Source organism: Neofelis nebulosa, chromosome 5 (assembly GCF_028018385.1).
Source record: "Neofelis nebulosa isolate mNeoNeb1 chromosome 5, mNeoNeb1.pri, whole genome shotgun sequence".
Taxonomy (NCBI): Eukaryota; Metazoa; Chordata; class Mammalia; order Carnivora; family Felidae; genus Neofelis; species Neofelis nebulosa.
In genome coordinates this window covers 39,518,722-39,590,810 of record NC_080786.1, presented here as the reverse complement: position 1 = coordinate 39,590,810, position 72,089 = coordinate 39,518,722, and the positions used below count along the sequence as shown (strand labels likewise).

The 72,089-nt window shown below is 37.2% G+C and overlaps 2 long non-coding RNA genes across 2 annotated transcripts; one reads left to right on the top strand and one right to left on the bottom strand.

Moving 5' to 3' along the window:
- Positions 1-30,891: 30,891 nt before the first annotated feature.
- Positions 30,892-70,138, bottom strand: LOC131511969 (uncharacterized). The gene is made up of 3 exons (XR_009261846.1): positions 69,860-70,138; positions 58,505-58,642; positions 30,892-32,192 (listed from the first exon to the last, which is right to left on the bottom strand). It is a non-coding gene; the product is annotated as an uncharacterized LOC131511969 (long non-coding RNA).
- Positions 35,734-40,865, top strand: LOC131511967 (uncharacterized). Its single transcript, XR_009261844.1, has 3 exons — positions 35,734-35,824; positions 37,728-37,850; positions 40,627-40,865. It is a non-coding gene; the product is annotated as an uncharacterized LOC131511967 (long non-coding RNA).
- Positions 70,139-72,089: the final 1,951 nt, after the last annotated feature.

Sequence of the window (72,089 nt, the reverse complement as noted above, 5' to 3'; positions counted from 1 at the left end):
TTCTGCCAGCCTCTTCTTTCTGAAGCTAATTTATTAGCACACTGAATATTTTTCCACTAACGGCATACTTACAGAAAGATAACATTCAAACTGTAACCTAAAAAAACCAAGTCATTAGAGGTGTATCAAAAGCACCGTCTACTTTCTACTTTTTTTCTTATTAGAAAGGTCCTACATTACCAAATATAGCATCAAGTGTTATACTGTCCAGTGAAGCCATTCTGACATCTAAAATACTGAAGAAAAAGTCCTTAATGTGTTCAAGAAATATATTCTTTTTAAGGGTAACTGAAATTATGTTGAGTGTCTTTACATCAAGTCACTATATGTCACCATAGCAGGTGAAATGTTAACTAGATAAAAATGAGGAAAAAATTTTGGTGCAGGTATAAGAAACCATGAAGAAAAGCTAAAGTACAATTGTCTGAAAACTCTATACTTCCTACTCCCCACTTTTGCAAGGTGAGAACTGACATATATCACAGAAAACAAAGAAAAAGAGAAAAATAATGAATATTTACAAGAAATGTAATAAACAGTTAATTATAAAGCAGAAAAAGGCCAGGTTTTTTTCTTGGTCAATGTGGGCTCTCCTGCTTCAGACTGGAACAGTAATTGTGGATATAAGGTATTCATGGGATCTGTATGTCAAGTTCCATGTCATTAAATCCAAATGCCTTTTCCTTTTGTAAAGGTTAATATTTGGGGGGGAAAAGCCTCCACATTGGTCTTTCCATTCCCCAGCTCTTAAGAAAGTTAACTATGGCAATGTTAAAATGTTGCTTCAGGATATTACTTGGTAGGCGAGGTTCTTTTTCCCCTACATGTAAAGAAAGTCACAATGTGGGTCTATCAACTCAGGAGTCAATGTAAGAAGTCGTACATCAAGTTTCTAACAAAAAGCAACTCACTCACCAAGGAAAATTTTGAAAGAGTGCAGACATTTTCTCTGCTCATTTCTCAGGCATTTCACATGATGGACTATAAAGTTGCTCCCTAAAGAAATGCTTCCTGTTATTTCATTCATTCCAGATTTCTCAACAACCTCTGAAGACATTTCAGTTTGCCAATACCTTTCTTACAGTGAGCACCCACCATGCGACCCAGGGCTCCAGTGATTTGAAAGACCCAGTATACAGTGACTGGTGTGCTTGTTCTTATTAACACAGTCCAAAACATATTTGGTTTTGACAACCACATCATATTCCCGACTCCTTGTAACCTTCTGGTCAGGTGATCCTTCCAGGTCTTATTAGTGTGAATCATTGCTAAGCCAGTGAAATCTGCTTTGATTTAGTTTAGGGAAATAAGGAAACAAACAAAGTTGTGAACTTCCCATTGTTCATCAGTGTTATTAGTGCTTTAAAAATCAAACCACTCTGAGTCATCAAAGTGGAGAAGGTGCTATTTACCCCAGAACTGTGAATTCCCAGGATATTCATCATGTGCAACAGTACTATGAAACTGCAGTTTCACTAAGTTTATGCCTGAGTGCCAATAATAAAATTAACCATGATGGCTACAGTAAGCTGTCAGAGATGAAAGGACTTCCAAAAGGAAGTTTCTGCTATCATTTATACGGTTGACTACCATTTAGCACATAAACACGCAGAACACACAAAAGCCAGGACCTTTTATTCTCTCTGCTTTTGTTCAAGAAAACGGTTGAAGGCAAAAGAAGACAGACCTGACATGTTTCAGTGAGACAGAAAAACAGAAATATTTGTGTCAACACAATGAAGTTGTAAATGTAATCACTTCAATCTAATTATGTCACTTTCATGTCATAGAAGGGTCTTGACTATCAGTGTGAATGGAAAGGGGCAAAGATAAAAATTCAAAACACTGATCAGTGATTTGCAATTTTTTTTTCAATGTTCACACATTTATTTTAATATCCACACATTTATTTCACTTTTGGTTTGGCCCAGATCCTCTTTTGCTTTATAAAAGGTGGGCAGTTTCAAGCATGGCCATGTGTGAGTATCAGTGATAATATGCTTATGAAAAACTTGAAGGGACAAAATCTAATTGAGGTAAAGCAATACACATATTAATAATTATAATAGAATATACATACTTGATAACTCAATAAAAGAGACCATATCAGATATATATCAGATGTATATTCTTTTATTGAATTATTAAATCCAAAGTAATACTGGTAATTTAATGAGAATTTGATTTTTTTATTAAGCTTTATTTATTTTTTCAAAGAAGACAAAAATCAGTCTTAATTCACCAAGTAAGAAGATTATATTGCTTTGAAATAAAATGAAATATCTAACTTACACGCAAAATTTGAAGATTTCTTTTATAATTTAAAGCTCTATAAATCTGGAGAAAAGAGAACTATATGCCTTGCTATTTCTAAAATTCTAGACTTCCAGGAATAAAAAAAAAAAATGGGCATTTTTTTTTTACCCAGAATTAAAATTAACTGAGAATAACAGTGACAGAGCTAGGAAGGAAATCAGGATCTCTCTACCTATGAGATTTAGCACAGCAAAAATCATTTGGTCTATAATTTTCCATCTAATGTTTCTTCTGCAACATCTGGTACAAACCCCATTCTTATTAAATATACTGGCAGCCCCTTATTTATAAGCAGGATATGATCCAAAGTCCATTTATTCCTTAGAAACAATGCTATAAATGGCTAAGTTTCTTGGCAATCACACAAAATATACTTAAGCAAGTAGATGAATTACTATAGCTCTCCAACTTTAAAACAGATTCATATACAGTTGCAATAATAAAATGAAATGAAACCAAAATACAAATGTTTAATAGAAATTTTTAAAATGTAGCTTCAATTCCACTGCTAGCAGAGGAGTTTAATGGGAAGAAGAGAAGGAGCTAAAACGGGTATCTCTGAAGAGTCTGAAGTACCACCCAGTGACTTTCAAAGATGTTAGAAGACAGTGTCACTGCTGTTCATTACATATTATATTGCTTTATGTTTAGAATATTCCAGGGGCGCCTGGTTGGCGCAGTCGGTTAAGCGTCCGACTTCAGCCAGGTCACGATCTCGCGGTCCGTGAGTTCGAGCCCCGCGTCAGGCTCTGGGCTGATGGCTCGGAGCCTGGAGCCTGTTTCCGATTCTGTGTCTCCCTCTCTCTCTGCCCCTCCCCCGTTCATGCTCTGTCTCTCTCTGTCCCAAAAATAAATAAAAAGCGTTGAAAAAAAAAAAAATCAAAAAAAAAAAAATTTAAAAAAAAAAAAAAAAAAGAATATTCTAGTACATCTTCAAGACTATTACTGCATTCTAAATATCATTAGAGTATTTTATTTTCACTGGCTTTCTTTTTCTTTTTTTTTTCTTTTTTTTTTTGTGATGGTTGGTGGGGGGGGAGGTGTTCAATAGGTCTCAGCTAACAAACTGAGTGATATAAAGGGAAAGAAACCTAAACAAAAAATAAAAACAACACGAAGATGTTTTATTGGAAGCCTCTGAGAAAATGAAGAGGGAAAAAGAAAAGAATAAGGTGAGTAGTTGTAAACAGACTTAACCGGTTCATAAAGAAGAGCTGTGAGTGTAGCAGTCACAAATTGATCACTTTTTCTTTCTCTAGATGCCATGTTATAAACCCAGGTTCAGTGTCTGAAAAGCCACTCTATACCAACCCAAGAAATACCAAAAAAGTAATTACAAAATTAATGGACAAAAATAAAAATAAATATATATTTAGAGGCATGCAGTATAATCACCTAAAATACTATGAAAGCTATTATGATTTTTTTAAATATGGACTAGACTAGCTGAAGCTTCAAATATTACTTAACAGACATTTACTGAGCACCAGATACACGTCGGGCATTGCTCTAGGCACTTGGAATCCATTAGTGAATAAAAATCACATCTCTTCATGGAGACTCTTTTTTCCCGATCCCGTGTTCTTTGCTTTCAATGAAGCATCATTGCTAAGCTCCTGTAAACAAGGTTCTGTATATCTACTCTGTAATCTGCAACCCTCTTTCCTTCCTTGAAAATGTAGTTTTCCCAGGGTACCGGCTTTCCCGAAGTCCTATTTCATCAGCTTTAAGTGTAAGTAAAATACTTGCCTTCTCTTTCAAGGATCTAAACAAAATTTTCTGAAAAAGTCTTAGCTACTTCTACAGCTGTGCTTCAAGTTTTCACTTAAATGCTGATGCTGGGCCAACAATTTATGCTTTGGAAGTAATCACACCATTCCTTTATTGATTCAAGCACCAATGCGAAAATTCACTGCTTGGTTTAGACTTTAAACTTTGGAGGCATATGTATCTTATGACCAGGCACCCACAAAGTCACATACGTTTCCACCTCAGTGCTCAGCTAATGCATTTTCATGCCACCATCAATTGAATTGACTTAGCATTTTCTTCTTCCGTCAAATATTTCCCCATGTTCTAAAAAATTATACTCATACCCAAATGAGACAACTTGAAGTCAGTTCATTTACTTTCATTCCAGCCTTCGGGTTTGAAGGAAGGTTTTTCTTCACGTTTGTGGTGATTTGACATCCAGAGATTCATATTTCCTTTTCTAAGATGAAAAGTGGAAGAATTCTACTCTAAAAATTGAAGAAAATATGAGTGAAGAGCAGTATAAAGAACACATGCTTGCTCATAGTGCAATGACACACACTGCCAGCCAACATCACTACTAACAGACAGATCAAATGTGTCTCCCCTGGATCTTCTGAGATATCACCCACCACGGAATCAGTGGTACAGACTCAGCGTCTTGAGTTCACATGCCGTCCTGGGGATGTCAGAGAAGAGAGGGCATTTTGGAGTGTTCTCATGAGAAGTAAAACATTTACTTCTTCAGTGGTATGAACTATTGTGAGAGTTGAAAGACAAGATAAGCACACAGGTGTGATAAAGAGACAGGCTGCAGTGACATACGGAAGTGAGGTTTTTATACCTCTGGCCTGACTACCTGAACACCTTTCTCATCAGTTATATCTAAATATCAAACATTATTAGCAGCAGTTCTCTAAAATGTAGATGAAACTGAAGTAGCATTAAGAGAACACAGTTGGAAGCGCACCAACTTGGAATAGTTTACACAACCTGGCATATAAATCTAAGAATGGTTATACAGACTATTTTTCACTATTTGTGATATGCATTTGGAACATCTTTAACTGTAGTGCTTTAAGTTTGCAAAAAGGATATGCGAGTCAAAAGTACACTACTATGTTAATTTTTATAAGTATCAGTTATATAGATTGAACTTAGAATTGGCTACTTTACATGTTTTATAAATTACTTGCAGTAGTAGAGTCTGCTTCTTTCTTTTTAGTTCCTGTCTTTCTTCTATTCTTCTTCTTTTTTCATTTCCTATAAATGCCCCAATCTCTCAAAAGAGAGTCATTCTGCAATGCCTACTGAATAATTGGAATCGCTCCAGATATCTCAACTTAATATTTTTTTGCTACTAAGTGTGCTTTAAAATACTAGCATTAGTTTGCAAAACAGGCGTCCAGAACCTTTCAAAATGGTTGAAGTTTGAAACTATCATCGTTATGGTACCCCACAAAAATATATTTATCTTACCTGGGAGGTATCAAAGTATTAGAAATGCATAAGTTCAAAAGGAAAGATACTGGTGTGAGCAAAATATATCCTAGGAATTCTGTTAAAGCTCAGGAAGCTTATACAATTTAATTAGTTTAGTCCAATCATGGCCCAAAATAAAAGAAACCTCTGAATTATAATATAACCTTTCCTAAAACATTAAAGCAAATTCTAGAGTTGTTTTCACTTGAAGTTCATGGGATCAGCTTGAAATATTTCTTAATTTAAAAAAAAATTTAAGTTTATTTATTTATTTTGAGAGAGAGACAGAGAAAAAGAATCCCAAGAAGGCCTACTGTCAGCAGAGAGCCCAACATGGGGCTCAAACTCACAACCCGTGATGATGAACTGAGCCTAAATCACAAGTCTGTCACTCAACTAAATCCCGGCACCCTTGAAACATTTTTTAAATGGTGAAAATGACCTAAGAAATAACTCTCCAAATTCCAAAACAGGGAAACATAATCAAGTATAAATTAGATGTAGCTACATTATTATTTTTTTATTTTTGCCACCTATACTTTAAGCCAACCCCCCAAAGGTGATGCCCAAAGATGAACTTCTGGTTTCCCTGATTCTAATCTGTTAGTTCTAAACCCCATTATTACCTCAGTCCTACTTCCCTTCCCTAACTCCCTTACTCATTTTGATAGTTAGTACTCTGTATGATTTTCTCCCAAGGAATAAATAAGTTTTAAGTAACTATTCAGGATTTTTAACAATTAGTCCAGCATGAGACTTAACCTATGAGAACAGACACTAGTCATAAACATTGGGTACTTCCATACTGGTACCTACCTGCTCAAAAGCACTCTGTCTCCTCCACACTTAGATTTACTTCTCTCTGAGGTCCTAGAATCTGTCTTTGATATGCTGAGTACCTACTGTGGTTCAAAATCATATGGAACTGAGGTCCCATGATCAGATCACTCAGACTTGGATTAACCCTCAAAGTCCCTTTTAAAGGACAGGGGTGATGGCTCGCAGCAGAGATTGGGGAGAAATGGGTCAAAATATATTTCCTTATTATTTATGAGGTTCTTCATTTAAATGTCTCCTTGATGACCATCTTTCAATTTACTATTGTTTTTTCCATCTCTATTGAGCATCTGTGTGGTCTGGAACAAGTGAAATTCCAGAAGCTGTCCTTGGGCATTAAAGGTTCTCAGTGGAACCCAATATTAGAGAATAAGTTCACATATAGTTAAGATACTTGATAAAAACAAGACATTTCTTCCACTTTCTCTATTTTTTCTGTTTTACAGATCTAATTCAAAATAATTTAGCATGATGTGTGTAATTGGTCTAATAAATCATATCTAATCAACACATACCACTTAGAGTAAAGTAAAAAAGAAAACAAATGGTTTATTACATTAGCCATCCTATTAAATTATTGAAAGTGATTATATTTGGACTTTTAGAAAAGAGAAATAAGAGTCTTCCACCAACTAAGAAGAAAGGAAATTAACATTTGTTTAGTGAATAAAGTATGCCAGAAAGCATAATGAGTACTTCAATTATACATTGTCTTTCATTAAATTTTTACACAAATTCTGCAGGTAGATACTATTAACTCCTTGAGTTTTATTCTCTGTTGTAGCCACAGGTACTCTGCATCCAGTTCCAGGAGCCAGGTAAATATCTATTGATTGAATAGATTCCTAATTTAGATGAGAAGACTAAGTCAGGGTCTAAAAATCTTAGTCAAGATAACAATCTTAGTCAAGGTAAATCTTAGTCAATTGGTAACAATTACTAATATTTATGGAATATCCATTCTGTGCCAAGTAATTTACATGAATCCTATCATTACTCCTCACAACAATCTTCACAACCCTTTATTTATAAAAGAACTGAGGCTCATCGAGGGTAAACTACTACCCCCAGTTTACATAGCCAGGAAACAACAGAAATTCCAGACACTGGACCAGGCAGTCATAGGCTAGAAGATGAATGCTTCACCACAGACATATTATCTCTCTAAACAAAGGTGGAGACTTGACAGCAGATGTGAAACCCAGGTTCTTGTATAACTCTAATCCCACACTGAAAGACATAAGCAACCTCAGTCTTTTAGTGACCATACTTCCAAGGCTGACCAGGTTTGATCATCTAAATCAAAACGGCCCTTTTCCTAGGCAGAAGTAACCATTCTTAATTATCCTTGTAATATGCAAAGTAAGCTTGAAATTCTACCTCTCAAAACATAAATTCACTTAAGAATCGCAAAAGCCCTATTAGTACAGGCATTAGTTCTACACAGAGGTTAAGCGACATGCTCAAAGCTGTAGATAGTATGTGGCAGAGCAGAGACCACTCTCCTCGCCACTACATGTGTCTTTATATAATCACAAACTGATGAGAAGTTCAAAAGAAGAGTTTAGGGTTCTGTGAAGAGTTTGATTGGACCTAACTTTTTTGAGGATGAAAGGAATTGCCTCATCATAGTGAAGTGAAGAATGTTCTAGGGAGGGAGAACATGATGTTTGAAGTTCCTAAGGTAGGAAAGCATTTGGCCCAGTGGAGGACCTTGAAGTAGACCCATGTGACCACTATGCAGTGATTAGGGCAAAGGAGGCAGCCAGAGAGAGAGATCAGTCAACATAAAAGACTCTCTTTAGAATTTTGGGATTTTTCCTAAGAGTGGCCAAAAGCCATTAGGATTCTTAGCAGAGTGATGTACCAATTTATGTTTTAACACAAGCACTGGCTGATATGTGAAGATTACACCAGGGGAAGTGAAGGGCAGGAAGAATCCAGTTAGTCTGAGGTCCCGATACAAGGTAAGGCTAAGTACAAGTGGCAGTCACTATGGAGAGAAGCAGACAATCAAGCAAAGGTAGAGCATGGGACTGGCAAGAGACTGGGCATGCATTAAGCAGGTCTATTAAGCTGAAAGGCAAAAAAGTACCATCTAGAACTATAAATAAAGGCCCACCAGAGGTACAGTGCCATTATTCATGTCAGAGCATCCATTGTCTCCATTTCTCAGTCTCCATTTCTCAGTGAAGCTCTCAGGACACCCACTTCCCTTCTCCTAATCTCTTAGAAAACGGATGGGCCCACACCACTGAACTGCCACTAGAAGTTCTCTTTTTCTCCACTTCAAATGGCACGTTGTCTTGTCAAGTCAAATAACATATTTGTATTTCAGACATGGGGCTAGAGGAGGCTTCCATCCCATGTAGATAAAAGAGGGAATGAAGTTGGGGCGCCTGGGTGGCTCAGTCGGTTGAGCGTCCGACTTCAGCTCAGGTCACGATCTCGCGGCCCGTGGGTTCGAGCCCCGCATCGGGCTCTGGGCTAATGGCTCAGAGCCTGGAGCCTGCTTCCGATTCTGTGTCTCCCTCTCTCTCTGTCCCTCCCCCGTTCATGCTCTGTCTCTCTCTGTCTCAAAAATAAAAATAAAACGTTAAAAAAAAATTAAAAAAAAAAGAGGGAATGAAGATAAATTACTCAGTCCTGTGCAGTACCACATGTAACCCTCTCCCAAATAATCTGAATTTACATTGCTGCTTTTTTCTGTTCAAGCAAGATCTTTGTATGCTGTTAGGCTAAGGCTCTATTCTGTCTATCTGTCTCTCTCTCTCTCTTTTTTTCCTTTTCTTTTCCATTTTGAGACACACATCAGAGTCCCATCCTGTTTTATGGGTGAAGGGGTATGTACAAGTCCATCTCTTCATACTAAAAATATGAATTAGTTATTATTTTTGTAACATTATATAGAGTTTTAATGTCTAAAAATAAAAATAAATGTTGCATTTCCCTCAAAAACACACAAGAATAATCTATAATCTATTGTTGAAATATGCATATCAAGAAAAATGTTGTAGTATAGCTTGAACAATGGCCCCTCAAAGATATCTACACCCTAATCCTTAGAACCAGTGAATATGTCACCTTCTATAGAAAAAAGGCTTTGCAGGAATGATGGAGTTAAGGACTTTGAGATGGATTATCCTGGATGATCCAGGCAAATCCAATGTAATCACAAAGGTCCTTCTAAGAGAGAGACAGGATCCTGCAAAGAGAAAGGTACTGAAAGCATTACATCGCTGGCTTTGAATATGAAGGATGGGGCCACTAGCCAAGAAGGGCTGGCCACCTCCAGAACTTACAAGAGATGAGGAAGCTTCCAGAAGGGAAGAAGCCTGCCACCAACTTGACTTTAGTCCATTGAAATTGTCCTGAAGTTCTTACCTCTAGAAATGTAAGAGAATACATCTGTATGATTTTAAGCCACTAAATTTGGGGTAGTTGGTACAGCAGCAATCGGAAATAAATAGATGTTGCTAAATTTGAACTAAGTCATTTAAATTGATGGGACAGCATGAGCATTTGTATCAGATATACTCATGAATAAAATTCGAAGGTTACCGCTTATTCTGTGTAATCTTAGCAAATATTTTCTGAGCCTGGATTTTCTCACTCATGTTATAAGTGAAATGATTAACTACTCTCAAAAGATGTTACAAATACTTTGGTCCAAGGATACCAAACTTTCCTCTAGTGTTCTGCCTAATAGCATATATACAAAATGATCTGTAGCCAAATGAGGAATAATGTACATGTTTAAATTCAAAATATTAATTTTCCCAAATTCTTACAGTACAATGTGGCAGAGGCAGTTAGTTAGCTAAAAGCTCTCAATTCTACACTTGCCACTAATTTCAGTGGTACTGAAATTGTGGTCCATGGATTGTTGCTAGTCAGAAAGCCCACTGATCTCCAATGAGGTCAATACAGAAAATAAACTTAAGGTTCTGTATGTTACTTGGAATATTGCATTTTGCTCCTTGGGCATTATCATCAGGCAATAAAATAGTGAGTTCTGTGTTTTGGTTGTCCCTTCCTTAGCTACCAACAAGAGTTGATGTCCGGCTTGGTTTTGAAAATAAGTTCACTTTGCTTTATCTTAGAGCTTGAATCATCAAAGCTCTGGGAGAAGCTCCAGCCATGACTAGGAAATATTCAATCTACATATAAATTCCAGATTCCATATCTACTTTGACTCAAAGCAGGATTTAAAGCCTACCACATGGGGCGCCTGGGTGGCGCAGTCGGTTAAGCGTCCGACTTCAGCCAGGTCACGATCTCGCGGTCTGTGAGTTCGAGCCCCGCGTCAGGCTCTGGGCTGATGGCTCGGAGCCTGGAGCCTGTTTCCGATTCTGTGTCTCCCTCTCTCTCTGCCCCTCCCCCGTTCATGCTCTGTCTCTCTCTGTCCCAAAAATAAATAAAAAAACGTTGAAAAAAAAATTTTTTTTTAAAATAAATAAATAAAGCCTACCACATAGGTCCAGCATATTTTACTTCCGGGGAAGAATCCTCTTATGTTCCAAAGTGCTATTCTGTAATGACATATTCTGCGATTCTGCAACCATCCATAATATAACTAACTATGGAATAAGATGGCATAACATTTATCTAATTGTGATCCCAAGTTCAAAATGTGCAAAACTAAGAACAGAAAGATAAGGTCAAACACATTGTAACTAGATTACTAGAATGGTCTTCTCAGTGCACTACAGAACATAATGAAGATGCTACTTAAGACAAGTAGCAGTATGAGCTGAATAAGTAGCTTGGCCCTTGTGACTTCAGCTTCAATATTTATCAAATCAGGAAGCTATTTTCCCAAGTCCCTTCTAGCTTTAAAATTCAGAATTCACTTTTTCAGCAAAGATAGTACTGGAAACCAAATATCCCATGTCCTTCCCACATTTTGTCTTCTTTCTGAATTTATGCAGGGCCACATGACTTGTTCCAGTCAATGTGTTGTGAGCGGGAATTGGCCAAGCACTGAAGAGCAGGTGTGAGTTCCCTTCTCATTCATAGGAAGCCTAGAGATCAAAAGTTGAGATGGCTAAGCCATAGGTCAAAGGAGACTGCACAGCTACTTGATGTCTTTACAAGAGAAGAAATAAACTTTAGGTATTAAACCACTGAGATTCTGTATTTGCCTGGTACTGAAGCATAAGCTCATCCTTATCTGTCTGCTGAATAATTAAGCACCATGAAGAAAGAGTAGTGAAAATCATAAGCAAAATGAGTAAATGCACTTGACCAAATGTAAGAGCTTGTGAAAATTCCCAAGTTTTAGAATCATCTGAATCTTTCAATTTTTTATTTTTCATCACAAAACACAACTTGAGGTTCTATGTAAAAGATTGCAAAATCTCATAAATTCTCTTGAGTTTTCCAAAACAGCAAAAAGATCTTTAAACAACAGTTTGAAAAGTTAACAGAAAATTAATTTTAAACACACAGTACTTTGCACTTATCTTCTCCTTTAAAGGGAGTGTAAGCCTTAAGTGAAAAGGTGCTGACAAAATGTATTTTGACAGATGATAACAATGTAAATAAGAAACAAATGTAGCTTTTAAGGGTCACAGTAAGGCTGAGTAAAAACTGGAATGCAAATGCATTTTAAACATGTCCGAGATCACTAGTATGGAAAGTTTCTCTTAACCTTTTCTTTTTTTTTTTTGACATGTCAACTCACAATCAAGCATATCCACCCGCCAGAGATACTTTAAAGATGTTTTCTTTTATAAAAAATCTGCTGAAAATTCATAGACTTTACTGTTTATGATTATCGCTCCTTATTTTTTAATGTAAATGCTACGTTTCTTTTTAAAGAAACAGATGCTCTTTTTAATGAATTAAATACCATAATGTCAGTATAGTTTATTCAGAACTAGGTCACAAAAAGTGGTCCTGTTTTATTCAGGATGTCACGTCCCACATGCTGGAACCTCAATTTTATTCCAACGTGACATTTTGGAATACCAGAAAAGCAGATACGAAATACGAAAAAAACAAAAACCAGAAAGCACCTTGAGGGCCTGGAGCAAGGGAAAGAAGGAAGACATTTTCAAGATAAAACAAAAAGACTTAATAGTATTCAAGGCTGCCTATTTTACAGCTAAAGGTGTATCGATAATGACTATGGGGCAGCTGTGCCTACTCTATTGGAATGAATTGATGATACTAGATCCCTTCCCTACTTCTGGAGATGTCTTGAGAATTATTACATAACAGAGAGAATGAACACCATATGTTAGCAACTTAAGAATAAATTAAAGGGGACATTCTACAATTTGTAAGCAACGATCAGTCAAGGAGAGAAGAGGCAGCAAGTGGGGAAGATCAAGATTAGTACAAAAATAAGGAGGGACCTAAAACAGTGGGATGAAAGCGGGACAACTAATGAAGCTTTGACAGCTTCATTCATTCCTGCTTGCCAAAATGAAAGTAGTGAGTCAGATCTTGGAGCAGGTGTTCATAACTCAAGGAGTCCTGAGGAGGCATCCATAGGATATCCAGGGGGCATTACAACTTCCAAACTTGAAGATAAATACTGAACATATACGTGCATTTTTCTAGGCAGAGAAATATCATTTTAATCAGTATTTTTCAAAGTTTAAGATTCATTGAATCTAAAGTAGACAATGTGTGATACCAGGCTCACCCAAGATTCAAATGCAGCATAACAATCATGGCAGTCACATCTGAAAGTGGCCCATTACCCAGAGCCAGTAGGAGTCAGTGCAGGATCAGCCACAGGGGCAGAAGAGTGAGGCCCTCCACCCCCTGATGAAATCTCAGCTGTCCTTCAAGGACCAAATCAGATGTATTAGCTGTTCAGTACTGTCCTTCTGGCACTACAAGGAAGGCACAATTTTTTTTAAGTAAAATCACTATAATAATTATGAATTTGTTCTTAGAGAAACTAAAACCCTATGCACTTCCAGGAGAAATGTACAATGGTATGGCCACCCTGGAAAAAAGTGTTGTGGCTCCTCAAAAAATTAAAAACAGAGTTGCCATATGATTCAGCAATTCCACTTCTGAGGGCATACACAAAATTAATAAAAGCAGAGTCTTGAAGAGACATGTTTGTTGCAACATGTTTCATAGTAGACAAAAGGTAGAAGCAACTCAAATGCCCCTCAAATGATGAATAAACAAAATGTGGTATAAACATTCATCCTTCTGTGTGTGTGTGTGTTTACACACACACACACACACACACACACACACACACACACATTCATCCTTAAAAAGGAAGGAAATTCTGGGAGATGCTACAACATGAATGAACTCTGAAGACATTATAATAAGTAAAATAAGCCAGTCAAAAAAATACAAATACTGTAGGATTCCACTTTATATGAAGTATATAGAACAGTTAAATTCATAGGGTCAGAAAATAGAATGGTGGTTTCCATGGGCTGAAGGGAAGGCAGAAGGGGAGTTGTTTAATGGGTGGTATAGTTTCAGTTTTTTAAGATAAAGAGAATTCTGGAAACTGGTTGCACAATAATTCAAATATATTTAATACTACTAACTTTATACTTAAATGTGATTAGGATGGTAAATTTTATATTTATATTTTATAACAACTAAATTGCTTTAAAATTTGTTAAAGCATGATTTAGTTCTATATCTACTAATCTAGAGAGATGTTGATGCTGTATTTTTAAAAGTTTATTTATTTGAGAGAGACAGAGAAAGCACGAACAAGTTGGGGGGGGGGGGGTGCGGTGCGGAGAAAGGGAGAGAGAAACCCAAGCAATCTCCATACTCACTGCAGAGCCCAATATGGGGCTCAATCTCACAACCATGAGTACGACCTGAGCAGAAATCAAGAGTTGGACGCTTAACCAAATGAGGCACACAGGAATCCTGGTGCCATATTTTAAAGTGAGACAAGCAGGTAATGAAATAGTAAGTATCTTATAATCCCATTTTTGAAAAAAAATAATAAACCAATATTTTTAATTTGTTTGTACAAAATCATATAATCACAAAGAAACGTGTAATGGCAGTTAATTAACTTTGTCTTATATGTTTTGGTTTTTTTCACTTCTGCAATGAGCCTTTACTTCAAAATTAAAAATAAAAATGAGTAAAGAAAGGTGACACAATGTAATAAGAACTGAAACAGATGTAGACACCAAAGTCTAGTGAGATGAAGACAGGAGAGAGTCGATAGGCCTAGGGTAGTTTCTGAAAGGGGTTACAGCCAAGATCACATAAGAGCTGGACCTTGAATACTCAGTGGCTAAAGGGAGGTGGTCCAGGTCTGGAATGCAGGAAAATCAGGAGGGCGTGCTTGATGAAGATGGCATCTGTTGTTGTCGTGAAAATAATTCCATGCATATCAGCCATTCTCCCTTCAACCCATGAAGTTTGTGAGCAATATCAGATGTATGTGCAACTGTGACTAACATTTTAATGATATAGAACAGAATTCATAATTTTAAATATTTAACCCCAAATATCCTTTTCTCATTTAACAATACACTATGAACATCCCTCCAGGCCAACAGATAAAAACTCAACCAGTTCTTTTTGACAAATTCATAATTTAAAAAAAAATCTTATTCATAATTAGAAAGAATAAAATCAATAAATGAAGCATTCAATCCAATAAGACAAAAAGTAACAAAATTAACTTTAGGAAAACAGAAATGAAGGTAGAACATGAAAAATTTAAGGAACTGATAAATCCAAGATGAGCGGGAAAATTAATGAGAATAAGAGAAAACTTTGCAAAACTCTATCCAAAAGAACTTAAAATTCAAGAGAAATAGATATTTTTTTAGGAAAACACAAATTTCTGAAATTGATGCCAGAAGATAGAAAAAACTAAAATAGATCAACTTCCATGGAAGAAACTGAGTAACTTCACAGAGTGAAAAAATTCGAATGCTCAGAATTCAGAAAGGTAATTAAAAATGAGAAGATGGGATTTGTGTAGCAAGATATGAGTAACCAAGGATACCAATTCCTAGAATGTGACTTTTGTTTAGTTGTGATGTGACCACTGACACGGTAAGAGCATTTGTACGCCTACAGACGTGTTTAGATGGAAAAGCAACACAGAAAAGCTGTTCTCTCCCTATTCTTAACCTTCGATGCCAACTTGACTAGATTGGCTTAACAAAGTTCCTGGCTAGCTGTTAGTCCTTCTCTGCTAGGGAGCCCTAGGAAGCCCCAGTTATTGGTGGAAACGATCTGTGTCACATGACCCCCATCACTGACTGGACCCAGGATGAACATCTGATTAAAGGATAGGTGGCAAAGAATATGACCAATGGTCTACAAAATCTTATTGTTCAATCGCAATCACTTTGGAAATTTTACTAGTACCAAGAAAACCCCAGTTGTTCAGTGAGTCATAGAAGCCTCAGTAGATGAGGGCAGTTATCTTAATAGCCATATTGCATTAATCACACTGACACATAAAGGATCCCCAAACTCAGCTGCTAAAAGGCAACATCATAATCCACCCAGGGCAGCTTTGTATCTTAACAGGCTTTCAGCAACCATGCCCCAAAAGCCTGGGTAGACTAAGATTCCTGTTCTTCTGCGGAGCCCCAGTGGATTGTGTTTCCTTAGTTTCTTACAGGCCTAACAATAAAGCTAGAAATCCTGTCTTTGTCATTTCTACTTCCACCCACATGGTAAAATACCCCCTCCCTCAGCTCAAGCTGAGGAACTTCCTGTTCTAGGCTCTAGTCTGAGAAACTAACAATTCTTAGAAAACATTTTGAATTCCTGAACTTGTGGCTTGATTTACCACTTTGGAAAGATTAAAGAAATTGGTCTTTTTCTAAGGCTGAAAAGATGGTGGGGAAATTTATTAATGGTATTCAAGAATATGATGGATTCTTACACAGGTGGTGCTAACCAGCTGTTCTCCATCTCTACTGAGAGCAGAACAAAGGGAAATGGTGTTAAATTGCAGAATTAGGGATTTTGTCAATTTAATAAATCACCCGGTCCTCATTCTCTCATCTCCCATTCCCTGTCCCAGTTGCTAACCTTTTCAGCTAAGTGTTCATTACTAGGCATTTCATTTTCAATTCCATTTATTCCTAAGTAGGAGGACCTGGGCAGCCCTGCTCTTTGATTTATGGATGTACAGTGTACCACACAAGTCCTTCTCAAATCTGCCTCTATGATGAAGCATTGCTTGTCAGAAGCACTATGCTGAGCAGTGGAATGAGGACAAATGCTGACATACTTTTCAATTCCAATCACAGCGAGCCTCCAATGCCAAATAACACAGAGGCACACAATTTTTCAACATCATTTTGTCTATTTCCCTCCAAACCACATGGTCGCAGGACACTTGGCTATCAGTTCTAGGGCAGCCCTGACAGCTGGGAGTTTTAGTATTACATGGAGAAATTTAATTCTATGAAATAAACCTAATGAAAGTACACAGGCACAGCAGAGTCTTGGGGCCAACAAACAAACGGAGAGACACGGAGAGAATCTGTCCGCGGAGAGAGGGTTGTGCTTAGCGGAGATGGCAATATAGACAATGATAAAGACTTGTCAGTGACATCCAGTTGAGATGTGCTGAGAACTGGAAGACTCAGCTCCCCAGGATCTACCCCTTTAGATACTAAAATAAAGCAGGCTTCTTTTAGATTTTAAGAAAATTATCTGCTGAGGTGCCCAGAACAAGAAAGACTACAATGTGTTCTACCCAGAGATACCTAATAACAACAACAACAAAAACACAAATAAAAAAGGTTAAAGCATATACTGGAAGTTTTTAATTTGTTTAAGTAGAAATAAAAGTCCATGGACTATTCCATATACTAAAGGAGGAGAATAACAGCTAACCAAGTCCTCAATGACATCACACCCATCGAGTTAGAGAAAAACTTTTCACTTACATAAAGCTTTCGATTTTTTCAATCTGATTGTTCCCCTGCGAGTAAAACTGCTACCCGTGAAGAGACATCAGTCTTCCAGAGACTAACACCAGATCACTGCCTACATATTATGCAGAACAACAAAATATGCTCGTACCCTTTACAAATACCATCAGTATCTCGGCACCACCCAATTCATTTGGCTTTGATTTTGCCATCTTCCAAGATTGTGAAAAGCAAAACAGTCATACGGATTTATGGTTGTGCCAATGCTATTTGCAGTAAATAAGCACACTCCCTGAAAGGCACACACAAAGAAGGTAACACAGTCGATATGAGGGGGCAGCTCTCTCCGTAGAACTTATATTCTACTGGAACCACAAGATCATGAGCTTAGTAGTTTAACATTGATGTTCTAAGTGTGAGAGACTCAGGATGAAAAAAGGACTATAAAAAATACTTAAACTCATCTTTCTTCCACTATTTATAATCTTTTATTGAAAATTAAAATGAGCAAGCAATTTAAAACTTGTTTTTATTATTTAAAACTGGATAGGGATTCCTTCAATAATGTGTGTAGGTATATGCATACATATATGTATGTGTATAGTTCTACATCTAATGTGTAATATATGTAAACCTACAATATACAGATATATACATATGTGTTGTATACATATAATTATTCTTCAAGTTTGACTTTTCAAATCCATAATTTAGCCCATCCCCTATGACAGATCTATAACTATGAAAGAAATCTGTAGTAGAGGCTAAAGTAAAATGTTGATTTAAAAAGTAAAAAAAAAAAAAGTAGCAACTATGATTCCACAAAACACAGATACCTCATTCTTTGACATCATGTCTCACACTTACTGCCTGCTATAGTAATTGTCACTGAAAGAATCAGAAGATATGAAAAAACAGCCTTAGACCCCACAACTCTGAACTTAAGGTGGGAGGCAAGCGGGACCCATATCTGACACTTACCTCAAAATACGCACAAATCAGAAGCTGACCAGTACCCCCACTCTGCATGCCTTGTATGCCTTGTCTTATTCTCAAACTGCTTGAGAGCCTTAGCGGAATACTCTGGCCAAAGTTTCCCATACTTTTAACTTTTTTTTTTTTTACTTTTTATTTTAGAGGAGAGAGAGAGTGAGCACAAGCAGAGAAGGGGCAGAGAGAGAGAGAGAGAGACAGAGAGACAGAGAGACAGAGAGACAGAGAGAATCTTAAGCAGGCTCCACGGTGAACAGAGTTCTAGCCCATGACCCTGGGATCATGATCTGAGCTGAAACCAAAAGTCAAATGCTTAACCAGCTGAGCCACCCAAGCGCCCACAAAGTTTGCCATATTTTTAAATCACCAGTGAAATGTTTTAGGACTTATATAAGAAATGCCTATGTTTCTGGGCCATGCAACTGACATTGGCTTCCAGAGCTCATAAATTATTCCTCAGAGGCTTTAAGGGTGACAGGTGGTAAATTTGCTTACCTTGTTCTACACTTCCTTCCAGCCTCACAACAACTTTCTCAATTTGGCAAATTATCTTTCCCCAGCCATTAGAATTGACAGGTAGGTAAAGGGGGTTGAGGAGCACTGGCAGCCTAATTATCCCAGTGACCAAACTTCTAAAACTCTGGAGTCTAATAAGAAAGGGTATAAATGCAAGACATTCTCCTTGATTATGTGGAGGGATGTCATTATATCCTCTAAAAGTATACTTAATGAGATAGTTTAAATACTCTGGAAAGAAAGGGGCTTGATTACTACAACCGTTGACATAGTTAAGAGCTCATTTATTGTGGTTTTATGTATCTAAAATGCACTTTCCGTACATAAGAATGGAAATCTGCTGGCTGATAAACTCTTTTAAAAGGAAGATTCTATCATATACTTAAATCCCTTTGAGGATACTGAGTGCTCCATATGATAACTATTATAATTATAAGCATTTGTCAAGATGGTTTAAAATACTCTTATCACAAAAAGCTTGATTATAACAGTGGACTGATGTGGTTAGCAGCTCTATCATAGTGATTGCATATAAAAGCCTACATCATACATTTGTGAAATGGAAGAATGGTTTTGGTGCTAAATGCTAAAAGTCTAGAAAAGCTCCATTTGTGATTTAAGTGCCCTGAGGAAGGACAGTGAGAGCTTAGACATGGGCTTTGAGGCCTAGGCTAAATCCTCATTAGTGAAGTCTCACAGGATTAATAATACATCTGTGGCATTGGAAAAGACAGTCACAGAGTTTGACGTTGTTTTCTACTGCTGACACTACAGAAGAAACATTTGACAACAGCTCAACATATCTGAATGTTATCTCCATCATGATGTGATGTATTCATGGCATGCTATGAATTATGTTGTAAATAGCTCCACGTTCATTTTTACTTTTAGTGGTGGAGTAAACCAAATGGGTTTCTAGGTCCAGTTTCAAGTTCAACTGTTGCAACCACTCCAAGAGATTCCCTTATCTATTTGAATTAAACTTTAAATCACAATGTAAAACCCTGCAGAATCTATTGAAAGTTTCATAGATTGGTTGTGCTGAAAGTGGGTTTAACTGATGGGCATTTTGTTTGACCTTCCAAATGCTTCCTTGAACAAAAAATAAAGAGTGGCAAAACAATAGAATCATACAGATTTATTAAAGTGCTTATGTACCAAAAACACTTAAGGCATAATGTTATTTGATATGTACAGTCGATCTGTGGCGAGAAATAATGATTTTAACAGGCAAACATACAGTTTTAGGAGCTATGAAAGGATGATACTTTCCTAAAAAGCATTGGAAACTTCTCAGAGAGCTATAACTTAAACTTTGAAAAGCTGAAGGAGGTAAATAATGAAAGAGTATGATATTACTTCAGGAAACACCCAATTTCAACTTAACGAGAAGCTATATCACCTCTCCATACCCATTTCTTACCTAGAGGGGGAAATAGTACAGAGACATATTATTACATTGCCATCTACTCTCTGGCTACTACATTTTCAAAATTCATCAGCAGATGAAATATGATGGAAGATGCTTCATGTCATTTTACCTGAAAAAGTAACCAGTTACTGAAGAAACAAGTAAGGCATTTTATAGTTGGAAGTCTAACAGAATTTTCAGGCTTGAAGCCTCCAGAGGGAGAGGTACCAATTCTTCCAGCTTCCTGGAGAATATGTTTGCTCTTAAAATGTCACCCAAACCATCTCCCAGCATATTTTTTTATTCTCAATTAATATTCTCTCATTGCATCACTACATGGTATCATACTGTTACCGCTGTTGTTATTCTTACTATCCTTATGTGTGTCTAACTTGTCTCAAAGACTAGCGGATCCTGAAATTTTACACAGCACATACAAAAAACCATACATATGCATGCCACACTGGTTTAAGTGCAGGAGCTTGCCAGGCTGTTCTGGGATCTGAGGAACCTCTAGCTCGGCTTACCTGTGACCCACTCGGGTACCATATGAAAAAGTGGTGTACTAGATTCTGGGCTCACTGAGAGCAGGGTATTTATCTTCACATCCACGGTTGCTGAAACAGTGGCCCCAATCGGTACATGTAAAGAAAACAGAAACAAATTCCTTAAAGTAGATTATAAAGCACCTCACAGCCCTGGCTCTAAACCAAGTTCTGTGTTATCTCCAGCCACTCACCCGCCTTGTAATTCATCCTCCACTCTGAAGTATTCTAATATATAGATCTATGTGCTAGTCCTATGCTTACTAACAAGGTACATGGTAAACATTCAACAAAAAATTCTGAGTATGATCCTCAACAGAGCAATGCCAGGATGGTGCCGATGCGGGAACAATTTATAATCCTCCCACATACACCATCAGAGCCTGAGTTAACCCAGATCCTTCTCTCTCCTATCCTTATATCCAGTCAAGAGCTAAGAAATACCAATCTAACCTCCTAATGTCTCTCCAAACCATGCATTTCTCTACATTTCCATATCATCAGATCACATCACTTTCTCATCGTCTTTCATCTGGACAATTTCCATGCTCTCTTGATCTCTCTCAAAGCATTCACCTGCCTTTCTTCACAAAGCAGCCCAAAAGAGACTTGAAAAATACAAATATTATGCCAAAAAACTGGACAATCCAGGAGAAATGGATAAATTCCTAGAAACATATAAAGTCTCAAAGCTGAGTCATGAAGAAACAGAAAATTTGAACAGACCCATTATTAGCAATGAAATTGAATCAGTAATCAAAACACTCCAAACAAACAAAAGTCCAGGCCAGATGGCTTCACAGATGAATTCTTTTTTTTTTTTTTTTTAATGTTTATTTATTTTTGAGAGACAGAGCATGAGTGGGAGAGAGCAGAGAGAGAGAGAGAGAGGGACACACAGATTTCGAAGCAGGCTCCAGGCTCTGAGCGGTCAGCACAGAGCCTGACGCGGGACTCGAACTCACAAACCGTGAGATCATGACCTTAGCCGAAGTCTGATGCCCAAACGACTGAGCCACCTAGGCTCCCCATCACAGATGAATTCTACTAAACATTTAAAAAAGAGTTAATGCCTATTCTTCTCAAACTTTTCCAAAAAATTGAAGAGAAAGGAAAATTTCCAAATTCATTCTATAAGGGCAGTATTACCCTGATACCAACACCAGATAAAGGCACCACAAAAAAGAGAACTACAGACCAATATCTCTGATGAACACAGATGCAAAAATCCTCAACAAATAGCAAAATAAATCCAGTAACACATTAAAAAATCATTCACCACAATGAAGTGGGATTTATTCTTAGATGCAAGGGTAGTCCAATATTTGTGAATCAATCAACATGATACATCACACCATTAAGAGGGAGGATAAAAACATGTGGCCTTTTCAATAGATGCAGAAAAAGCATTTCAAAAAGTAAAACATCCATTCATTATAAAAACAACAACAACAAATTATGTTTGGAGGGACTATACCTCACCAAATAAAGTCCTTCTATGAAAAATCCATGGCTAATATATACTCAGTGAGGAAAAACTGAGACAAGGATTTCCATTCTTACCACTGTTTTCAACATAGTACTGGAAGGCCTAGCCTCAGCAATCAGAGAAGAAAAAAATATCAGGTATCTGAATTGGTAAGAAAGAAGTAAAACTTTCACTCTGCAGATGGCATAATACTATATATGGAAAATCCTAAACATGCCACCAAAAACTATTAGAGCTGATAAGTAAATTCAATAAAGGAACAGGATACAAAATCAATGTGCAGAAATCTGTTACATTTTTATACACCAATAATGAAGCAGCATAAAGAGAAATTAAGAAAACAATCTCATTTACAACTGCATCAAAAATAATAAAATACGTAGGTAAACTTAACCAAAGAGGTGAAAGACCTGTATTCTGAAAACTATAAAAACACTGATGAAAGAAATTGAAGACAACACAAGGAAATAGACATGCCATGCTCATGGACTGGAAGAACAAATATTGTTAAAATGTCTTACTACCCAAAGCAACATACAGATTTAATGCAATCCCTATCAAAATACCAACAAATATTGGGTCTACATAAAAATAAAAAGCCCTTGTACAGTGAAGGAAACAACCAAAAACAAAACAAAACAAAAAAAAAAACTAAAAACAACCAACAAAACTAAAAAGCAACCTACTAAATGGGAAAAAAAAATTTCCAAATGACATATCAGATAAAGGGTTTTTATCCAAAATACATAAAGAACATCTACAACTCAACACTAAAAAACAATCTAACTTAAAAATGGTCAGAGATGTGAACAGACATTCCTTTAAAGAAGACAAACACATGGCTAACAGACACATGAAAAGATTCAGCCATAAAAAACAAGGAAATCTTGTCATTTGCAACAACATGGATGGATCTACAGAAGATAATGTTAGGGGAAATAAACCAGTCAGAGAAAGACAAATACCATAAGATTTCACTCATGTGTGGAATTTAAGAAACAAAACAAGTGAACAAAGGAAAAAAAAGAGACAAACCGACAAACAGACTCTTAACTACAGAGAGCAAATGGATGGTTACCAGAGGAAAGGCAGGTGGGGGACGGGTAAAACAGGTGAAGAGGAATAGGAAGGCACTTGTCTTGATGAGCATTGAGTAAATGAATGGAACTGTTGGCTCATTATATTGTACACCTGAAAATAATATAGCACTGTATGTTAACTACACTGGAATTAAAATATAAAAAAAATACAAATGAGAATCTCAACTAAAATCTATCAGTCTATCTAAATCGGTCAGTAAGAATGAAAAAAAAAAAATTCTTAACGTGTCCTATGGTGGTCCTGTGTGACCCGCTAGCCACTTTCTCTTCTTCCCTGTTATTTTATAGTCACCACTTTCTCCCACTTCCCTAAATACAAGTTCACCCCCACTTCAGGACATTGACAAATACTCTTTGTTTTGGATGATCTACTCACCCTTCCTTCTTAAACTAGTTAATGTCTAGTTAATCTTTAAATACAGATCAATAGTTAAAATCTCAAGAGAAATTTAACTCTTGAGTTCATTTATTTATTAACTAGGGTTCCTAAAAGATGTTTTGCTCTGCCCGGGGCTTTGGAAATACAGGGGTAAACAAGGTATAAACTGTGCCTGCTCTCGTGGAGGCTATGAAGTAAGATTTCATGTAGCTGCAAGTAACTAGAAACCCTTCTAGAGTAGTATAAGCATGTAATGAATATTGTTTCTTATGTACACCAAGTCCAGGAGAGGCAAACCTTGGATTAATACAATAGGTCAGCTAAATGACGTCATCAGTGATCAAGGCTCCTTCCATGTTTTTATTTCTTGTCCTTAATGCAGAAGCCTTGTATATTAATTCCTATCATTATTTTTTAATATAATTTATTGTCAAGTTAGCTAACATACAGTGTATACAGTGTGCTTTTGGTTTTGGGGATAGACTGTCATGATTCATTGCTTACATACAACACCCAGTGTTCATTCCTATCACTCTTGGCCACAAGATGTTATTCTTTAGACTCTAAGGCAGGCCTACAGGGATAAAGGAGTGATACTTCTTATCAGGATAGCAAACTCTGCAAGAATTACTCAGTTAGACTCCCCATTATAACTTATTTGCCAGAACAATGCCACATTATGCCTCTGTACTACAGCAGAGGTCAGGATATTGAAATTTATTAGCTCAGCAATTGCCACAGAGTCAAACCAAACGTGTAACTAAAAAAGAAGAGAAGAGTGGATGCAGAGTTTGCTACATGAGATTTATAGTTTGGGGGAAGGAAATAAACACTGTGGTGAGCAGAATAATGGCCCCCAACAACTCTCATATCTTGCTCCCTCAAATCTGTAAATATGTTAGTTACATGGTGAAGGAGATTTAAGGTAGCTAACCATTTAACCTTAAAATAAGATTATCCTGGATTATCTGGGTGGACCCAATAAAAGCATCCTTAAATGTGGAAGAGACAGCCAGAGAGATGGCTGTATGAAAAGGACTTGCTCGATGTGGTTTTAAAGACTGAGGAAAGAAGGCATGAGCCAAGGAAAGCAGGCAGCTCTACAAGTGGAAAAGGCAAGAAAATGCCCCCTCCTAGAATTTACAGGAGGAATGCACCCTGCCAACACCTTGATCTTAGCTCAGTGAGATTCATGCCAGACTTCTGACCTATAGAACTATAAAATAATAATCCTCGGCTCTTTTAAAAGCCACTAAGCATGCAGTAATTTGTCATAGCTGCAATAGAAAACTAATACAGACACTAAACAAAATAATTACTTCAATAGCTGATTAACTACAACTCTGATGAGTGTTATAAGCAGAGTACTATGAGGTTATTTAACAGGGGCATGGAATATAGACTTAGAATAAATGCCCAAAGGCCTACATTTAGCACTTAAGAACTTTTGAAATGTAGTCTTTTCATGCCTTTCTGACTCCTGCTTCAGTTCTCACCACCTTTCTTTAAATTCAACCACCACCTTCCAGGTTAAACCCTGGGTACTCAGAATACCACCTAACACATACTAAGATCTTCATGAATTAATTAACTGATTAATTATCAATACATTAATTAACTAATGGACATCTAAATGGTTAATATTTGTATATGTAGGCCTAAAACACATGTAGATTTGTGACTTGTAAAGTGTTTACATGTTAGCTGTTCTGATAAGAAAATTGAAAAAGACCAGGGAGATTACAGAAAGAAAGAGAAGAGTCAAAACAGAATCTCAGGAAGTATAAACATTTAAAAAGTTATGGATAGGGGCGCCTGGGTGGCTCAGTTGGTTAAGTGTCTGACTTCAACTCAGGTCATGATCTTCTGGTTCATGAATTCGAGCCCCACATCAGGCTCTGTGCTGACCGCTCAGAACCTGGGGCCTGCTTCGGATTCTGTGTCTCCCTCTCTCTCTCTCTCTGCCCCTCCCCTGCACTCTCTCTCTCTCTCTCTCTCTCTCTCTCTCTCTTAAAAAAATGAATAAACAATTTTTAAAAATTTAAGAAGTTATGGATGGTTATATATAACGTTAACATTAAAAGACACTTGGTATTTCATGAAGAATCAAGATTTCAAAACTTAAATGGATAACACTGTATGTTAACTACACTGGAATTTAAAAACATAATAAATGTAAATGGTTTGATGAGACTAATGGAAAACACATAATCACAAATACATACAAACATACACACAGTCCCTGGGAAGAAATTGATCAAACTGTTAACTAGCTGTGTTTGGACAGCGTATATATTGGTTGCACTATATTTTGACAATGGAGAATATTGCTTTATTCATTCTATACTCCAATTTTATGAAATAAAATCCACTCATCTTTAAAAAATGTTTCATCATCTCTTTTAAAATGACTCAAAGAGTTTCTTCTTTTAAATGTCCAAAGGGAAACCTCTCATCTTCTTACAGCAAAGCACCTTCCACCTTGACCTTGGATGGTGTCTTTCACCACCGTTCCTTGCCCACTGTCATCCCCTCTGTTCACACACTTGGATCTACATAGTCCAGGCCAAATACAAATCCCATTCATCACTCCTTTTCAAGAAAGCACTGCAAATTGTTGTTGACAATTTCAGTGTTCTGGTTCCACATAGAAAAAGTCAGTCTAGCTCAGTCCTGAACAAGAAGTCCAGGATGTTTATATTTAAAACGTGGGTACAAGAACTGCATTTACCACCTCACCAACTCCTGAGTGCTGTGGGGCTTGCCTGCTGTTTACACCGGCCTTGCCAAAGCTGTCAATCAATGCTCAGTCACCAGGCACTTCAGGAACCAGACAAGAGACATAACAGCTAACACAATGACTGAATCTATTCAGCTATGAACTCAGAGGATCAATATAAACTGAAAATAATCATGGAGATATTTTAAAACCCAGAGATTAATGGACAATAACCTTAATAAAATGGTCATTGTGTAGGCCAGGTACAAGGTGTCATTATGATAAACTAAATTGAAGGTTATTTTTAACTACTGATACTGCCTTAAGAAGATGGATGCAGTAACAAATGAATGAAAATTTATTTTTACCTTTCTCTACCATTTCATGTCTTAACTTCCATACAGTAAAGAATAATTGTAATTCCCCCTAGATATCTCTTTGAAACTGTGAATAAATACTTTATATATGTATTTTTATATATTTGTATTTTTAATACAAGTATTAAAGTATAAATGTGTCTAAATGTTCTTGTTTGGATTTTTATCTGAAAAAGAAAGCCAAGCCTGAAGTTTCCATTATACATTCAAAGAATTGGATTCTTTGGGTCGGGTGGTAAACCACATTTTTAAATATTTGGGATTAAATCTCTTCTGGGATTAAAACAAACTGGGATAGATACATACCAATACTAATGCTCTATTAGGTAAACTCATTTGGTTATGTTGTTGGACAAGAAGAGCAGAACCTTCTTGAAGATATTATTCAACTATGTAAAAACAGTGATCCTCATGGTTTTCCATAACTCTCTAGTATTACAATGCTAAGATTCTGTCACATATTTCTCTCCCACCCCCACCCACATCTTTTTATTGGCTTAATGTTCTCTTGATGCTTTATTTTTCACTGACATATATAGGCTTCAGATCTTGTTCCTATTCAGAGTAAAACCTTTCACAAATGTATCATCCATTGTGTAGTGCTTCCTTGTCATTTATTACGGGTTGAATTATGTCTCCCCAAAATCTGTGTAGTGAAGCCTAACTCCCATTATCTCAAATATGACCTTATTTGGAAATGGGTTCATTGCAGACATGAAGAAGATGAGGTATTATGGTGGGCCCTAATCCAAATATGACTGGTGTCCTCATAAAATTAAAAAAAAAAAAAAAAAAGGAAATTTGGACTCAGAGACAGACATGCATAGAGGGGATAAAATGTGAAGAGATATAGAAAGAAGTGGACTAGAAGAAATTCTTTCTCACAACCCTTAGAAGAAATCAATCTTGCTCACCACACCTTGGTCTTGGACTTCTAACCTCTAGAAATGTGAGACAATTTGGGTTGTTTAAGCCACCCAATTTATGTGCTTTGTTATGGAAGCCATATTATATTCAGCATTCAGGTAATTTTTCCAGATGAAAGATTACTTCTTTTTAAAATATGTCTTCCTATAGAAATCTCTTTCTCTACTCAGTTCTTCAGATTCCCAATCCTAATTTGAAATGGCCATTTCTGAACATTTTTTGTTTTCATTTTCTTTAGAAGCAGCATCCAGAACTAATTGTAGAAGCCTTGATGCAAGGATCAATCAATGAGCCTCCATTTCCTCACTTGCAAAATGTATTAGAAGTTACTACGCAGGACTGCTTTGAGGATTAAACAAAATACCATACATGAAAATGTTTGAATTGCTACTGATGTTTCTGTGTCCTTTGCAAGACCCTAACAATTCACAGAATTATAGTAACTGTTTTTGTCTCCACAGACTTCAGGTAGAACTTTCCAGAAACAGAAGATAAATAACAACACTCGAATCTTTATCCTGTGTCGTCACTGATGCTCAACGGTCACCATCATATACTATGATTTATATCCTCTTTCCTTATTCTACAACATTCACACATCCCTGGGTAAAGTTCATCTTCATGTCCTGACCTCATACACAAGCAGGAAAGATTTTTCTGCAGTTTATCCTTATCAGCCTGACATTTAATTACCCAGAGAAGCTTAGTGTCATCTGTGAACTTGAAGATTTTACTGGGCACTTCATCTTCCCAAACACTATAAAAACCTTAAATGAAGCCAGTCCTGGCAGTAATCCCTAAAGCAGAGCCTCTAAATCTGAGTGCTGGGAATGGGTTACAGATGTGCTGAGGTGCAGATGTCTCACGAGCAGCCTTTTCCATGTGAGTAGACAATGCCAACATTATCATTTTCTATAGGTGTTGGGTAAGAAAAATTGGAGCCTGACACCTTAAAGATAGCTTCTGTTAAGATCATTTTATTCATAAAGGTAGTTCTTTTGCCCTTGCCTTTTTTCCTTTCAATAAACTAGGTGGCTAGCCATGAACCTATATTCTCCTTAATTTCTATGCAATTTGTTCCGTGTGTCTCTGTGTGTGTGTGTGTGTGTGTGTGTGTGTGTGTGTGTTCTATGTCTATTTTTAGTAGACTACAGCATAGATGATTTTCAAATGTGTTGCCGTCATGATAACTGAAAAATCACAGGAGAGATGGAATTCAAAGTAATGTGCAGAATCAGTCCTGTGAATAAATAAATCAGAAATGAAGGTCAAAGCACTCATATGAGGTATCAATGTCAGAATCAACAGATGAAAACATCTTATGTTCATCATGTGCAACTATATCGTTATGGAGTCTACATACGTTCAGAAGCCTTGTAAATGTTACCTTTATTTTATGCCTACTGGATATTCCTTGGGCCATTCCAAAAGGTCATCTCAATTGAATGTTATTTGTTTTACATAAGCCTGGCCAAAGTAAAGCTTTCTGAAAAGATAAGGAATTCCTGTGCAGATAACTCTTCTCTCAGATGATAATGAAGTTGGGGGTGGGGGCAGTCCTGTAGTGTAAGGATAGGAATTCCCAGAGTAAAAGTTGAGGGGGAACAAACCCCAGCAAGGCTGGGACATGTGGTGGAAATCTAACAGTCTGAACAGAGGAGTGGCAGATTCATCCAATGGTTAGGAACCTAAACTCCCCACAGGAGTGGTTCAGTAAACAAATAAAAAATAATAATAAAGAGCAATAGTGAGGGAGAGGTGGAAAAAAAGAAACATGAAAGCAAGAATAAAAGGAAGAGATAGTGGGAGAGGAAAAAAAAAAAAAAACCTTGGTGAAATAACCCAATTCATGTCTTGTAGTAACATCTGTTTCTATGTGAAGACAGCTCCTATATATGCCAGTAGCAAAACTCAGTTTGAAACTTAAAAACTGTGTGAGTGTGTGTGTGTGTGTGTGTGTGTGTGTGTGCGCGCGCGCGCTCAATATTTTAGGTAGATATCTTGTGTCTGAAGAAAACAATATAAGAATTATCTGGAAAGCCAATTACTGATGCATATTGTGCTGTCATAATCATTGCGCTTCTGCATTGTATCAGAAGCAACAAACCTGAGCATATGACCTCTCTGGGGTAGGATCCACAGTGAGAGGAGGTTGAAGAGAAAAGGCAGTATTGAGCAACTTGTGAAATGATGTCCCTGATCCTAGGAGACCGGCCTATGTGCCAATCTGACTTTTTTCACTACTTGTCTTTGTGGGAGTCTTTGAGATTCTCTCTCTGCCACCTCCTACTGTACTACCAGTAATATACAGGGTGCCTGCATCATTCTCAGCCTCACACCCACAGACAGGCCCTTGCTGGGCTATGTCATGTCAGAATTATTTTGAATGGATTTCCTTTCCAAATGGTTCCACTCAGACTCCCTCCAGGTGGGTGGACTGGGAGATCCCTCCGAGATTCTTCCCACTTCATGTGAGGTGTTGAAAGGAAGCTGTTCTCCTGTCCCCATAGAAGGGAGAACCCACAGTGGGCCCATAATCTCTCAAAAGAAGATTTCCCTCATTCATTTCCTACCTCTATGCTTTTCTGGTTGGAGGTGGGTGATCACTAGTATGACAGAACCATTTTAACTATCTCTTAGCACATCCTGGTTAAAAGGTCTGGCTCCTTCCTTTGAAACTTGTGAGATACTTGACATCTACTGTATCATTCCTGGCCTTGAGGGCCTCAACCAAAAACAAACACAAGCATTTCTTTTTAATTCAATTTTAAATGGCCATATTTGAGGTTAAATATGGTGTATTTAGGTAACTTCACATGTTTCAACGTAATGAATATCTTGTGTATCAGTTTTCCCCTCTCCTACTCTTACCACCTAATTTTGTCAAAATGAGACTTATTAGACAACTCTTCTGTGTCAACCAGAAGTTTTTAAGAGAGACCCAAGAGAAATATATATACTAAATTCAACTCTTTCCCATTCCCGAAATAGTGGTTCTTCTAACAAATAAACAGAACACATACCTCATTCAATGTTTTCAAAGTTACAATCTTCTAAGTGGTCTTTTACTGTAAAATAAAAGAACAAATTGTTACTCACTGCCCAACTTGGAAGGATCACCAGATGCACTGGGAAGAACTATGTTTTGCTATTACTTACAGAAAGATTTGGTTTTTCTGTCTAACTAAAGGAACTTTGCTTAGAGAATCCCTGTGGTACTAAGTCAGAGGTAGGTTCCAATGTTATGAAGCCACTTAATGATGATGGTCAGAACTGCTGGCCAATGACTTTTACCTAAGACCAACTATCTTCAAAATGCATATGCACTTCTGTGATCTTCTATAACTTTTATTATTTGTGCCTCTCATTTTTAGTAAATGAGTATATGTTTAGCAAATATAAATATGTTGTTTTCTCTTCTTGACTTATATCACAATTAAATTTCATGTGTATTTCTGATCCTCTAATTTCTGTAGATTCTGTGCTCTTTGCATAGGGCAACCTGTAATCTGCTCTGGTACATACAGTTTTCTGTTCCTTGTGCCTCTCTAGCCTTTATACAGTGGAAAAACTCAGGAAGTACACATTGAGTGAGCTAATGAAGGCTACTGCTCTTGAATGCTGAATTTCCAATGTCTGTATTATTCTATTTAGCTGTAGTATCAATTTTTTGAGATTATTCAAATCAACCTATCACAATAGCTGGACAAAGTTACCTTTTCATACTGCCCGGAGAATAATATGCATTGTGTTTAACTTTAGGAGTTCTCTGATTTATTCTTCTGACCTTTTAATTCCTTGCAAAAATGAGATCCTTGAGATATACTCATCTTAAGCTAAAACTAATAAGAGAATTTGCCTAATGTTTAGCTCAGAGAAAATGGAAGTGTTCTGTGAAGAGCAGTATGGTCTCTAAAAATTCCTTTGTCACCTCAGGATATATAAGAAGTTAAATAATCATATCAGAATGACAAAGAAAATAAGTACAGGATTGTATCACCCCTCTTGCAAGATAAACTTTTCCAAGAATATGGAGAAACTATTGTTTGTTCTCTTCTGTTAGCTGCTATGAAAGGAACAATTTAAAGAGCAAATACTGCATTGTTAAATTCCAAAAGTTTATCTCGTACTTAAAGTAATCTGTGCGTTCATTTAGAAACAAACTACAGATTTTCCCAGAATGAATAACTACAATTTAGAAATAGAGACAATCTTATAAAAAGACTAGATTAAAAACAAGATACTTTATTTATGGTTGCTGTTTATTTTTCTAATAGATGTTCTTTTTCTTCTGTAGCTCAAAGAAGAGTTAGTCAAATTGTTTCATCTGTTTGGTTTTTAATGAAATTTACTGATTGAGTTGATGATTATATTTTCAGCAATCAATGAGTAGTAGATAATGTAGACCTCAACAGCATCTTCTTGGCAAGAACTCCAGGGACTCTTATAATTCTTTATAGAACATCTGTGCTAAGTGGAAACTGCAAGAGAAAAATGAAAGAAACTTAAATATTCGCAAATGGATGAATTTTTATAAATGGCAAATGTTTGGCAGGACTAGTAGAACTTTGCTTATATTTATAAGGAAACATGCTATCAAAAAATGAATGTATGAACATTGTCTTTATTATCCAAGCAATAACTGCTTTTGTCAGTAAGCAGGTATTTAAATGAGACAAGTCAGAAGAAATTGGAAATAAGAGAGATTGAACTGGGGAAACCTACTAACAAGTCCCCTGAGAGGAGATCAAGCAGAGATAAGGAATGTCTCAAAAGAAACAAATTCTTTCAGGTGCATAAATCCAATTATAATCAAACTGAAGTTGTGAGTATATCAAAAAAATGAATGTCAGTCAAAATGGAGTTGCTATAGAAAATAGAATCATGAAGGTAAATATCCAAAGTCAAAACTACATTTGTCAAGTGCATTCAGGTATGCAAGGAAGATTGCCAAGAATATTCCTATCACTGTGTAACTAAATGAATCGGTATTAGCTTTAAACCATTATGCATTTAAGTCATTAACTATCTGTGTCTGTTTTGATTCTATGATCACAGAGAAATCCACTTTATATTTTGCCTTCCTAGAATGAGTTGGTTCTACTCTCTACAATACTGTGGTCCATACAAGAGTTACTTTGCTCATTACAAACAAATCAGTTGACATTCACGGTTTATTCACCAGTTTCAAGGACTCTGGTGGATTCACCAATATCTGTTCTTTACGTAGCCTCTTGAAAGCCAGGCAGCAGCAGCATTTTCCTGGTTTTCATAAACTTTTCTAAAGTGTTATGGGAAAACTGAGCCTTTTAGACATTTAAATTTCTACATCTGTATTCTAGTCTCATCTATAAAATACCACAATATGTTGTCTAACTAAAATGAAGAGTAATCACAATTAGTCATTCTAGTACTCCAAATTCAATTTAAGTTTTATTTTACAGCTCTTCTGAGAACTATCGTGCACCATTTGTAGAATTATAAAAAAAATGGTATTACATGAAAACATTAATGAACTTAAATTTTATCATCTTGTCAATATGTTTATATTGGGGGATAAAAAAGAACGTCGAGGGCAATTCAAAATCAGGTGTCCATGGGGCGCCTGGGTGGCGCAGTCGGTTAAGCGTCCGACTTCAGCCAGGTCACGATCTCGCGGTCCGTGAGTTCGAGCCCCGCGTCGGGCTCTGGGCTGATGGCTCGGAGCCTGGAGCCTGTTTCCGATTCTGTGTCTCCCTCTCTCTCTGCCCCTCCCCCGTTCATGCTCTGTCTCTCTCTGTCCCAAAAATAAATAAATAAAAAAAAAAACGTTGAAAAAAAAAATCAGGTGTCCATTTGTTACACTTGAGCAAGCAGAATGTGTGTGCAGACTATTATGTGTAGGTTGTCAACAAAACACGTGTAGAATTTAAGAATCACCTGAAATTATTATGCCTTAGAAGTTTGGAAAAGGCAAGGAGACTGTCAGCCATGTCTCCCACAAAACAAGCAGCTCATAAAAGACATTCCTAAAGTAGCACATTATTTTACTCAACATAAAATTTTGTACCTAGATTGAAAAAAATTTTTCGGAGAAACTCAAAGTTAGGTTTGTAGTACTTGGTATAATAATATAACAAAATTGAAGAAGAAAAGCCTTCTATTATTTGAATATTTTAATTCTTTGTTCAGTCCATATAAATTGTATATATTACTAAGACTACTGAAATCATGGAATGGTTCTGTTAAATCAGAGACACTTAAAACTACCCAGGCCATGGATAAGACAGGATAGTCTGGATTATGCTACAATAACAAACAAGCTCAAAAATATCAGCACAGGCATGGGGTGCTTGGATGGCTCAGTTAGTTAAGCGTCTGACATCAGCTCAGGTCATGATCTTGCAGTTTGTGAGGTCTAGCCCCACGTTGGGCTCTGTGCTGACAGCCGAGAGCCTGGAGCCTGCTTTGGATTCTGTGTCTCCCTCTGCCCCTTCCCTGCTTACACTGTCTCTCTTAAAAATAAATAAACGTTAAAAAAAATTTTAATGTCAGCACAGGTATATTTCTGATGCTATACATCCACTATAAGTTGGTTAGGCTTCTGCTCTGCATAATTGCCTTCCTTCATCTATGGCTCAGGCTGATGGAGCAGCCATTGCCAGATGGCAAGGCAGAAGACAAGAGAATATAGTGAAGAATCTATTGATGGGAAAGTGAGATCCTACTACCACGTGCCCAGAAGTAGAAAAAAATCCCCAAACACAGCAGTTGTTCACAGATCTAATGAAAATAAAGGATAAAGAGTAATGATAACATATATAATTACATGTCACAATTTTAACAAAAAAAACCTGTTGAACCAAACAGGCTCTAGGAAAGAAGAAAGGCCATTAGTGTGTAAATAGAAATAAAACATGAGCAATGTCTTTCTTGCGCTGAGACAACTCACAGTGTTAAAATTTTGTACTAGGTGAAAGCAAAACATAAACAGGGCCGAAGATAAGGCTATTTATGTTCCCTGCATTGGATTACTCTAGGATTCTTCTAATCACAGTAAGGTAGCACTTCTGAGATATCAAAGGACAGGCCAGCTGTATGGTCTTCCTTATATTCCTTACAACATGAAATATCAACATTATTCTCCTCTCTGCTGAAAGCCCTCACCCAAAGTGATAACAGTGTTTACAACTGCCAGGGCCCCAACTATGTACCTTGTTTGGGGGCTGGAAACACCTGGGGATATTGTCTGAGGGCCCAAGAAAAAACACTGCCAGGCTGACCTTTCCAGCAATGGAGGGCAGTAGGTATTCTGACCCCTATTCTGATTTCCTCCAGAACAGAAATTATAAATGGCATCTGATCACATTTTATTTGTGCTTTTATTTGTGATATAAAGGGATATGTATTAATTTTTCTGGGAGGAAAAATCAAGCAAACAATCAAGTATAATTTCTAGACAAAAGGACTCTCTCAGTAAAGAACTTGCAGGTATTACATATTCTCCCTCATACAAATATGTAGTCTCTCATGAGGAAAAAGCACATAAACTTTAACACACATACCTAGAATTATAGCACTCAGAGTCCATTTATCCCATTTGCTTTCTAAAAAATAAACTAAAAAGGAAATTTATTACATAATGGTATTTTATGGTATTTTACTAATGATCTTTTTTTATTGTAGGTCAGGCAAATACAATCAGCTATAAGAAAAAGACCTTAGAAATGTTCAAAATGTTCAAAAGAAGGTAGTGTTGATACTATCTATAAACAACTACAAGGTTCAGAAAATGAGATTTACCACGGAGTTTTCTATAAGGTACACAATAGAAGCATAATGTCCTCCCTACATTTGTAAGTGCACAAATGTATGCATTTCTGGAGTATGTACCTAGGGTAGAACTTGGGAGTTACAGGTCATGCATGCATACATTCTACCCATAGTGCTTCAGTGTAGTGATACACTATCTACTCCTACTAGTAACATGAGTTTCCATGACAACATCTTCATGTACACTTGGTATTTTTATACATACAGTGGCCAAGAAGACCATTGCTATCTGTGACAGAATTCTAAGATGGCCCCATAATCTCAGTCCTGGTGTTACTTCTATAATTTTGTTCACTACATGGTAAGAGGTATTTAGCAAATGTGATTAAGGTTACTAATCAGTTGACCTTAAAATAAGGACATTATCTGGGTGGTCCTAAACTAATCACATAAGCTTTTTAAAAGGAAAGCATTTCCTCTAAGTGGCTACAGAAGAAGAATTCAGAGAGATTCAAAGCCTAAGAATGATTCAGCAAGACAGAGATACTCTATTGCTGTAAAGGAGCTAAGACAGCCAGTAAGAAAATGGGGACCTCAGTCCTACAACAATAGTCAACTGAATTCTACCAAAAATATGAGTGAGCTGGGAAGCAGATTCTTCCCTAGAACCTCCACATAAGAGGCCAGCCTGGCTGCCACCTTGATCGTGGCCCGTGAGACCTTTAGCAGAGAAACCACCTATGCTTAATAAAATTTTGACCAATCAAACTGTGAGTTCATTAATGGGTGTTATTTTAAGTTTCTAAATTTGTGGTGATTTTTTATGCAGCCACAGAAAACTAATACACTGTCTGTGACTAACCAGGTAGTATAGGACCTGACTTAACCAACCTCTACTCTGGTCTAATTGATTGTTGGCATAGGAATGTAGGTTTGCTTTTTCCCCATGTTCTACTTATGAGATGCTGAAAATTCATATTTTTATATTAAATGTTCTAATATTTTTTGAACCTGGCAAGTAATTCAGTTAAACCAGAAAAAATTTTAAAAAGTCACTATGCAGGCCAGTTTGTAACTCTGGCCTAGCAGTTCCTTTCAATTCCAATGTTCCATGATCTACTAAATGAATGTTAATAAAGGCCTTTCACTTTTTGTTTTAAATAATATATATTGGAAATGTTGTAATGCACTAAATGGCTTCTAACTTTTCTTCCAGATGAAAGATTTATAATTATTAATGCACTATTCTTCCTTTTCTATGAGATCTCTTCCTGTGCAGAGGATTACAGGAATTGAGGTTTATATTAAAGTTTTGCTTGGGAGCCACCTGAAGAAGTTTCCATGCACCTAAGATGATACGATTTAACTCCTGGCTAAAACCCACCATGAGTTAAAATCCATCAAAAACATTTAAATCCTTGAGTTTATAATGATAAAAAAAAATAAAACTAAAAAGTAAAATCTAAAAAAAAAAAAAAAAAAAAAACCAATCAAATTATAAAGTTTTGCTACATTAAACCATCAGACAAATAATTCAAAACTCAGAAATATTGGGGCACCTGGGTGGCTCAGTCGGTTGAGTGTCTGACTTTGGCTCAGGTCATGATCTCACAGTTCATGAGTTCGAGCCCTGAATCAGGCTCTGTGTTGACACTCAGCCTGGATCCTGCTTCGGGTTCTATATCTCCCTCTCTCTCTGCTCCTCCCCTGCTCATGCTCTGTCTCCCTCTCCTTCAAAAATAAACATTTAAAAAAAATCAAAAATAAGAAATATTTATATTGATGTATAAACTTTTTTCTTATAATAGAAATATGGCAAAAATGTATATCAGGAAGGAATAGCTGTTTTTTCTTCCCGACTACAGAGGTGGTAGTTATGATTGTGATCTTGGGCAAGTTTCTTAACCTGTGTCAAATTTCTTGATATATAAAATGAACTTACAGTAATAGGAAACTTATAGGACTTTTGTAAGGATCATATGAGTATGTCTGAAGTACTTAGAATGTTGACTAGAACTTAATGTTCAACAAATATTAGTAATTTGCAAAGAGAGGCATGAGAGTTCTAAGTAGAGAGGAGATCTCACCTTGGCCAGAGATATTCAGTAGCTTGATGGTGCTTCCATACTCCTTTGTGTGGCTTTAAATCTAGCTTTAGTCCATCTTTTCAGATCCCTTATCTGCTCTAGTGCAAGCTGTAGAGTCCAAATCATCCAACTGTTCCGCATTTCCTAATCTCATGATGTATCTTCCCTCTCATTTAGATCCCACAATATGGAATATGAAAAGTCCTATTTCCCTTTGTCCATCCTAGACAGCACACCTATAGACAAGTCCTCCACAAAACCTCCCCATATTTAGCAGAAACTTGACTCCTAATTTCCATGGTAAGTGTCTAAACTTCAGGTTAAAGTACATGGCTAACATCTTGCATTATATTCATTTGCATCTCAATCTGTTTCATTTATAGATGATAAATTCCTCACAGAAAAGTGTATTTTATTTGTGTTCCTACAGAGCTTAGAATGAGGACTTCTAATGTTAGGAACTCAGCAAATGTTAATTGAATTGAAGATGCTCAAAAGCAGCAGACAGGGGCTGCTCACTTGGGTTAGCATGACTCAGTTGTTTAAGCATCTGACTGGAACTTAGGCGATGATCTCACAGTTCATGAGTTCGAGCCTCACATCAAGCTCACTGCTGTAAGCACAGAGCCCACTTGGGATTGTCTGTTCCCCTCTCTCTCTCTCTCTCTCTCTGCCCTTCCCCCATTTGTGTGTGTGCATGCGCAGGCATTTGTTGGGATGAGCACTGGGTGTTGTATGTAAGCAATGAATCATGGGAATATATTCCCAAAGCCAAGAGCACACTATATACACTGTATGTTAGCTAGTTTGACAATATTTAAAAAAAAAAAAAACACGTAACAACACTCTCTCTCTCTCTCTCTCTCTCTCTCTCACACACACACACACACACACACACAAACATTTCATGAAAAAAAAGCAGCAGACAGGCCATTCAATAATGAACACAGATAAAGAAGAAAGAGATGATTCAATATTTACATATCATAAATTGAGACAGGTTTGGTCTGCCCATTTTTAGAATTTTGTGTTTGTTTTGTTGTGTATTCACCTTTACAGGCTAAAAAGTAAAATAACTACCGGGATGATGAATGAAATCATTCCAAACAACATAATTATTTTTATATCCTCTTGAATTCAGCAATTTCCTATCATTAAATAAGTTAGACTTCCAACACAGCACAATAGCCTTGTAGCACTAACTACTTAACTTGGGATTCTAATGTGCTATCTTATTTGGCCAACAGCTGTTGCTACTAAATTTCTGCCTCTCTGAAAGTAATCACATGGCAGAATAGTCTGCCAGTTTAGACATGGATGGTTCTCCTGCTGATTTTCTTTGCCCTCTATCCACCATATATAAAAATACCAGATTTTCGCTTTGTGGGCCTTACTTACAGCTAGGTTACAGATTTATAAGCAGTGCTGGTCAAGGGGACCTTGTTGTAAGTCTACTGAGGGTATCTGGGAAAGGTTTTCATCCACAATAAAAAAAAAAGACCTCTTTTTGCCTTTGAATATGTTATATGAGGATACAACTCCTGCCCAGTGGTTATTTTTTAGCCACAAGAGGACATACCTGAAAACTAAAGCCAAGTCACCAAAAATAGAAGTCAGAAGGACAGGAAAACACCCTTGTCCTGAATAACACTGCTTTTCCAGAAATCAAATCCTAAGACCTGTCATTTATGGAATTCTTTTTCTATTAGATCACAGATCCTTACTGTTTTCCATTTTGTTTAGTTTGCTTATCCAGATCTTACAATAAGAATACTAAGTCTGGGTGCCTAGGTGGCTCAGTGAGTTGAGCGTCCAACTCAGTTTTGGCTCAAGTCATAATCTCCTGGTTCACGGGACTGAGCCCCGCATTGGGCTCTATGCTGACAGCACAGAGCCTGCTTGGGATTCTCTCTCTTCCTCTCCCTTTCTGCCCTTCCCTTGCTCACACGTGTGTATGTGTGTGTGTGTGTGTGTGTGTGCGTGCGTGCACATGCGCATGCATGGATGCTTTCTCTCTCTCTCTCTCTCTCTCTCTCTCTCTCTCTCTCTCTCAAAATAAGTAAGTAAACATTAAAAAAAAAAATACCAAGTATGAAGTGTTTCCCGAATGAAGTAGTATTCATCACAATCACAGCAGACTAAAACTTGTGTTCCTCAACTGGAATTTTTTTCATTATAAAGTCCCAGTTAATAGTAATATTCAGTCATAATAAAATGATGACTTAAGGGACATTTAAACTGAAATTATGTGACTGTCTTTATAAACTGTAATACTTGGAAAGATAAAACTAGCAGCAATTTTGTGCAGTTAAACATTAATATCTTGCTAATCCTGGACCTCCCTGGTGATTTACAGCTCACTGAATAGTGCTAATAAATATTCTAGTGTAATGCATGTCGATAATACTTACTATGTGAGAAGGACTATATCAGCTTACCTCCAAATGAAACAGCAAGACATTTGAGCTAGAAATTTTTCAATTATTTTGTGACAAAGAAATTGAGGAAGTTTCTATTTCAAAACTCAATTGATGTATATGGCTTAGTTTTGGTTTGTTTTCCCTGAGGACTTATTCTGCCAGTATAGGGCACCTTTTTATGTATACAGCCATTCCTATACAGTCCTGTTCACATCAGGAGAATTAGCCAGACTCCTAACTCTAACATTCCTATCCTCAAAGGCAGATATCACCTACCTGTACCAACACAAAGCAAGAAATACTTTAAGATATACAATTAGCAGTATCAGAGTTTGCTGTTTGCATATTTATCTATGAACAGACCTTACTTCATCCTTTTAAAATGAGAATTGTATATAATAACTGGTTACAATAGAATGCGGCAAACAGTGGCTAACTACACATTAAAGTATGTAGAATTCACTTTTTCTTCTGAAGAGAGGGACAATTAAAATGTTAATGACAGAAATTTCAACTTAGGCCAAGTTAAGTTTAAAAAAAAAGGAAACCTATTGGCTCAGGTATCTGAAGAGACTAGGCCAAGTTCTTGTTCAGTTTGATCCAAGAATGCACTCAATATCATTTGAACTTGGTTTCTCTGTTTGACTTTCTCTCAGACCTCCCATGGCTTCAAGTTCATATTCCTCCTCATTACTAACAAGATCAGAAGATAAGCACCAGGCTCTTCTTTCAATGGGTCCAGAAAAAGTCTCCTTGGATTCCGCTTACTGGATCTTGGTCCATTCCTAGGTCAGTGATCAGAGCAATATAGTTCCAATGAGTCAGGAGCCAAAAGTGGAGATTTCTGCACTGAATTATATGAATTATATGAAGTGATAATAAAAGAGAGACTGTTCATCAGAATCAAATTGTGGATTTATTACCAAGAGGAGAAACAACAGTTGCTGGGTATCTAAGACAACGATGTTTTAGACATCTTTATAAAGACTTTAAAAAGAGTCAAAATAAAACTAAATTGACATATTGACATACACTCTTTAGACACTCAAAGAAGTAGTCATTTAACTGTCAAGAGACAAAAATCACTTTAAGTTTGATTGAAATGATTCATTATCCCAAATCTTTCAGTGTAAAACTAAATATAAAATATATTTTATACATATTACTATATTTACATTCTTTTTACTAAGCAATAAATTATTCAATGTGGTAAAGTCTACCATGAGGTCAGCACTACAAAGGTGTTTTCATAGAATTAGAGGAGAAAAGACATGACTGCAGATACCAGATTACCCTAACTGAGGTGAAAAGACTTACTTCCATGAAGTGGTGTTGACCAATGGAATGGAAGACACGGTGATGTAAAATGAGGTGTTCTTGCTATGGACTAAGTGTGAGGGATATAGAAAATGTTCAAGATTGAGTCTTACATTGGAATCCTCAAGGAATTTTAGGATTTAATAATATGAGATCAGATGACAGTCTAGGTGGAAGGAACAACAGTCACCCCCCAAACCACCAAAAACAAACAGAAAAACAGAACAGTGAATAAAATAGTTTTTTAGTGAGACAGTAAGGATATCAGTGTTATAAACACAGAAGAATGAGTGAGACACAAAGTTCTACATCAGGAAATTGTAGGGTCCAGGTAAAGAATGACTGGCAAAAAAGAAAAAAAAAACCAGAATGACTGGCAGAATATGGTAAAAATGGGTAATGGAATCATGCAGACCAGAACGCAAATCCCAGGGCTGCCATTTAACAAGTGTGTGACCTTGAACCAATTACTGAGCCTCTCTGTGCCTCACTGCTTTACCTGTTAGCGAAGGTGAAGAAAACCCATTTGAAAAGATTGTGAGGACTCAATGAAAGAATGCATTTAAATGTAGCACAGTCCCTGGCATGTGTGATATATGTGACAATTGTCAGTGGTTATTATTATTACTATGTAAGTTAATGTGATGAAAAAGCAAAGATCCTGAGTTGGGCTCTTTTAGGGAAAACACACACACACACACACACACACACACACACACTCACACACCAGCCTTACTCAATTCCTTCAGATAACATGGAATTGTTGTTTGTTTGAGGAGTAAACATAGAAAGGAAGACAATGCATAGCAAGGTCTCAAAAGAATCTAGGGACCATCAGAGAACAGTAACCATAGTTGACCTGGTTTCACAGTAACCAGACCACCATAGCGCAGTGTGGTTCAAGTTCCAGGGCTCTGAGACAAGAGTTCAATGTTTCCTTCTCATAACAACCTGATCACAATTCTCTGATGAATCCTTTTATGAAGATTCTCTGCTTTTCTCTACCTCTCAACTTCTCCTACCTCCACTGAACTAACTCCTCTCTCGTGGCCAGTCAGATCTCAGAAGAGAAGGCTGATTCAATAAGCCATTCTTTGGGTAAAGGATTCACCATTTCACCTCTCTAGCTGCTGGATTATAGATTGTCTATCCTTGGACCAAATGTCCATTTAATTAGCAGTTGCCAGTTAACAGAGTGGCATGTAGGGAGAAGGCAGTTGTAGCATGGAGGAATTTTCAGAAGAAAGCCCACATATAGGACTGTGAGGAGAAACTGGGATATAAGACTCAGTAGACTGTGTGAGGCCTGGCCAATACAAGACAGAGCATTTAAAAAAAAATTAGCTAAGGGGCGCCTGGGTGGCTCAGTCAGTTAAGCGTCCAACTCTTGATTTTGGCTCAGATCATAATCTTGTGCTTTGTGAGATTGAGCCCTCTGTTGGGCTCTGTGCTGACAGAGCAGAGCTTTCTTGGAATTCTCCCTTTCCTTCTCTCTCTACCCCTCCCAGGGTCACTCTTTCAGTGTCTCCCTCTCTCTCTGCCCCTCCCCTGCTTGCATTCTGTCTGTCTGTCTCTCTCTCTCTCTCTCTCTCAAAAATAAATGGATATTAAAAAAACTTTTTAAAAAAATAATCATTTACAACAATTATTCAGATATCAAATTGCTGAATGTATCAAAAGAACGATGGTTCGGTAAGGCAGGTCAGTAAGGAAGCGATTACATTTATCCCTGTATGATGTGTAAAGACACGATCCACAGTAAATAGAAATAGGGAGGTTAGCAGAGTGGTTAAGGGCATAAATTCAGTGCTTTCAGAGTCTGAACAACATTGTTTGATATTCATATCTTGTCATTTATTAACTGTGACTCTAATTGTTGTGCATCTACTCCAAACCTCAGTTTCTTCACCTGTACACCAGGGAAATTCACCACAGCAGCTGTACAGTGTCAGTGTGTAAAGTGAATGAGATCATGCAGGTGAAATGCTGAACAAAGAATGTCATTTAGTAAATGCTCCTCTCATGTTACCTGTTTTCATTAACTCTCTAAGAAGAGAAAGAGTCTGAGGACTTGAAGAGGTTTAGGTTGAATCCATGAAAGAGTCAGAGGCCTCAGGAGGGAAACTGGTCTTAATGCAGCAGAGATTGGCTTCTGCTTTGGATGTACTAGCCCTAGCCAAAAAGGCCATGAGGACACTGAACACACATAGAAGGTCATCAACTTAGAAGAAGAGACAGAACAAGATAATGATACTAGGAGAAAAAGATGATGATGTTGGAAGACTACAAGTGAGCTCCCTAGAGAAAAAAACAGAGATCAGAGAGAAGAGGCCTGCTCCTTCTCCCAACTAGAAACTGAAGAGGAGACATGCCAGGAAAGAGAACAGAGAAGGCTCCATGGGAGAGGGTCCCAAGATTCATTTATAGGAACATGTAATTTAAATAATTTGAACTATGCTTAAAATTATGTGTTTGTTGTTGGCCTTTTATCTCACTCCAGGAATATAATACTCTGTAATTAACTGGCAAGTTCAATAAAATGATTTTAATTTATATGAAGTGTTCTGTGAACACTTTCCTTCAAAATAAACTACACAGAAGTAATGTTCCTTAAGCACTACATTATACATAAGAATATTTAGGGGATTATAATACAATGATACATATTTAGAATTTGCTTACTTCTCTACATTGTGTCATTTAATGCCCTACCAGAAAATGGAATTCATTCTCACTGAAATCTACCAATAATTCTGTGATATTTGCTAAAGAGCACTGCCTTGCATCTATTTCTTAAGCCATAAACTTGATAAGAATTTCCTTCCTTTTTTCTCAGTGATGCTACCCAACACACACACACACACTCACAATCAATCACCAAGACTCAGTGCTTCTATGGTTTAATCACCTGTCAGAATATCCACATTTCTGCATTCCCACTGCCAGTACCCTAATGCAAGCCAAGCCACCATCTTCCTTTATGAGGACTACTGGCCATGGTCTATAAGCCAGTATTGCCACTTGTATTCTTGTTCTTTTCCAATCCTTCTCGATGTCATTACCTAGAGGTACCTTGTGAAACACAAATATAATCACAAATATCCACTACTTACTACTCCACAAGTTCCTTCCCTAGGACTTAAATGAACTCAAATATCTTTGACACAACTATATTGTCTTTCACATCTAGCTGCCATATACTTCTAAAGCTTCATCTTTCACCACTCTCTGACTGGCACTCTATGCCCCAGTCATACTTGACTCTTTCTAGTTTGTGTCTCATCTCCCTCACCTCCTGGCTTTAGATATGCCTAAAACAACTTTAACTATTCCACTTAGATATTCTTCAAGTCTAAACTTATATTTCTCTTTCTCCAGTCAGCCCTGACCCCTAAATCAGGATAGGTCTACAATGCTACCCATTCTATTTTGGCTTTCCATGACATCCATCACACTCAAAACTACTTGTTTATTACCCTTCTTATTAAGCTGCACACTTACTGAAGGCTGGGACCCTATCAATTTTGTTTGTAGCCAAAGCTGCAATAATAGAATCTACTGTTTATAAGGAACACAATAAATATTTACTAGCTAAATTGAATTTTTGGAAGAATCCTATTAAACTAAATGGTAGTAAACATTTATACTATTGCTGAGCAATTTGATTAATAATTTCAGTTATTTGTAGAGTCCATTTACATCATATGATACATATATATATATATATATATATATATAACAAAATATAAACTAAAAGGCATATATATATATACACAGTACAAACAGATACTATTTACATTTTTTAAATGGATATGTATTTTTAAATTTATGATTTCACATGCATATTGGTTTCATGACCACTTAAACGATTTTAGAAATATGCAAAATTGTTTTCTACAAATATATCCTCTATGTTACTAATTTCTTGGACAAAAACAAACTTGGTAGAATTTCTTCTGGATTCTTTCCCCCAAGCCTCTATGATTCAAATACTCTCTTTATAATCATAAATTACTATGACGTTTCCACTGTAGATGTAATTTCTTAAGAGGAAGAATAAACTGTGTGATTTGGTGCTTGGATATTTCCACTTATGCTAGTAAAACAGAAACAGCAGGGAAATGTCACAAATGAAAATGATGCTTTATTGTCAAATGTGACCTGTCTTGTATGACAAGTATAAACGTTTGAAGCTGAGAGATACAGGGATTTCCTAGGAAATACATACCCCAGATATTAAAAGTTTATTGCAATTGAATCCTAAAATAACGGAGCCTAAATTATTAAACAGAAACTGTCTCAGACACCCAGAATTAGACTAGAAGCCAATTAAGTGTTTAATGCTATTGGGTATCATGAACTAATTCTTCCAAACTCTAGGGACAAGTTTCATTCTAACCCTGACCTAAAAATAAAAAGCCAGAGACAGTCTCAGAATATTTTATTTTGTCTCAGCTTATTAATTGACTTGATTCCTGCCCTTGTGTGAGGGCAGTAGGGTACAGGCTATCACAGGGTAAAAGGGCACTTTAAAATTAATGAGTTTCATATGGCAGTCAATGGGAGGTGTTTCTTTCTTCAGAGCATTCACTTCAAGTAGTAAAGCTCAGTACATTTTCACAGTTGGTGTTTAAAAAAAATAGAAATACCATTTCACTCCAGTTAATGACCACTGGTGCTGTGGGCCAGGAGCAAGAGTCCAGAAAGGCCCAAACTTCCTGGAAACCCAGGTTTTCCAGTTATGCAAACCTTTCAGGCTTAGACTAGAGTGAAATTCTGAGATTGAATTCAAGATGAAAGCTAAACATTCAGGATAGTGCAGAAGAAAGTCAACATCGGAGAATAGAGGACCTATTTAATCTTTACCCCATAGTTTGGACTCATCTTAGGGAACGGATCAAAGTCTGACCTTTGCTCATTGGAAATAAGACAGACAAACAAAAAAGTGATCATTCCGAACACTCTTCTCTAATGTATGGAGATGTCAACTTTTCCTGTTACCAACTTATGGCCCCAGCTTCCAGGGCCTCTCACATCTCCTCATTGTGACTCAAGATGAACTGTTTTAGTGTCTCATGTCAACTCTACTATAATGTGAGGCCTTCCCACTGAGGATGTAGATACACATGTTTCTCACTTACCCCTTCATCTCACTTTCCAGTGCCTCCATTCCACTTCTATATGGAAGCAATTACATCCTCTCTTAAGAACATGTCTTCTTTCTAATTTACTTGGTTCAGCTGCAATTTCACATGAATACTGAACATTGGCTTCATAACCCCTCCACTGATTTTAGAAGTATATAAAACTGGCACCTTCTTCTAAAATAGGGAGTCTGCTGTCCCTGCTGTGTCAGACATTCAAGAAAAACTATCCTCCCTATGCCAGAGAAGCTGTTCTGACCAAGGCTGCCAATGATCCCCCAGAATCAAAATGAAATGCTTCTTCTGGGGTTTCAGTTTTCTATAATGTATCACTACTGACCAATACTTTCCTCCTGGAATCCTCTCCTTCTCTGGTCTCCAGGCCCACACACTCTCCTGGTGCTCCTCTAACTCACCAAATAGTGGACCATTTATTCTCAGTCACATGTGAAATTTCTTCCTTTTCTGTCTAGCCCATAAATGACCCTGAAGCATTACACTGGCTCATCTGTTTTTATCCAGCATGCTGTCCTAATGCATATGTAGTCAGTTACCTAGAAGATCTATAGTTCTTCATCTCTATTTTCAGCCCAGACATCCTTCTAGAACCCCATGCTTCTATACCAAAGTGTCTATTCAATATTTTGTTCAACTGTGTTATAGGAAATTCAATGTCAATATATTCAAAACAGAAGTGTCCCTTTCCCCCTTCTGTACTCCCCATCTCATGAATGGCACCACTTTCCACCATCAAATCATTAAATGTAGAAGTACAACAGATTTCAGGCTCTTCTCATTTCTTTAAATCAAATTCCATTGATTCAACCTTCTTAAATGCTGCTTGTAACTTCTTCATCTCTCTGTTCTCTTCCTGATATTTCACATGGGCTTGTCTTCAATGGTCTCTTGACCATGTGATCTTAAATGGCCTCCCTGCTCATTTTATCTTCTTCTAAACGAATATTCACTAAAATAATCTTTTTAAACACATATCTGAACATATTATCACCAGCTTAATGCCATTTCGGGGCTCTCTTAGCCCCATCGTTTTCAAACTTTAGCATGCACTGATAACCTATAAGTCATGTTGGAACAGGTTGTTAGGCTCTACCCACAGAATTTCTGAATCAGAAGATTTGGGATAGGCCAGAAAATGGGCATCTCTAACAAGTTTCCAGGTGGTGGTATTGATTATCGACTAAAATCACACTTGGAGAACCACTGTATAACTTATAATATACATTTTACATTTCACTGCATGGTGTACAGGGCTTTGTCAACCCCTCTATAGCCATATCACCTTACCACCATTATATGGATCTGACAGATGAGCTCCAGATGTGTAAAAGTGCCTCACTGCTTCTTGCCTCTTTTTTTTTTGCTTAGCTATTCCCTCTTCCTCCTTTCCTTTCCCTCTGCCTACCTATTTAATATCCACTCGTCTTTCAAGATCCAGCTCAAGTATCATCATCTGAGATCATTCCCAGTCTCCACTCCCCCACTACACACACACACACACACACGGGTAGAACTGACTACTCCCTTTCTTGGATCTCATTTATGAGTTGAACCTCCCCTTGTCACAGAACATGTATCATTTATCGTACGTAACTGCCTGTCTTCCTCTTTAAACTCTAAGCCCTTATAGGCAGAAACTCTCTTTAGCATGAATACCTCCAGTACTTTGCAGACCATCTATAATATTGTAGAAACGAAACATTTGATGGGTGAATTAAAACAGATAAATATATAGAAGTTAAACAATTTTATTTTTTTAAGTTTATGTCTTGAGAGAGTGAGCACACAAGTGGGGAATGGGCAGAGAGAGGAGAGAAAGGAATCTCAAACAGGCTCTGCACTGTCATTGTGGAGCACGGCATGGGGCTTGCACCCACAAACCAGTGAGATTGTGGCCTGAGCCAAATCAAGAGTTGTTTGTTCAACGGATTGAGCCACCCAGGCTCCCCAAGTTAAATAATTTTAAAAGCCTATGCACGTTCCCACAAGATTACTCTGCATCTTTATGTAAGGAAAACTTATGAATTGGAAAAAATATCCAAGGGTAGTTTATATGTTTAGTATAAGACTAATGTGGAGAGGAGAAGTAGAGCTTCTTTCTTCTAAATTTAATGAATATAGACACTAAAAATAATTTGGCTAATGGAATATTAGGCCATACAACTGACTACATAGCAATTCCACAAGAATAAAAAGACTCCAGCAATTCTATTGTATTCTTGCCTATACTGAGTAAGGCCAGCATTAATTTACAATGCTTTCAGCATGCTTAAATAAAAGGATCTAGACTCTCTTTATAATGAAGAAAAACAATTCATTTTAAACAGGGCATGGAGTGGGTGGAAGGACTGGTTCAGACTATAAATTACTGAATGGCCAACAAAAAGGAAATCTTTATGTTCCTATCGGGTCATTGGCATAAGTTCCTGCATGTTTTATAACACATTACCCAAATATTTTGAATAATTCATTTATTTATACATTCATTATTTTTAAAATATAACACAAAATATAATAGTCAATAACTAGAATGTAAAATATTGTGCTAAGTACACTGGAAGATTGAAAGAAAGGTCAAAATCACCCCTACCCTATTTTTCAACGGGGCATGCATGGTATTTTGGACAGGACAATTCTTTAGTGTGTGGGACAGTTCAATGCATTCCAGGATGTTTAGGACTCCTGTTATTCATCTACTAAAATACTGGTATCATCCCCCAGTAATGTAACCAAATGCCCCTACGCATTCCCAAACACTTCCTGGGGGTGGTATCAGCTACAGTTGAGATTTATTAGACTAGAGGTACCTTGACAAGGAGGCTCTTTGTGAAAAGTTGTGACACTCTCACTCTCTGGCTGTCTCACCCCATTTTGAAGGGAATAAGAAGGAAATGATGAATACTTTAAATTTTCTAATTTTTTATGATTAACACTCATTTTACTCCTGTAACTCACTAATTAATAAGCTTAAATGTGAATGGTAATGTTAATGTCTAATAATTAGTTACCAAGGAATAAATATTTCTTGCACTGATGCCAGCTATTATAAATTGGACAATTATCATCTGATCTGGACTCTATTGTTAGACAACTATCACACATCAGGTAAATCATGTTTTGGGATAAAATACCACAATAAATTTCAAAAGGTAGAAATATTGGATAAAATGTTCTCTGAGCAAAATTAAATAAAATAAGCAATCAATAAATAGCTGACAAATCAAATATCAAAAAATTAAATAATATACTTATCAATTATAAAAATTACAGGTCAAAGGAGAAATCAAAAGAAAAATCAGAAAATGTTTTGAAATGAATAATGAAAATAAAGACCAAAATTTATGGGATGCAACTAAAGCAGAGGAAAACATATAGCTTTAAATGTCTACATTGAAAACGTAGATTTAAAATCAATGATCTAAGTTTCCATTTTAAGAAGTAATAAAAAATGGGGCAAATTATGAAGAAAAACAATAATAAAAAGAAAAGCAGAAATCAATCAAATATAAAACAATAGAGAAAATGGACTATAGTAAGAAGAATGTCCCCCTGCCCCCTGCCGCCAAAGATGTCTATGTCCTAATCCCTGCAATCTGTGAATGGGTTACTTTATGTAGCAAAAGGAATTTTGCAGGTGAGATTAAGATTGTGGACCTTGAAATAGGGAGATGATCCCAGCTCATCCAGGTGGGCCCACCTGTATTTCATGAGCCCTTAAAAGCAGAGAACTTCCTCCCACTACAGTCAGAGAAATGTGACAGTGGGAAAGTCAGAGGTGGAAGCCTGAGAGGAAGCCTGACTCAACATGTCATTGCTGATCTGAAAGAAAGATGAAATATGCAAGAAAGTCAGGCACACTTAGGAGCTGAAAGAGGCTCCCAATAACAGTCGGCAAAGAAACAAGAGCACCTCAGCTGTACCAAGGACCTAACTCTGCAAACAACCTGAATGACCTTGGGAGTGGATTCTTCCCCAGGGTCTCCAGAGAGAAGCATGGTCCTCCAACACCTAAATTCTGATCTGGTGACACTAAGCTGAGAACCAGTTGAGGCATACTGTACCCAGAATTCCAATACATGAGTACTGTGAGAAAATAAATGGGTGTTGCTTAAGCGCCTCTATGATAATTTGTTATGACAGCAGTAGAAAATTCATATAATTGATGAATACAAAAGCTGGTTTTTTGAATGATTAATACAATTGACAAATACCTAGGAAGACCAATCACGAAAAAAAGAAAACACGAAGTGTCAATAGGAAAAACAAAAGAAGGGGCATTACTACAAATTATGTAAGCATTAAAATGTCAGTAAGGTAATTTTAATAAAGGTATTAAATTAAAATTTAATTTTAAGGTAATTTTAAAATAATTACTTATTTATAATAAGTAATAAAATATTACTTTATTAAGGTAATATTTAAGGTAAATATTATGGCAAAAATTTTAAAACTTACATTTAAAAAAGTGTCTTGAAATGCACAGCTTGAGGCTCCTGGGTGGCTCAGTCAGTTAAGCGTCTGACTTCGGCTCAGGTCATGATCTCACAGTCCATGAGTTCAAGCCCCGGTCAGGCTCTGGGCTGACAGCTCAGAGCCTGGAGCCTGCTTCGGATTCTGTGTCTCCCTCTCTCTGACCCTTCCCCCGTCATGCTTTGTCTCTGTCTCAGAAATAAATAAACATTAAAAAAAAAAAATAGAAATGCACAACTTGACAAAACTGATATGAAATATATATGTGTGGGGATTTTTTAATATTATATATAAAATATTAACATATAATAATGTATATCCCTATATTTAACAAAGAAAGTGAATTTGTAGTTAAAATTCTTCCAATAAACAAACTCTAAAACCTGCTAGCTTCACTGGTGCAATGTATTAAACATTTGAGAAACAAATAATAACAACCTTACTTGAACTCTTTCAGAAAATAAAAAAGGATGTAACCTTCTCGGACTCATTTTAGAAGACAAGCATCAGGGGCACCTGGGTGGCTCAGTCGGTTAAGTGTCCGACTTCGGCTCAGGTCATGATCTCACAATCCGTGAGTTCGAGCCCTGCGTCGGGCTCTGTGCTGACAGCTCAGAGCCTGGAGCCTGTTTCCGATTCTGTGTCTCCCTCTCTCTCTGCCCCTCCCCTGTTCATGCTCTGTCTCTGTCTCAAAAATAAATAAACGTTAAAAAAAAAAAAGAGGACAAGCATCAACCTAAAACCAAAGGCTAACAAAATTAAATACAAGAAAAATTATTTACCTATAATTTTGCACATACATGAAAGAGTCTTAAGAAAATAGTAGCAGAAGAAATCCAGAAATACAGATAAATAATATACATAATAATCAGGTGGGACTTTTCCCATGAAGACAAGAATCAATAAGTAATTCACCATATTAACAGGGTTTTAAGAAAGGAAAAGCCATATTATCTTCATAGATGCAGGAAAAGCATTTAAGAAAAAAACATCTATTCATAGTAAAAATCTAAGCAATTAGAAATAGAAGAGAACTTCTTCAAACTGATAAAAAGCATCCTTAACCTACATCTAACATTCATATTTATGTGGTTAATAACAACACTCTTTCCCTAAGATTGGAAACAAGGCAAGGATATCTACTGTCACCACTTCTTTTCAACACTGTACTAACTCTCCAGAAATGACATGACTATGTAAAAAAAATCTCAACAATCAAAGAAAAAGATAACACTAAGTGAATTTAGTACGGTGGTAGTACAAAAAGGTCAATTTGCAAAAACCAATTATATTTTTACACACTAACTTCACACAGAAATGAAAGTAAGCAAACAGTACCATTTACAACAGCATTAAAAAGTAAAATGTTAGCAATAAATTTAACAAGGGACAGGTAAGATCTTCACACCAAGAACTATAAACCATTGCTGAGACAATTTTTTTTTTAATTTTTTTTTTCAACGTTTATTTATTTTTGGGACAGAGAGAGACAGAGCATGAACGGGGGAGGGGCAGAGAGAGAGGGAGACACAGAATCGGAAACAGGCTCCAGGCTCCGAGCCATCAGCCCAGAGCCTGACGCGGGGCTCAAACTCACGGGCCGTGAGATCGTGACCTGGCTGAAGTCGGACGCTTAACCGACTGCACCACCCAGGCGCCCCGAGACAAATTTAAAAATACTTAAATGAATGGAGAGTTCTACTGTGTTCATACCTCAGAGGAATCACTATTAGTAAGAGGTCATTTCTCTCCAAACTGACCTGTAGATGTAATGCAATCCAAACAAAATTCCAGTGAGTTTTTAGCTGAAATCTGTAAATTGACTATATGGAAGTCAAAGGATTTGGAAAAGCAAAAACAAAACAAAACAAAACACTGAAAAAAAATGAAGTTGGAGTTTTTTTGTTTTTTGTTGTGTTTTTGTTTTGTTTTGTTTTGCTTTTTTTTTACTATCAGATATCAATACTTGCTATAAAACTACTGAAAGTGCAATGTGGGCATAGGAATAGACTAATAGATCAATGACACAGAAAAGAAGCCAGAGATCAACTCATATATACATATTCAATTGATATTCATAAGGATACCAAGGCAATTCAGAGAAGTAAAGGAAGGTTTTGTTGTTGTTGTTTTTCGTTTTTTGTTTTTGTTTTTTTTTTTAACAAATGGTGGTGGTACTACACATCTGTATGGGGGAAAATTTCCCCCCAGTGTCATACCATATCCCAAAATGATGTCCAGATGATCACTGGCAGGATGAACAACCCAAAAAGCGATAGCATAACGTATAAACTTGTTGAAACTATGTTGTACACCTGAAACTAATGTAATATATGTTAAGTATACTGGAAAACAGAATATTTTAATAATCCTGAAGTAGGCAAAGATTTCTGAGGACCAAAAACACTAAAGCAAAGTGAAAAATATATAATTTGAATTTCATCAAATTAAAAACTGCTTATCAAATGATACTCTTAACAAAGATAAAAATGCACAGAGTAGGAGAAAATATTCTCAACACAGTGTCCAAGTACTTGCATCCAGAATGTAATATAGAACACTTACCATTGAAGAATAAAACACAATTTAAACATGGGTAAAAGACTTGAACAGATACTTCAGAAAAATAAGGTATATAATGTTCAGTAAGCACATGAAAAGATGTTGAACATCTTAAATCATTAGGAAAACAGAAATAAAATTCACAATGATAAACCAGTTTGCACACCATCAACACCAAATATTGGCAAAGATGTGAAGCAAGGGGAACTCTAGTACATTCAAGTGGGAGTACAACATGATTCAACTGATTTGGAAAACTGTTAGTGTCTTATAATGTTAAACATATACCTAATAACATATAACTCAACAATTCCAAATATTTACACCAAAGGATTTGCAAAAGAATGCTCATGTAGCTTTGTTCACAATAGTAAAAAACAGGAAACAATCCAAAAGACCATCAACAGGAACAGAAGAAACAAATCACGGTATATTTATTCAACAGAATGTTACCCAGTAATAAGAATTAACTAATGATATACGCAAAACACGCTTGAATCTCACTAATAGATAGTATACAAAATAGACAAAAGAATGATTTCAGGTTTCCATTTATACAACATTCAAGAGCAGGGGAAAAAAATGTATACCTATAGAAATTGTATGTGAATGCCTTTGAAAGCAAAGACTAATTACAAGTTGAGGGAAGAGGAGTGCCTGGGTGCCTCAGTTGGTTAAGCATCTAACTCTTGGTTTTGGCTCAGGTCATGACCTCATGGTTTGTGGGTTCAATCCCCACGTCAGGATCAGAGCTACTGACACAGAGCCTGTTTGGGATTCTCTCTCTCTCTCTCTCTCTCTCTCTCTCTCTCTCTCTCTCTCTCTCTCTCTCCCTCCCTCTCCCTCTCCCTCTCCCTCTCCCTCTCCCTCCCCCTCTCTCAAAATAAATACATAAACTTAAAAAAAAAGAAGTTGGGGGAAGGATTTTCTGGTTGAGATGGTGGTTATGTGGGTATAGACGTTTGTCAAAACTCATTAAATTATGTATGTAAGATCTGTATATTATAAAAAATTTACCTCAATAAAAATATATTCCTTTTTAAAATCCAAAAAGAAGGAAGGAAGAGTAATCCAGTGAAATGTAGAATTGAGAGACAAATGTTTAAAGTCTATTTGAACATAAAGATCATAAACTTTTAGCTATAACCCAAAAGGAATAACGAATCAAAGAATACAGGTATAAGTTTCACTGTGCTTACTTAGCATATTAACATTTCAGCTGATTCTTCAAATAAAATATAGTAACTTGTTACAACGTTTAAATTCTTGTGACTGACATCCCATGATCTATAAATTCATATATAAATCAACAAATAATGTAGAGTAGTTCCTTGATTTAACTTACTAGTCTGTAAGAGTTTGGAATAAGAGATTAACCCTCAAAACTGGAATGTGAAATTCTATCAATGTTTTATGAATGTTTCTCCTCTAACAAATATATTTCTAAGGTTTAAATCTACTATTGGTATTAGTGTTGGGCATCTATAGAAATCTAGGTGAATGAGAGCACCATGTAGAAATCCATAAAATATAATTTATGTTTTAAGATGATATCATGTGGTCCAGTTTGCAAAGGAGAGGACATTCTGAATCAAGCGTGGGTTGTGAAGAAGGAGCTAAATAGTGTTATTTATTTCAGAGTGGAAGAACTTGAGATTTTCTATTTCCTAATATGGAAAGTTAAAAAAAAAACTTGAGGATGTATGAATTAAGACCTGCCTCTTGATCTATAAAAGAAACCTAGGTGTGGATTTCCTTGGCATATATAAAAGAGCAAAAAATAGCTATACCTGAAATATTACTCATGCAAAAAATACTATTGCAATATAAAGAGGGTTAACATCCTGCATTGGGAAGCCAAAAGTCAAGTACTAATAATGAGAACTAAAGCTGAGTGAACTTTCACGATGGATGGGAATAAGCTTGAAGCATCTGAAGTTTCCATGATTCACTGTGATTGAAGTCTTTAATTTTTCCTCTAAAATTTTTTCTCTTAATTTCTTTTCTTTTTTAACTTTTTTTTATGTTTTTATTTTATTTTTGAGAGAGAGACAGAGAGCGAGCAGGGGAGGTGCAGAGAGAGAGAGGAAGACACAGAATCTGAAGCAGGCTCCAGCCTCCGAGCTGTCAGCACAGAGCCTGACACAGGGCTCAAACTCGTGGATGGTGAGATCATGGCCCAAGGTGAAGTCAGACACTTAACCGACTGAGCCACCCAGGCACCCCTTCTCTTAATTTCTAACTTTTTCTCTTAGTACTAGAGAAACTAACAACTTCTCAATAGATGTATGATGAATGAATACATGAAACAAATGGGAGAATGGATAAGGAAGAGAGAAAGAAGGCTGCCATGGTGTGACTCCAGAAGAATGGCAGTACCCCGGCCACAGATAGAAACCTTGGACTTGAGAATGGTCGACACTGGAGAGTGTCTTCTCACAGAATCAAACAGTAAGTCCTAAAATTGGACACCTAACCCCTACCCTCAGAGAAAATACTTCAATGGAATGTCCTTTCCCAGTGTTATCAGGCTAAGAATATTTGGGAGAATTTTCACCTGTGTCATCAGATGCTCTAGCATCAGAATCAGAAAATCAGCTTTAGCAGGCTGGCAGATGTCCTTTAGAGTTCAATCTCAACAATGCTCCCTATGGAAAGGACACTGATGCTGGGATATTAAATGGACATGAATAATCACCTGATAAGGAGAGAGAATAGGCTGGCAGGCTCAAGTTCTAATTTAAAGGTATGTCCTTCAGAAGTCTGTCCAATGTACAATATCATTTTTATTGCATGGAATTACATTGGTAGAACCTTGGGGGAGCTACATAAAAAAAATTCTTCCCATAATCCTCCAGAGATAAGGCTTTGCTTTTTCAGCTCAGAAATTCATATTCCAGTAAATTTCAGTTTGGTTATTTGCAGCCTATCAAAGATAATGATTTCATCCTTTGAGTTCTAGGCTCACTTTCTTCTTTAAGTCATGAGGATATTAATTTTCTTTTGGACAGAGCAAGGAAATTGAGGTGATCTTATGGTCCCTCAAAAGTAATAACTACTCTCCAGCAGAGATGCTGGCTTCTGTCTTGTTTGAGCAAATAAGTAGCATAGTCTGGGTTTGATTTTTCTCCTTTGAAAACTAATATCATTAGAATCAAATGGCAGTTTTCAGGGTAGGTGTGTAGATGCTAGCCCTCTGTGGTGCTGAATAACTTCACTGTCAGAATTTTTTTTAAGATATTGCTATTTATAAGACCTGTATTATAGAGGACAAAGGGGGAGCATTTTTCATCAAAAGCTGGAGACTCCACACTCTAGTTCCTAATCCACCAGAACTAGGATCTCTTGTGTATATGAGAACATACAACCTCAAACCTCCACCCACGGCCAGAAGTGAGCAGGGTACTCTTCTCTCAGCAGCAGAGGGGAAGGTTGACCTCGTAATCATGTCAGCAACTTAGAAAAGGCTACTTAAAAAGGGTCTGCTAAGATACACATGGAAGACGCCACACCATCTATATAGTAAAATATTAAAAAGTAAATTGTTGTTATCAGTAAAGGGGCCACAGTGTGTTTCTAGGGGATAATAATCTTTTTGTTAGTTGAGATTTTCATGTTTTGAATATGTGACATAAAGTTCTTCTTTGGAAACCATTCATCACTTTAGTGATTCTTTAAGCGTAAAGGGTCAGGTTCAAAGAATTCTGGTAAACAGTGCTTCCTACCTTGAAAAGTGTATGTTAGCAAGCTAAAGGTTCTCTGTAAACTGTGTTGAACTCTGTACTTCCCAAACATGTTTAACCACGCAACCCATAACATGTACTTGCCTAACACGGAAATAGCCTCCTTAGAACCATCTTTGGAAAATATTTACCTCAAATGATTTCTAAGATCAGATATATATTCTGAAAAGAGGCTAAACCTGAGTAGCCTTTGTTGTGCAGACTTCTAAACTAGTGCAAAAATAACTGAATAGTATTTCAATGGTTCCTTATATTTTTATTATTTCCTCTCTCAAATACGTTTTCATTGATCTCCACAGCTCCACAAAACAAGTTTTATCTTAAAATTGAGTATTACCATTCCAACTTGATGCTAGGAAACCACAACACTCCAAAGATTTCTGCAAATGATTTCGGTGGAAAATCATCTGACATCAGAACAATAGTGACAATGGCTCAGTTTGTAAGACCTTCTCTGGCTAGAGCCACACCACCCTTCCATGTCCCCAGGATGCTAACTCCTTGAAAACTGCCACCCAAAATCTCCCTCTGCTTCCCACAGAGGTGTGTGCAGTTACTGCCCTTGTGCTCCAAATGACTACTGCTTCCCTCACTCCCTCAATATTTGAAGAACTGCTATACTATGAGACGAGCACTAGTTAGAATTAGGAACTCCTGAGAGCCAACCCTTACTCTGTAAACCATCAACCTGAGGACCTTCTTAGTTTCTTTTTTAATTTCATGTACTCTTCTGGAAAAGAGAAATAGGACATTTATGCCTCCCAGGGACAATAGTGTCTTGATAAGGAAGAGAGACATTCAATAGACTGATTTTCCCTTCACCACCACCCCCGTCATTTTCTTATACCATAATCTGAATTGCAAACAACTGAAAATAAAGATGACCCTGATATTTATGGTAATGAAATCTTTACCTTGGAAAATAAGGGCAACTAGCTTAAGAAGAAGAGCCAACATCTCCGAACCACCGTTACCCAGAGCACTTTCTGCAAAATGTAATCTTCACTACAGGACAAAAGCAGTATTTTCCAAGACTCTGTAGGGCTTTTGTCACTATAATGGTATAGAGGGCTTTGCAATGGACTCCCATTACTCAGGTAGAGAGGCCTGTGGACTGTACACAGAAAGGAGTCGGTAAGTGAAAAAAGGCCAAAAACCACACCACTTCAGTGAAACCCAGTAGCACTGTGTAGTGCTACGTTGAAAAACAAAGGGTATTCATTCGTTCATTCATTCATTCATTCATTCATTCATTCATAAAATATATACTGACCACTTACCAGGAGCCAAAGGAGTAAAGGAAATTGAGGTTTGTCCATCTATATCCTCAATTGCTGCCAGTTCAGGAGGCTGTCTTCCTATGTCCCAGAGGGCAGTGGGGTGGCCAACACCAAAGCGAACAGTGGCTCATGGTGGCACTGGAACAGTAGAGGGGCATGTGGACTGGCATGAATGTGAGACCATCTCCCTTCTTACTGGATAAGCCAAGAGGTTAATTATTCTCCCTCAAAGAGGGGCATACAAATTCAAAAGGATTCTTAAAGAATGAGTCTGGGTGACTGATTTTTTTTTTTTTTGTAGAAGAAACTCCAGAAAGTTAAGGCTCATGTACTGTGTATTGTTTAGCAAAACATGGCCACTTTATTATCATTCTTACTGGATGCATATTATACTTAAAATTAACTATTTCCTAGGAAAATTATGTGGCATAGCACTGAATGCTAGGTGTCAGAGAAGTGGAACTATCTGTTTTATTTATGTCAAACTTATTTGTCACAAAAGCCAAATCTGAAATAAAAGATTTTCAGTTCTTTCTTTTGATGTTGGATTGAAAGAAACTTCCCCCAAATTACTGGTCGCTTAGTGTGTAGGCAGTGCAGTCATGAGTGTTTTAGTTAATGTATGGTTTGTTTTGCAAAGACTTTTGAGCATTTAAAAGGAATGTTCATGAATTTCCAAATGCTATGTTTGCTGTAGCAAGAGACTCAGAGTAATCATTACCTCCAGCTGTGATTTCCATCTTCCCCACCGCTGCACCCCTGTGTACTTCTTTTCTATTTGACAGACATTCTGCATTTTTAGCCTCCCTGATGATAATTATGTAGTTGGTGAGCAGCAACCATTAAGCTTAGGTGCATTTAGTTCCTACTTAGCCCCAATTATATGATCATGAAGCACTTCATGAGGTAACACAAAGTCAAGCATTATGACAATGTAAAACTAGGAATTTAAATGAAAATGGAGGGGGAAAAAAGTTATTTTGAATGAGGTAGAAGACAAAACACATCTTTTTATAGAGGTCCTTTTTTGATAGATGTTACCTTACAACAAATTATTTGAACATAATTTATGAAATTACCGTTCAGCCACATATGTAAGCTATAGCAAAATGTGTATGAGATTTTTGCCTTTGGAATCTTTTTCTTTCTTAAATATTATAACATTTTAACAATATTGTCCCCCAAAAGTTACTACCTAGTAACTGCAGAGTTTATTTTGTTTTTTGGTTTTTGGGGGAAGGCTCTCACAGTGCTTATTATCCCATTTTAAGATCTATGCAACATCTCCTTCATAGCAGTTGAGGAATAAAACATAGTATCATTTAGATGTAATTCTATATTAATTTCCTTGTAATATGCAAATAAAGCCAGAAGCTTATATACTAAAACTGTATAGCAATGTCTTCAGCAGGCATATTAGGTGTAACTGTGTGTGTGTGTGTGTGTGTGTGTGTGCATGCGTGTGTGTGTGTGTGTATTTTAGCTTACGTTCTCGGGAGCCAGACATAGCTAATCCTAGTAATGATTATTTCCTTACTTTTCACTTTTTTTTTTTTAATAGAAATATTGTTAAGGAACCTCTTAATAAGAAAAACAACAGGTAGTATTTTTTTTAATCCAGCAAATTCCAAATTAACTTAGGGAGTTGTGAGAATGCATATGACATACACAAAGACTCTTCCTCAAAAAAATATTAGACCTAACATTCAAATGTCAAATGATACAGTGGACCTAAATGTATTTCTCATTAGTCCCTAAGTTAAACAATTTGGAATTTGATGGATAAAAAAAGTACTACCTCTTGTTTTTCTTTTTTTTTTTCTTAGTTTATTTATTTATTTTGAGAGAGAGAGAGCAAGCGGGGAAGGGGCAGAGAAAGGGAGAGACAAAATACCAAGCAGGCTCTGCACTCACAGTGCAGACAGCACAGGGCTCAAACTCATAAACCATGAGGTCATGACCTGAGCTGAGATCAACAGTTGGATGTTTCACCAACTGAGCCACCCAGGTGCCCTGATACCTGTTGTTTTTCTTATTAAGAATTTTCACTGTGGGGTGCCTGGGTGGCTCAGTCAGGTAAGCATCTGACGTTGGCTCAGGTTATGATCTCCCAGTTTGGGGGTGCCAGCTCCGCACTGGGATCTCTGCTGACAGCTCAGACACTGAAGCTGCTTGGGATTCTGTGTCTCCCTATCTCTGCCCATCCCCCCCCCCCACTCATGTGTGCTTTCTCTCTGTCTGTCTCTCTCAATGATAAACATTAAAAAAAAATTTTTAAAGAGTTTTCACTGAAATAGTTCAACCAAAAAAAATGCAGTAACAAGCAAGGGTATAATCATTACCACTAACAGCTATGTCTAGCTCAGAAGAAGTCTGATTCTATTATGTAGCTCTTTGTTACATAGAACTCAGATGTTAATCAGAGAGAACCAAAAAACCTGTATACATATCTTATTCTCTAGATATTAGGATTACAAAGACACAGCTTTGGAAACAAAAGGATGGAAAATAAAAAAATAATATCATAGTATCTTGCAGTTCCAAATTGTAAAGAAATTTCATGGGAACAAATGTGCTCTTGAATTGTATATTTCTATTAATTTTATATTTCTATTAAAATATATATTAAGAATATATTTTTTTTGGAGTTTGGGATTAGAAGACAGGTCAGATCACAAAATGGAGAGAGGCCTTTTGCCTCTCCTGTGCCGCATACATATTTTGTAAGGAAGCACATGAACTTGGCAACCACCATCTTTGCAGATAAATAAAATAAAAAAATATATTATTGAGTCAAGATACTGTAATATATAAGAAATCTGGGGCTTCTGTACCAAAATTCTTATTATTTACCGGGCATCTTTCTGTCCACAACACAGTAAAATTTTCTTCTTTTGGGTCCCTTCTCAATGGCTGTGAGAAATTGACCGAATAGAAAATAGTGGGAGAAGCCAAAGTGAGATGAGATCCAAGCAATCATTACTGAACCATTTTCTAATGGGAGCTAACATGTTATCCCTAATAACTTTATCCTTAATTTACATCCATGATCTCTTTATGTCAACCATCTCTGCCATCCCTTATTATACTTATATGTATTTACAACTTTTCTAGAGCTTAATTATTGTTGACCTGTGCTGCCTTTTAGATATGATGAATTCTAATTTCTTATCAGTCCCATGGTCCTTCTGTTGTAATCACAAATGTAGGAGTAATTCCTTCATGAGTAATAATAGTCACAATTCAAAGCACTTAAGTTAATCTCGTATCTCCTATAGTTATAATGCTTTTTGGGGGATTCACTCTTGGAAACTTAACTGACACCAAAAATTACCAAGACTGATTACCAATATGAATAGAGAGAAAATAGGTTAGAATTTAGAAGTCAAAAACTTTTTTAAGTATATAAAATTGACCACAGAACCAATGAAATCCAGTTCAGGGTGCTTCCCCTTTAAATCTCCCTAGAGGAAATATCACGATTTTTTCTTACTCCAACATACATTCAAATTTAGAGCCATCCATCTTAAAACTTCTATTGCTGATATACATAAGAAAACAGAAAATCTCTGAATGTCAAACTGCAGAATTAGTTTATCTAATGTCCTTCGTATTGCTAAGTGTGAATGTATCACTGAGAGCTTGGTGGTGGACATTACTGGGGAGAGGAAGACCATTACACTGAATAGCCCTCGAAATTGATATCCACAAGTCAAATTGCCTCAAGTCTGTAGATGTGGGTGGATTGATTGATTGATTGATTGATTTTTAAATTTTTATTTTTTTAGATGTGGTTTTAAAGTATACTTCACGGTCCACTATATGGTCTAAATATATTTCACAACTCCTCAGAAAAATGGTCAGGACTTCAAAACTGGCTGAAATGCTAATTTTCTCTAAAATATATGTATGAAGTCCAAGGAGAGCTCCACTCAATAGGTGTGAGTCAGAAGTCTACGTTTCTCACTGTGGTCACTAGGATTGCCTCACCGAGCCATTCCAAGGGAATGTCACTGAAGAGAAACCATCACCAATGGGCTAAAGGACAACCTGATCTCTTCAGGCACACTAGCAGGCAGGAAAAAGGAAGCAAGGGGCAAAATCAGGGCCACATACCCCACTCTAGCCTGTCAGTGTTCTCCTCGGGCTTTGATGTCCACATTAAAGCCATATCCTTCATCCTCATTTTACAGATGGGCACATTCAGTTTCACTGTGGGGAAGAGAATCCACCTGACATCAAGCCTTTAATCCTGGGCTAGTATTAAAACCACACCCGACCCCTCCTTGGAAAATATGCATTAGAGTCAGGGAGAGACCTGTATTCAGTAACAGACTCAGTTCCACTCAAAGTTCTCTCTAGACTGGCAGAAAAGTAAAAGTGCCATTTTTTGAGGGTTGCCATGATTTTGTCACTGATGAATTTTAATTTTTCTATAATATTTTATTAGAAAAGTTTTAAATTCACCCTGTTTCTGACAGAAAACAAGCAGGTATGTTGTTTAAATACAAAGTTACATAAGGTGTCTTTAGTTAAAGCTCAATATTTAGTAATAAAAATAAAGGGAAGTCCCCTAAAACCATTTACCAGTGGGATATAGATTTTGTTTCCTTCAATTTAAGAATAGAAGTTCTTACTTTCAATGAAGTACCACAGACCATGTAGCAATATCTTGTACTTTAAATCTCTTAACCAGGCTTCTAGAGAAATAATGGATCTGAATGCTGTGTCTTATCAGTGAAATACATTTCATGGTAAATTCAGAAAGCAAGCATTGAGCGGAACAGATGTATGGTCTTTAAGGGCCATTTATTATACCAATCCTATTAGAAATAATAATAATGCAGCTTCTCTCTCTTAATAATATTTTGATCCTTGTCCTTTTGCTACACATAATACCATAAGTTAATACTTTACATGAAAATCCATTTCCAGAACAATCCTATTGGGCTGCTGTACCGTAGTAAACTCTAATCTCTGGAAGAGAGGGAAATTGCCAGAAGGCATAACAAGGTCTACCCTTTAAATATAGGCTGCTATTTTCTTTTGCAGTTAGTAGAGGAAAAGAAGGAATCAAGGGGACACCTTTCAAAGTATTTATTAGAGTACCAAATAAAAGACTAAAAATAAGGATAATCCCCCCAAATAGAAGACCAAACCACCCAAGCCAGGGATAGTGACAATAGATGGCATTTTATTCAAATGAATAAATGAATTCTAAACAGGAATACAGCACATAATGAAAGATGACATTACCGCCTTAAAGAACCTTTCAATACAAGGCAATTCATAAAAATATGGGTATATATATTCATGTGGTGCAGTATTTTTCAATTATTTTTTACAAATAGTTGTATAGCTTCCTCCTACACAAACATTCATAGGGCACAGGTGAATCACGTTAACAGAGGAAAGGCTATTACAAACAATGGTGAGAGCAGTTTGCTATTTCCCCGCCATCTCCCTCACTCCAACTCTTCTACAAAAGGGAAAAGCATAGACAAAAACATTTCTAGAAAACAGAGCCCAGGGGGGATATCTCATCCTACAGGCATCCATCCCTCTCAATCATTCATTCCGTAAATGCTTACTGAGTATACACTATGCAGACAAGCGGCTAGGGCTGGGGATACAAGAAGGTGAATACAGTTCCTGCCTTCAAGGAACTTATCGTCTAGGGGGAAGAGAAATCTACAGACCATTACAATACAGCACACTAAACTCTCCCCTTTGTCAAAAAGCTGAGAGCACTTGGAATTAGAAAAGGGTCTGCATGCAGGGGGAGCAAGGGGGCTGGTGTAAATGCTCTAATTCCATGTATCATTTTAGATCAGGGAATGCAGTAAAATATTCCACAATCACCTGGCTCTCCAGACCCTCTCCCCACTCCTGCATTCTCCTCATCCACACCCCCCATATACTCCTAACATAGGCCCCAAGACAGCTGCCCCAATTTGTTGTGTCCTACAGATAGTTCTCCAAAAATAAGCAGATAAAATCATTCTGGGAAAAATTCAATTGAGTACAGCTCCTAGCCTCCCAAACCAGTAACAGAAACTGGCAAAGCAGAAGTAAACTAGTAAAGCAAACTAGTAAAGCAGAAGTTTCATCGGAGACATTAGATTAAATAGACATGAGACACCAAAAGCAAGATACAAGACCAACAAATAAACTTTCCAAGGAAATTGGCAAGTATAATATAAATTTAAAATGGTTTTGTACTTAAATCCAAATTAAGAACATGAATGAACCAAGTGAGAATTTGGGAGGAGGATTTACAGGAAAGATTTGTACCGCAAGAGGGATCCTATAGAAACCATGTACCCCAGAGGGAGAGAGGGAAGACATTCCTCTTCAACTCAAGTCAAAAGGGAGGAGGTTCAAAAGGGCCTCTCTTCACAGTGAAGATGACCCAGTAAACTAGTATCTGCCTTCCACCTAAGAGGTTCAGTAAACAAAGAGATGGGCCAGGGAGTTACTTCGATGGTGCAGAATGAGAGTTGCTTCTGTATTGGGATTGGTCTGCCCTCCCAGAATTTATATGGGCAAAAAGTATACAAGTGTTTTCTTTGACCAGGAGTGGTCCTTAACAAAAGAGAGCACAAACCATTAGAACGAGGGGGACAACGGAAAACAAGAGGAAAAAGCAGCACTCACAGCAGGGGAAGTACCATCCTTTGTGCCTGGCAAGGGCGGTGTTGTGGGGGGCATGCTCTGGGAACCAAGAATAGCACCATTCCGAGTCAACTCTAGACAGCCACCAGGCTACCAGGGTGAAATGCCAGTGTGTGACACTACGAATCAAGAAAACCTTTCTTACACAATGTTTTCCTCTTTCCTGAGCATTCAGGGAGAGAGAGAAAATAGAGCAAAAGAGGAAAAGGAGGAATCAATAAAAACCCTGAAATAAGGATGCCAGGGGGAAATCTTCACAAGCTGGGGAAAGGGGCAAAAGAAAGACTGCTTCTCCTTTCAGTATCACACTGGAGCAGTGGTTAACACGCTTCCCCAAGAGGAATCATTATGTCACTTACTATCTCTATTGTTTAGGGCCCAGACTCTAGAAGTGAACATTAACTTAACAGATTTCTTTCCACGAGAAAATATAACCCAAAAGGTACGGTTCTAGGACAACCTGTTACGAATTTAGGAAACTTAGTTCAGTTTTCTTCACCTTAGTGACTATATGTGTTCCAGAAACGCTCTTAAACCATTTCTATCATGCTGCTCATTTCCTCATTAAGGAGTTACATAACTGTTTGTCATGTGCTCACTTCACAATTGCATGAGAGCCATGTTTTAAACTCTTAAAAAATATTTTGCTGGAGAGGGGTGTCTGGGGTGGCTCCATTGTTTGGGCATCTGACTCTTGGTTTTGGCTCAGGTCATGATCTCACAGTTTGTGAGTTTGAGCCCTGTTTCAGGCTCTAAGCTGACAGTGCGGAGCCTGCTTGGGATTCTCTGTCTGTCTGCCTGTCTGTCTCTCTCTCTAAATAAGTAATAAATAAACAAAAAAAGAATACTTTGCTAGAGACACAACCTTTCTCTGTTTCTCATTGCCAACCACAGCCTGCTGCAGAACTCCAGCCAACCAAAGAGAGAAAATTTAACTAGAATTCAGCTCCAACGTTTTCATTGGTACATATGGCTGGCCCTTCTAATTTCCGAGCTGAAGCCATATTAACAATGCAAAGTGACTTTAAGAGTTTCAGTAACCTGAGGATGACCATAAATGTCACGTACCTGTCAAAATGTCCTTTCCAATGATAGGAATGCTGCCTTCAATATATTTTAAAGTAGAGCAGTAACAGAAAATAAAAATGTCTTTGATAAAAATCCCATGGGTTCTGTTTGTTCTGCTTACCTTAAGCTACACTACATGGTAGTGTTCTAAAACTACAGGATGATAGAGAGGTTCACATGGCCCACTAGGAGGAAATCAGAATATATATTTCTTCATTCTTCATTCTTTTCTCTAACCATGATGTCTCGTTTTTGGTTAAAAAACAGTTTTATATAGAATTTATATATATTTCTTTTAAATACACATGGCATGTTTATTTTTTATCTTTTTTTTAAAGGTTTATTTATTTTTATTTTGAGAGAGCGAGCGAGCACTAGCAGGGGAGGGGCAGAGAGAAGGAGAGACAGAATCCCAAGCTCCTGGTGTACAGCTTGAACTCACAAACCGTGAGATCAAGAGTCAGATGCTTGAAGACTGAGCCACCCAAGCACCCCTTTTTTAATCTTTTTTAATGCTTATTTATTTTTGAGAGAGAGAGATCAAGCACACGCAAGCGAGTGGGGAGGGAGAGGCAGAGAGAGAGAGAGAGACAGAGGATCTGAAGGAGGGTCTGCGCTGACAGCAGAGAGCCCTGCACGGGGCTTGAACTCACAAACTGTGAGATCATCACCCCAGCTGAAGTCAGGTCACTTCACCGACTGAGCTTACCCAGGTGCCCCTGCAGAGAGTATATTTAAATTCAAAAGCACTATAGGTGCTAGAAAATATATTGTACTGAATCAGGTATTCATAAGAATATAAAAAGCAAGCTCCAAAAGTAATAATTTTCATCAGGACGATTTCATTTGAATTCTACTTCATCCAAATGATACCAATAATGTATTTTTCTTAGGCAATTATAAAAACAGATGGAATCTTATTATAGATTTTTGCATAGCAACAGCAAGATTTACTACAACCAAAGTTGAGATGACCTACAAAATCCGGCACAGCCTGTGGTATACAAGATTTTAACATTGTAATGCCCCAAACACAGACATTTGCATGAAATAAAATGCAGAACTATGAATAAATGAAATTGGTTAAAACACACTTTCATTAAATATAACATGTGATCATACAAAAACATTAATATACCTAATTCAATAAGAGTGGCAATGCATTGGGGCGCCTGGGTGGCTCAGTCGGTTAATCTACGGCCTTCAGCTCAGGTCATGATCTCTCAGTTCGTGAGTTTGAGCCCGACGTCCAGCTCTGTAGCTGACAGCTCAGAGCCTGGAGCTTGCTTCAGATCGTGTCTCCCCCTCTCTTGGCCCCTGCCGTGCTCATGCTCTGTCTTTCAATAATAAATAAACATTAAAAAACATAAAGAAAAAAGAGTGGCAATGCATAATAACTTCATGTTATACATGGTTTACAGCTCACATAGAGTATGATCCCTGGAATCAAGTGTGAAAGTTGGGGTCTACACAGATTCAAGATTAACACAGAGTCAAGGTCTAAAACCACTTCTTACCGGCTGTAGAATTTGGGGAGAAAAGTCACTTATGCTATTTTAGCCCCCATTTCATCATAATGCCTACTGCAAAGTGTTTTGAGCACTAAATATAACAAAAACAATTTATGTGAATTACTCTATATACTTTTAAATCCTGTGTTCGTGTTCATTTATTATTAGAGATTCCACTTAGTGCATTATTTTCTCTTCTTGGGGAAGGAGTGCCATTATAATGAAAGGTTCTTCCTGAACCCTAATAGATTATAGGGAGAAGACATAATCTGCCATCGCTGAAAGCTCCAATACAATTAAGTGAGGCTCTGAACTTGAGAAATGAAGAAGGAAATGGAGAACCATAAATGGAGGCCCCTCTGCTGCTGTTGCTTCTGAACAGCTTCTGCTCATTTCTGCCAGCAGAGTGAGAAAGCAAAGAATACATTACTCTCAGTGCATGCAAGAGAGAGCCAAGTACAGCAGCTTTTACCCATGACGGGCAATGGTTCCCAGATAGCAGAGCTCCCAGCAAGACTCTTGGGTCTGAAGCCAGGCAGGCACCTCAGAGTTCTGGGCTGCAAAGAAAGCCCTTCTCCCCTCCTTTTCTTTTTTTTATTTAAAGCCCTGGGTCCACTACAGACCAGCACCAGAGCAGCAGAAATTTAGGAGTTGAAGACCCATCATGCCATGACACTGATATGCTGAGGGTGACAGAGTAGCCTCCGTCATATTTAGCTCTCAGTAACTGATAGAAAACAGCTGGATAACATCTTACATTTCCAAACGCAGCACAGCATGGACAATAAATAGAGGAAGACATTAAAACTCAGGAAAGGACATTCTGATGAATACAAGTTTCCTCATATTTTAAGAAAATATCTTATTCTAGGGTGCCTGGGCAGCTCAGTTGGTTAAGTGTCCGATTTTGGCTCAGGTCATGATCTTGCCATTCCTGAGTTCCAGCCCTATGTCGGGCTCTGTGCTAACAGCTCAGAGCCTGGAGCCTGCTTTGGATTCTGTCTGTCTGTCTGTCTGTCTGTCTCTCTCTCTCTCTCTCTCTCTCTCTCTCTCTCTCTCTTTCTGCCCCTCCCCCACTCACACTGGCTCGCTCTCTCTCAAAAATAAACTCTAAAATTTTTCTTTAATAAAAGAAAACATCTTGTTCTTTGGGGCTACAAAGAAAATAAATGGGAAAAAACTTAAGTGATTTTGAGTCAAATTATTCTCTGGAGTAATAACTGATAAAACAACAAAAGCAAACAGACATTTAGAGTATTTATAAGCAGCAAATGGTAACTTTGGACTATTAAATAAGGCATCATGTTAAACTAGTTTATCCTGCAGTTTAGAGAAACAGAATATCCTGAAAGGTAAACACTAAGTAATATAGTAGATGATATGCACATTGCAGATTCATAACTATTGTTTGAAACCATTCATAAATTTGCAAAACGGTAGATGTTGCCACTTTCTCAACGTGTCATGTTGTCCAAGAAGCCACCTCCATATACAACTAGCTTTTCAGCTTTGGAGAACAGCTACTCCTTATATGATTTGTGTAGTCACTCAACAATTTAAGAAAAAGTGCACACATCGTATCTAGCAGTCTCTATGTTTTGGGTATTAAACAAGGTCATATGAAAGTGATAAATTCCAGCCTGCAGCTGCTGGGCTAATAAAGTTGCCCGTGAGTCAAGTTCCATCTAAATATATGCACATGTATTTCTATTACAATTACATTTGCCCATACGACATCAATTATCTCAAGAGTTAAAGGGTATTTCTTCACACCCCTATAAAAAAAAATTACTCAGAGTAAATTATGCTTTCACCAAATCCCCAAATGTATTCAATATGCTCCAGGATAACATTGATTTCATTTAAAAGGACAGCTTCTAGACCCTGCCTTGAATGTTCCCTGCCATCATAACTGAGAAAATAATGGTTTTTACTGTCCAATACTATTCATTAGTGTGGGATTTTTATCTCTCATGATTTTGGTGATCAATATTGAAAGGAAATGACATTTTTGACCCAACATTTGTTCACAACTGTATCCACAGACCTAAGGAAAATACAATCATTTTTCCTTAATATTTTTTCAAAATAAGGATACTACCTAGTCATGATGTCTTCTTTCTGTGTGGGTGGATATCATAATTCCGGATTAAAAATAGAGATTCCAGCAAACTATTATTTTCGTTGACCCCAGGAGAGTCCTGAAGGAAGACAACCATAATAAAAACGGCCATGGCGGGGTGCCTGGGTGGCTCAGTAGGTTGAACATCCAACTTCAGCTCAGGTCATGATCTCACAGCTCGTAAGTTCGAGCCCCGCATCGGGCTCTGTGCTGACAGCTCAGAGCCTGGAGCCTGCTTCAAATTCGGTGTCTCCCTCTCTCTCTCTGCCCCACCCACTCGCATTCTGTCTCCATCTCTCTGAAAAGTAAATAAACAATATTTTTTTTTTAAATAGCCATGGAATGCAGGAATTGTGATGTCACCTTGCAGTCATCTGTCATTAAAGCAACTACAAAATGTAAAGTAGGAAGAGCAATAAGCTGGATCAGAGCACAGCTCTGCCCATAAGGAACGGCCTGACCCACTCCACTGATGGACCTTGAGTCTGAAAAGGTGAAGGAAGGTCATTTCAAAAGTCCTCTTAGTTTGAAAACCTTAATTTGGGTAAAGACAATCTTGACTTACACTACGACTTGCAAAAGTAGCAACAGCCACCCCCTCCAAAAATAACAACTTTTATGATTACTTTGCCCTCTCCCAGTAACTCACCTTCAAACATAGAAAGGCCACCCATACCTCTGAAAAAAATGAAAACTGTCCTTGTACAATGAACTTCTAGCATATGCATAAGGACAATTTTAAAATTATGTCAATCCTATTCAGTAATTTCACATGTGTATATAATTTATTATTTATGCATATACACACTACATATAACCTTCCCATTCTATTGCCTGTATTCATTTCTCCTAGGTACAAGCCAAGAGTCAGATGTTGAATTGAATACATGTTGAAATAGTAAATAATAGATGGCTGCCAGCCATATGTTTCATGTTACAGAATATAGTATCCCGCATGGTGATCCACTACTATTTCAAAAACATTTTCTGTTCAGACATGATACAAACACCTCCTCTTGTTTACAGGACCTACAATCTGATTATGAGTTATAAACTTGGAACATTTAATGTTTAAGCTGCCTGCATTTAAATGTATAGCGCAATCTGAATAACTAAGTGCATCAACCATATTAATTTGCAGTCCTGGTAGGAACTATAAATTCAGAGGAAAGTAATCAATTCACCAAGAAAATAATGTTGATCTCTTAGCCTTATATCATATTCATCCTGGGATTATTCCACTGCCATTCATCAGAAAGAGATATACAGCAGGTGAAGCAGCAGAAACCATCAACCATTCTTAAATAGAAGCAATCTTCACACATGGTTTTCTAGAAAAAATGTACTGAACAGGTTGTAAACAGCAAGAAAACACTGAGTCACTATACTTCTCAGTTCAGGGAATGAAACAAAAGCTTTTTCTTGGTATTCACTCCCCTCCCAGTTTGTGACAAGAAAAAGGAAAGGTGGGGCAGCTGGGTGGCTCAGTCGGTGAAAGGTCCGACTCGGTATCAGCTCAGGTCATGATCTCATAGTTAGTGTGTTCGAGTCCCGCACTGGGCTCTGTGCTGACAACGTGGAGCCTGCTTGGGATTCTCTCTTTCTCTCTTTCCCTCGGCCCCTCACCTGCTCTCTCTCTCTCTCTCTCTCTCTCTCTGCTCTTCCCCTGCATGCTCTCTCTCTCAAAAATAAATAAACATTAAAGGAAAAGAGAAAAGGTTAGTGGGATACCCTGTAAGCTACTAAAAGAGATCATTTCCTTTGCTCAAGAAATGGTATTAGTGACTTATCTGGTGGCCACATGACCCTCTCCTCTATTACTAAGACCATCAATGGCCTGTGGTTTTAGTTTTATCATTTTCTAACTTAGATACTGTGCTTACTACATGTGGAGTAGGTGTGTTGACAGGAGAAAGTCACGAGCATATGACAGAATCCAGTGTAACAATGTACCAGGAAGTTTTCCACAGCCTTGCCATGAGCAGTAGAAGAGGAATCAGCCTTATCCAAGCCCACTTTAGGAACGTGCCTGTGAGGACTTCTCCGAATGACAGCTTTCAAGGTGCCCTTCTACATAGCTTTTAATCTGCATCACCTTTGTCAGAAATCTGGAAATGTTATTCCTCAAAAGTACTTAAAAAGTTTGAAGGAGCTGGGTTGCTCTTCTGGAAAACCAAGACAATATTCAAAAACAAATTTAATGGTCAGT